The 72,089-nt window shown below is 32.4% G+C and overlaps 6 protein-coding genes across 7 annotated transcripts in view; 3 read left to right on the top strand and 3 right to left on the bottom strand.

Annotated features, from left to right (window-relative positions):
• The window catches only part of LOC7491136 (zinc finger CCCH domain-containing protein 24), an 8,602-nt gene extending 616 nt beyond the window's left edge, over positions 1-7,986 (bottom strand). The window contains exons 1-13 of the mRNA XM_024608809.2: positions 7,339-7,986; positions 7,107-7,199; positions 6,688-7,017; positions 6,518-6,590; positions 6,140-6,272; positions 5,909-6,062; positions 5,646-5,729; positions 5,308-5,430; positions 3,107-3,280; positions 2,902-3,036; positions 2,501-2,596; positions 2,026-2,358; positions 1-32 (exon numbers count right to left, since the gene is read on the bottom strand). The exon at positions 1-32 is cut by the window's left edge and continues 12 nt beyond it. Of these exons, the coding sequence (XP_024464577.2) occupies positions 1-32; positions 2,026-2,358; positions 2,501-2,596; positions 2,902-3,036; positions 3,107-3,280; positions 5,308-5,430; positions 5,646-5,729; positions 5,909-6,062; positions 6,140-6,272; positions 6,518-6,590; positions 6,688-7,017; positions 7,107-7,199; positions 7,339-7,935 (2,357 nt within the window). The 5' untranslated portion in view covers positions 7,936-7,986. The remainder of the gene's footprint in view (positions 33-2,025; positions 2,359-2,500; positions 2,597-2,901; positions 3,037-3,106; positions 3,281-5,307; positions 5,431-5,645; positions 5,730-5,908; positions 6,063-6,139; positions 6,273-6,517; positions 6,591-6,687; positions 7,018-7,106; positions 7,200-7,338) is intronic.
• Positions 7,987-18,438: 10,452 nt separating this feature from the next.
• On the bottom strand, positions 18,439-25,295 carry LOC7491137 (serine/threonine-protein kinase GRIK2). 2 transcript variants are annotated; one of them, XM_024608969.2, is made up of 12 exons: positions 25,093-25,295; positions 24,556-24,928; positions 24,355-24,429; positions 24,221-24,265; positions 23,861-23,935; positions 21,691-21,778; positions 21,423-21,547; positions 20,285-20,380; positions 19,471-19,537; positions 19,257-19,372; positions 19,075-19,153; positions 18,439-18,926 (listed from the first exon to the last, which is right to left on the bottom strand). In XM_024608969.2, coding segments are annotated over exons 1-12 (1,320 nt in total). In that variant the 5' UTR covers positions 25,095-25,295; the 3' UTR covers positions 18,439-18,747. The 2 variants fall into 2 exon arrangements, with proteins under 2 accessions (XP_024464737.1, XP_024464736.1); XM_024608968.2 differs by having other exon boundaries at positions 18,439-18,932; positions 25,093-25,293.
• A 9,128-nt stretch (positions 25,296-34,423) lies between these two features.
• Positions 34,424-38,085, top strand: LOC7491139 (probable pyridoxal 5'-phosphate synthase subunit PDX2). Its single transcript, XM_002313479.4, has 7 exons — positions 34,424-34,605; positions 34,693-34,820; positions 34,926-35,013; positions 35,132-35,205; positions 35,813-36,004; positions 37,551-37,648; positions 37,722-38,085. Exons 1-7 carry the CDS (start codon positions 34,551-34,553, stop codon positions 37,849-37,851), a joined length of 765 nt encoding a protein of 254 aa, XP_002313515.1. The 5' UTR covers positions 34,424-34,550; the 3' UTR covers positions 37,852-38,085.
• Positions 38,086-40,389: 2,304 nt separating this feature from the next.
• LOC7485301 (putative RNA-binding protein involved in heterochromatin assembly) lies at positions 40,390-42,069 on the top strand. The gene is made up of 2 exons (XM_024608536.2): positions 40,390-41,078; positions 41,180-42,069. Exons 1-2 carry the CDS (start codon positions 40,646-40,648, stop codon positions 41,905-41,907), a joined length of 1,161 nt encoding a protein of 386 aa, XP_024464304.2. The 5' UTR covers positions 40,390-40,645; the 3' UTR covers positions 41,908-42,069.
• A 2,877-nt stretch (positions 42,070-44,946) lies between these two features.
• Positions 44,947-46,306, top strand: LOC7463296 (uncharacterized). Its single transcript, XM_002313481.3, has 2 exons — positions 44,947-45,319; positions 45,437-46,306. The coding sequence occupies exons 1-2, from the start codon at positions 45,010-45,012 to the stop codon at positions 46,156-46,158; spliced, it is 1,032 nt and encodes a 343-aa protein (XP_002313517.1). The 5' UTR covers positions 44,947-45,009; the 3' UTR covers positions 46,159-46,306.
• On the bottom strand, positions 46,184-54,573 carry LOC7463297 (beta-galactosidase 8). Its single transcript, XM_024608671.2, has 19 exons — positions 53,870-54,573; positions 53,703-53,798; positions 53,463-53,575; positions 53,306-53,372; positions 53,112-53,204; positions 52,694-52,837; positions 52,421-52,509; positions 52,219-52,324; positions 52,010-52,097; positions 51,698-51,816; positions 50,944-51,105; positions 49,467-49,669; positions 49,217-49,326; positions 48,967-49,076; positions 48,548-48,661; positions 48,265-48,363; positions 47,066-47,274; positions 46,652-46,988; positions 46,184-46,563 (listed from the first exon to the last, which is right to left on the bottom strand). The coding sequence occupies exons 1-19, from the start codon at positions 54,050-54,052 to the stop codon at positions 46,456-46,458; spliced, it is 2,550 nt and encodes an 849-aa protein (XP_024464439.1). The 5' UTR covers positions 54,053-54,573; the 3' UTR covers positions 46,184-46,455.
• Between the last annotated feature and the right edge of the window lie 17,516 nt (positions 54,574-72,089).

Below are 72,089 nucleotides of genomic sequence, written 5' to 3'. Positions count from 1 at the left end.
ACACGTGAATGAGTTCTCAGAACTTTAATCACCTGCATTTCGACCAAACAGCCATCAGTAATGCTTTGAATGACATATTTATCAACTTGGTGACCAAACAGATATTCTGAATACTTGCAAGGGCACCATTCAACTCAAAGATAGATGTGAAGGAAATTATGAGAGAATAACTTCCAAATTAAATAGTCATAAATGCTGTGAACAAGCAAATACTCATTTGCAATTGATGCAGTTGCTAAGTTTTGAACGCTTCCATCATAAGCATATATTATCATCAAACCATTAGGAACAGCATTTGAAAAGGAAAAGGTGGATTCCGCGGAAAGTATGCAGCATGACCAATTTCAACATTGATTTGCCAATCTATTAATACACTTATATTTTAATTACTGAACTAGTTCAATTAATGTAATATGCATATTGTGAAAATGCAGCATGCCCTAAGCTTTCATAATCCTAAGTTTCGTTATCATATAAAAACCCAATAACAACCCTTCTCAAGCAGCAGAACAACAAGCGCTACTTTTCCAGTACCATAGCCAGAATAAAGCTTTTCGATGGCATCAACAGCTGGACCAATTGAAAGAGTGGAAAAAACAATAAAATGCAATTGATAGTTGTCTTTCTCAATTAAAACCATTTTCCTGATCCAGTTTGTGGGTACTATTGAGGTTCAAAGTAGAACCTTCAACTTCTTGACCTTATGGTTGGACTGTGACAACCATCATCATTATCAAGCTGTGTAATGAAATTTGAGATCTAACAAACACGGTAAGCTACCCTTTGGCAGGGTCAAAGCTGTTAGGGAAAGCATAAAAACAGTGCACATCCCACAAAAGTTAAAATTCCATGTGAAATAATCATGAAAAAAAAAAGGGGCCAATGACTGAAGGCACCTACTGTAGTTCAAACCATTAGTGAAGGTGCTCAAGAAAATAGAAGCCAAAAAAGCTTAAACAAGGGTATAGCTTAACATGAAACCTCAAGCCAGTAATGTAGGGAACATAACTGACTGAACTCTGCAATTCAGTTTCAAATGATTAACGAATAGAATAACCACCATGCCAATTTGGACAAGGCTAAACCAAAAGTTTCCCCTCTATGTTATCCCCAACCAATCAGTTTAGCCCATGTTAATAATCGAGTCAGGTGAGCCCCTTATAATAAAATTCTATTCAAATACGGCCAATTAGCAAAATTTTGAAGGTTGAGGACTGGTTTGTTAATGAACATATTGATAGGGAACTATCTATTTGATCGTTATCCATTTATTTATTTTTTAAACATATTCATTAATATGTTACATATGATATTGGCTAATCTCATATGCATGTTTATATAAATTCATTTTTTAACAAAATGAAACTTGTAAAAGATTAATTGATAGCTAAAGGCTTTTTCTAAGTTGCAATGCTAGCTTTGCAATTTATCCAAGATATATACAGTTAAAACAAAGATAGAAATCTTCATTTCAATTAAAATTATTTTTGATATCATTCTTTTAGTTATCAAGTAAAGGAAATGCTAGAAAAGAGAATTGTATGTCATTTTACTTTTTATTTATCTTTATAACAAAATTAGCTGATAATTTTATGTTATTCAAAGATAATATAGATTTACATATACATATATTTATGCAACTATCATATTTTATGATTACATATGCAAGAAATGTGTTTAAATATGAAGTAGCTCAAATTAATGAAGGCAAAGTAAAATGTTATTTATTTGTCAATCAACAAAATAAAATTTTCCATTTACATTTTTTTTAGTCGAAGATCAAGTAGTTAGCCCCAATTATATGCTCATTAGCATATAGATAGCTATCCTTCAAAATCTTGCTAATTAGCTCAACTGACCTTGTTGACTGCAACTCTATAATATGAGGTTAAATTGACTCAATAGTATGAGCTAAGTTGGCAGACTTAGAATGACAGAGAGAATAAATAGGTTTTGCCATTTGACAGATGGAAAATTTTTGGTACAAAGACAATCACATGCATAACAAAAGGAGACAACACTCACAGTGGGATGCAGCCCGCCACGGGGAGGATCAACAATGGCAACAACATTTTTAAAATGCAACATTGAAGAACTCCCTTCTTTTGATGTGCAACTCTTCTGAAGTTGACTTTGGATTTCTTGTCCATCATTTTCTGATTCCCCAGAAGCACCTTCACCATTTCCAAGATCATGGCTTGGGTTCTTGCTAGAGTCTAGGACATCATCCATGGGAGCATTGTTAACTTCAACCATTGCTATTTCTTTATCCCTGATTTCAGATGCATTCAGCTGTTCACCTTCTTTCTGAGGCACATCTAGATACTCCTTCAATAAAGACCCAATCACATCCTCTGCCTGTTACCTCACCATTAGTGGAAATGATAATTAAGTGATTGAAAGAAGACGTTAAGAAATTAGACTTTATTATCTTGATAAAGGCCATCTAATTGGTGTTGCATCTAGTAACCAAGTCAAAAGGGATAAAACCAAATGTCACCTTTGCACAAACAAATCTACAGTTTTTTATGCCATTAATTTCAGCATTCCGATGAGCATCTGAAACTGCAGAAGCATTCATTTCAATGCCAACAACCTGGAGAAATTTCAACATGAAAATAAGCTCAGTCGCATATTTATCACAGAGAGAAGGGTTAAGAAAATAAGAGAGGGGGAGAGAGAGAGAGAGACAAATCTACTAATTTCTAAGTATAATGGACATAATGTACCCACTTATAACAACTTCAAAAAGCCTCCGGAAGTCAAGTGTTTTTAAAAAAGATTATATTTAACAAAACTGCAGTTATATGTGCAACAGGCCAGTGAATGATAAAAAATCCCAATCACAGTGTGGCTACTTTAAAACAAGAAAGCATACAAAGAAAGGCGTACGATTATTACCATGCCAACACGATCTGCTAAAGTGAGGCCAATTGTTCCTGTCCCACAGCATATATCAAATAGCAAGCTATCTGGACCAAGACCAGCCCAATCCCCAGCAAGAGAGTATAGTTTCTCTGCAGCAAGGGTGTTAACCTGCAACGTGATTGCTAAGAAGAAATTCAATTTCACTATCCAAGAAACATAAGAAATACGAGTTCCTCACCTGGAAAAAAGCTGTTGGTGATATAGAGAACCGAAGATTACTTATATAATCATGAATTCTTGCTTCAGCAACATTACTGGTTGCTTGAACCTCGGAACCACCATTTGCATTTGGAAGGAGTAGCGTGCGCAATGGAGCATCAGCTGGTGCAACATTTGATAGTCCTTGGTGATCCTAAAATGAAACAGTCAACATTTAAGGATTTAGAGAGCGAATTATGGGATCATGAACCTAAGGGGAAATATAGTACATCCAGATTTTGCAGCAAGGTTTAAAGCATCAAGTATATCCAAAAAACATACACAACAATCATACAAATAAAGAGAGCATTATCATAGTAAAATTCTCCAGCTGCAGCTAGAATTTAAGGAATTGACCCATGTTTGTCAAATTGAGATTGACTTGTAAATCGTAAAGCTCATTTTTTGAATCATGAATCATGAGATTCAGTAACAAGTTTAAAATACCTTTCAAAGGATATATTTATCAAATACAAAAAGAAAATCATTATGATTCAGTTTGCAACTCCTTCATCTCTTTATTTTTTTCTCCCAAATACTGGAATTCCCTAATTTCCAAATGTTTTCTTTTTTCTTTTTTTTGTGGGGGGAGCACTAAAACAATCGTACAATACAATTCAACACGAATTGTGCGATTCATGATTCTTGTACATGTCAATTCATGCACCTAATAGAAACGATTGATGCTTGAATCGTATAATTCCAACAACCATGAACCAACCTACAGAGCAAGCCCATTTTGTTATCCAATCCTAACATATTCAACTCAGTAATGCAGCATTTAATATATGTTCATGATGAATCCAATCCCATGCGACTTTACTAGTCAAATTTTATGCTTTCTGATTTCCAAATAACCCACTGAATGGTCAGACCCAACTGGAACAGTTATGGGCTGCCTATTCAGACCATGCAAAGACCATATTGCCTAAAAACACATATAAAGTAAAGATGATGCGGGATAACAAAGGCCATTGGCAAGGCCACATACATTTGAGGGGGTCAGTTGAGCCGCATTCCAACTCCCGCTTTCCCATTCTTCCATAGATCCATGAATTCCTTGAAAAGGTGGACACGGCCTTTTTTTTCCCTCACTTTTTAAATTCCAAGAACTCTAAAATTTCTTCTTTTCTAAGTTTCTTTCTGAGTGAGGCAAAACTCTTTTTTCTTTGTTGTCAATTCTCTTTCCTCGATCCATTAAAAATAACAACTTATTTTATCTCCTTTAATTCTTATGTTATTTCAAGAATTCAAGCCTCTCTTCCTTTCTATCAAATTTTCAGTATTTTAATCTCCATTAACAATATAAGCCTATAAGGTCTAATAAGTTTGGTAATTTAATTTTTAAGTATTTTGTATTTTATTGATTGATTTATTTATTATTAATTAAATTTATTTAAATAGAAAAAAGCTCAAGTCTATCCTTATGTATAATTTTTTATAGGTATTCTCAGAATGTCTCATCCAAATTAACAAAATTTAACATGTGCATGTGCTTTATAAATAAATCATTAATATAATTTCTACTACTAAACTAAAAAAACAAGAACAATTAAATTCATCTGTTTGTTTCATTCTACTTTATCATTCAATAAAGTAGTATTAGTATGAAAATAATCAATATAATTTTTTAAAAGACAGTAATTATAAATTAAACTTGATGAAGAAAATCTTGGTTACGCCACTGACAAGGGACCTAAATCTACAACCTCTCCATTGTTCTCTGACCTCAATCTATCCCAATCAATCATGCTTCAACTATATATGCTTCCATATACAGTCCCTTGCCAAATTTTATATGAATTACACAAAGAAACGTAGAGTATTTTAATCAATACAAGGACATAGATGTACATAGTATATAAGAACTAGTCTGCACGAATTAAAGCAATTAGCAAAACAGAACTAAATAAATCAACTGTTCTTTTAACGCAAGTAATGCCATTGTCATCTCCAGATGATAGCAAGATCTATCAGAAACTATACAGTATTATTTGGTTGATCACACAGAATATTGTGAGAAGTTTCTGTTTTTATGGGTTATGTTTTGGTCAATTCAATTATGTGAGATAATGAGACAGAAACACAGAAGCTGCTGACAACCACACTGATTTTCAGTGCAGACAGCTGTTCATCAAGTTCAGCTCAGTAAAAATAATGAACACTGCAATGAACTGGTACCTGAATAACCAAAGCTGTTAAAGGCAAAGGTGGAGCACTTCCAGCAGCTCCAGTGGTAAATGCATGAGCCAACCCCCTTAGTTCATTGGTTATCATGTCATCATCAAAGCCCACAGAGGAGACCTAAGTAATCAAATAACCGGAAAAAAATTGTAAACAGTAACCCAACGTTCTATGCGAAGAAGCATTGCCAATTGACAAAGAAAACTTGAATTCGATCATTTGATTTGTGAAAAGTATACCAAAGTGAACGAAACTTTGTTATGCTGTCTGTCCTTCATCAAGACATATTATCAATTTAACAAAGAAACACTTACAAAAAATCTTTAAATACAAACCTGAACAATAAGCATGACCTCTGATATGTGGGCCTCGGGAATTGCAATATCAGCAGCTTTCCTTGGTAATCTTCCTTCTCGAACCTTATAAGACATATTAAGATATAGAATGCTAGATGAGACAAATGAACTTTAGTTTCAGACATATTTCAACACAAGATTACAAAGTTTATTGGAGTTGCAAGAGAGCAACAGGAAGGAAGCAGCAGCAATGCTATTAGTTGAACTTCTTCCATTGCCTCTACATGCTCTGCAACACATACCGTTAATTGACGCCAGAATCCAGTATTCTTAAATCTATTCCAAATTGGCAAGCCAGATTGTTGCAAAAATTCCTGAAAGATTGACGCATACTTGCAGGCAACACTAGAAACATTGGGGCAGCCAAGAGGTTCTTCTACAGCTGTCACACCTTCCCTGGAAAACAAATATTAGCATTTTCGAAACAATTCCCATGCCAACAAATACCTAAAAAACAAGTGAATATGAAATACCTAAAGTTTCCTAGCATAAAACCCACAGTAGGTTTTCCTTGAAGAGAATATCCAACAGAAAACTCGCATTTATTACGATATCCATTTCTAAGTGGTGATTCAAGTATACCCTCTAGTTCACATGGAAGACCACCTGCACGGATCAGGGGAAAAAAAAAAGCAGCCGTGAGAATCCATAAGAGTCTCGTGCAGCCTTGAAGTGGAATGAGAAGTAAATACAGACAGTTAGTAAAAATGTTATGACATATATGGGAGTCTTATTATTTCATGAGGAAACCCTTAGTTCCTTCCTCAAGCTTTCAGACCAACATTGTTGTAAGAAAGAAAGTAATTCTCCTGGAGTGATAATATATGCAAAGATTGAAAGGAAAACAATACCTATTTCTCTAGATTTGAGAATCCATTCTGGAAGAGAAACTCCATTAGGACAAGCTTTGCGTGCATTTCTTGTCTGTCCCAAAAAAAAATGTAGCAGTTCAGTTTGCTGAGGCGCCACATTGCAGCAGTATTTTACAAATATAAAGTGAAACAGAAAAAGTGTTCCTAACAAGTTTTTTGAGCATTTGCATGATAGAGTTCTTCTTGTGCTCCAACTGATCATCATAAGGCATATGAGCAAGGGGTGTTGCGACATCACGGGCACATTTGGCCTGAGAGCTTGAACCATCTTGTGTTGAATTGTCATTATTCCCATCACCATCCCCAATAGCATCTGAAGGTCTAGAGATCCCAGCATTTTCTCCATCCAATGCAGGTTCCATTGTCTGCGGAATGTTTTGAGGGGCAGCCATTGCTGATTTGATTTTCTGCTCAAATTGTCGGGGAATGACATCGGCAACCTTTATATTCTTGTTTCCAATAGATCTTCCTTCCAGCTCCTACCACGTTCAAGTTTTCAGATACCAACCACTACAGAGTGCTAGCTACTTATTTTGAGTTCATGGGGTATATATAATATTTGGAGTACCTCGATTGCTTTTTTCAATTGCTCAGCATCCTCGAAACTTAGGAAACCCACGGACATGCCTTTCTTTTTCTTAGCAGATTTGAAAAGAATCCCCTGAAAAAACAGAGAAGTTGTAATGAAAGCTTGAAATAATTCCTAGTTATATTTGATAATGACATACCACAGATAACAATCGATAATTAGGAAAACCACAAAACTTAATAAGAACAAAAAAAAAATGAAAAAAACGCACTTGATCACTTAGAAATTTCCTCAAATGATCAGAAAGCCACTTGCGGGGCAAATGTACCAAGCATTTACTAAGCCCAGTATCCAAACAACCCCCATCACCATCACCGTCAGCAGCAATATCAGTCATCATGATCTCCTCATCTTCATCTTCTTCCTTGCTATCATTATTATTGGTGGTGTCCAGCTTGATAGCTTTCTTGGCACGCTCCGAGGTAGGATCCCAGGTGTTATCCGGGCGGGGCCTCAACTCCTCTTCGCCGTGCGCGTACTTACACGCACTGCCGTGGCTACAGGAGGCCCCCATGTGCCGCCTGAAGTAGGAACAGAGCGAGGTTTTATGGAATGGATTGAGTGAAGGGTCTGTTTCTGTTTCTGTTTCTGCTTCTGTCGTTGTTGTTGTTGTCTTCTCTCGCTTTCGCTTCTCCCCAGTTGTGGTGGCGGTGTCATCTTGGTTGTTGGACGGCTGGATTTGTTGCTCAGGGGGAATGGGTGAATCTTGGGCGTTCATTGGGTTGGTCTGGGTAAGGGAAGTTTCGGACGGGAGGTTTAGGGTTTCAGAAGAAGAAGAGAGTTGGTTCTTCGGAGATGACGATGCCATGAGTCGAGTCTGTTTTAGTCCCGGCACCCTCGTCCTTTGGTTCCTTCCTTCTTTCTTTTTTTTAAGTAAATTATGTTATATATTTTTTAAAATATTTTTTATTTAAAAAATATTAAAATATTTTTTTATTTTTTAAAATTAATTTATAATACGGTTAAAAATACTAAAAATTAAAAAAAAACAATTAAATAGTAAGAGCATCTCCAACGGGAGAGCTAAATAAAAAGATAAATTTAAAAAATTATCCTTTTAGCTTTTGTTTCTGTTTTTATTCACTTCAACAGCTCAGTCAAATGAATAGTTAAAATAGTTATTCATCCTTTTAAGAGTCATTTCTACATTTCTATGTAGAAATGACAAAAGAAAATGACTATAGGCCAACAGTTATTTTTATAGCCGTTGGCCAACAGTTTATTTTTTTCTTTAAAAAAGTAAAAGGAAAGAAACTTGTAAATTTTAAAATCTTGTATTGTGTCTCACCCTTCTCTTAAATTTATAAAAATAAGAATAAATTATTCTCTGGTTAATTAATAACATCGGTTGTGTTAATTAGCTGAAATTAAAATGTATGCTTGTTTAAAAACTTTTTCTATTTTCTCTTTTATATCTCTTGATTTTTTAGACCTTTTATTGTTAATTTGATATTTGTGATGATTTTTATTTCTTTGTTATTTTATGTTTTTGATATGGGTTAAGAAAAACAATTTTTATTTTGGTTGTTATCTTTGACAAAATTGAGAGTGACATAATAATGGTAGCTAATATTGATAAAAATATAGAGTGACATATTTAAAATTTATTTTTAATTGTCTGTTTTAATTTGAGGTCAATTATATTTTGTCTTGTTGAAAATATAGTTAAACCAGTATATTAATCCTCTTTTAGTTCCAAAAAAATAGTCAAATTATAATGTTAAAACAAGTAGGAGACACTGCTTATCATTAATTCACATGTTTGGAAACTACAAAATTGCTAGACATTGAATGTGAGCTTCTTTTACACTCTTTTATAAGGTTTTAACTTGAGTTTTTTTTTAAAAATGTATATAGATTCAAATTTTCCAAGCTTTTTTACCAACTTTCTCATGAGTGAGTCAGAAAATATTCTCTTTCAACCAAGTGATTATAATCAATTAATTGATGACTTAACATACTCGAATTTAAATGTCCATACAATAAAAAAATCACAAAGAAGTGAAAACTTCTCACCAGAGAAAGATTGTTTACTTGTCTCTGCATAACTAAATACAAGTAAGGATCCAATTACAGGAGTTGAACAACAAACAAAACAGTTATGGGCTCGAGTACATGCTTACTTTGTAGAGAATGAAGGAAACTTGAATAATCGTTCCCAAATAAACATCTCAAGTAGATGACAAGAAATAAATAGAGAAGTCGGTAAATTTGTTGGATTTGTTACTCAAATTGAAAATCGTCAGCAAAGTGGAATGACCGAAGAATCAAGGGTAATTTTAATATTCATTTTCATGTTAAATTGTTTAACATATATTTTAACATTATTTAATTTCTCTATTTTTTTACCGGATTAATGATGCTCGACAAATATATGCTTCTTTCTTTGGCAAACGATTTCAACTATAATATTGTTGGGTTATCTTAAGAAAAGAACCCAAAAAAGCTTTTCTAAATATATTAAAATATAATTGACTTTTCTAAATAGTTTTTTACCATTTGAATGCACATAATCAAAAAAGCTATATTTACACTATTCAAAAAGCTATTTTATCAATTTAGCTCTTTAATATAGTATTTTCCATTGGAGATGCTCTAATATCAAACACATTCATCCTGCTTGAAAATTAAAAAAAAAAAAAACTCAAACTTAAAGGAATGTTTGTTTTCGTCTAATCTGTTTTTTAAATTAGTTTTTATTTAAAAAATATTAAAAAAATATTTTTTATTATTTAAACATATTAATATCAAAAATATATTATTTTAATAAATTTTTATAAAAATATAATTACAAAAGCCACACCACACTTTTGCAAAAATATACAAAACAACAGTGGCAATGGGTTGGTCAGGTTTTTATGCAACCACACTTGATAGGATAAGGTATATTCATAATCATTATCCGTATCTAGTCGGGTTGGATAAAAAGTATTTTTAACCTAACCATGTACCCACCCACCTGACCTTATTTTTTTACATATTTTTTTTAACTTCTCTTTAATATTTTTGTAACACCTCATAATATATATATATATATATATATATATATATATATATATATATATATAACTAAGTTGGTTTCAATATTATTTTTCCAGTAAAACATTTATACATTATAAGAATTTTAAAAAATATATAATAATTCGGGTTATAGTCTCGACAAATTAAATAAGTTGAATTTATTTAAATTATATGGGGAAAAAAAAGCGGAAATAGGCAAACATGAAAACATACATATATATAAAAAAAGGATCAAAATGGAAGGAAAAAAAATAATGCACTATCAACTTGAATTGAAAAGTAAAATTAAAAATAATAAAAATTTTATAAAAGAGTTAAGGAAAAAATTCATAAAAATAAGAATCAAATTGAAAACACCAGCATTTGATGAAAAACATTTGAACATGTAGAGTTTTTCAACGTGTTTTTTTACATAAAAAATCATAAATATAGATACAAAAAATTTATGCACACATCCAATTAAATAATTCATGAATCACCTTGTAAATAAATAAAAAAGTAATTAACGATTAAAAAATAATAATTGGAAAAATTAAGATATTAATTTAAATCAAGATATTTAATATCTCAATACGTATCATTAATCAGGTTGTGTTAAATAAATTTTTTTATGACAATTAATTTATAATAGAGATTGACACACATAAAATTTATTGAAAGAAATAAAAGGAAAAAAATAGTATTCAAGGTTACACATATTAAAATTATTGTAAAAAATAAATATTTAATCTATATAAAATAAAAAAATAAAGATAAATCGTACCAACCCCATAAAAAGTTAAACACATCTAATATAATTAAAAAATAATTATTATTCAATGAAGGATTAAAAACCCAAGAAATCATAAAGAAAGAGTATTAATTAAATCATAAACTAAACAATCATTTTAAAAAAACAAACTCACAAAAAGCCATTGATATAAAAAAATTAAAAAAAAAGAGAGAAATGAGACCAGCCGCACGTGGGCCTTTTATTTATTTTTAAATAGAAAAAGGATATTAATTAAAACATAAACTTAAAAATCATTTTTAAAAACACACACACAAAAAGCCGTTAATATATATATATATATATATATATATATATATATATATATATATATATATATAAAGAGAAACGAGGCAAGCCACGCGAGGGCTTTTTATTTTTAAAAAAAGTTTAATGCGGCGTGTTGTGGTTACAGCAAAAAACAGACATGTAATTTGTTAATCCTAGAATATGGTCACTGATTTGACAGGAAAATGGGGTTCTTTTTTTACTAAAAAAATCATTGTCAACCCATTTTTTTACAAAAAATACCTAGGAAACACCCTATGAATCTTGTTAAACCAATCAATGACCTCTAAAACACAAAAAAAGGGTCCAAACCCCGAAATCACCTGGAACTATAAATCTTCTCAAGCTCATATATGTTTTTTTATGTGTTTTGAAGGTTAAAAAAACATTTAATAGAAACCTCCTTATCATATGGAATCATTTGACAAAAAAATCAACTGTTTTGGTGGCCTAAATCTTCTCTAACAACAACTTTCTCTCTTTAAACCAGAATCCAGCGACCTCTCTCCCTTATCCATGAAAAAAAGGACTAGAAAATTAAAAAAAAAACAAAATTGTATATCCAAAATGTATTTTTTAAAAATTATAAGGACCGCTTATCTAATAGTTTAATAAAAAGGGGATGAAAATGAACTTTCTAAGTATGTTACACACGTGTTTCACTTTGATCTTCTATTTTTTAATTCAACTCTCCCAACAAATTTTAGCTCAAAAAAGCTTAATTGTGCAAAATAAAAAATTAAAAACCAAATTATAAATTATAAAAAATCATACTATTACAGTACATCGTAAAATATAAGAAAGTAAATAATAATAATGTATAAAGTAAGAAAAGTCACACGATTTATATTTTCTTAAAATAACGAGATGCATGCCCGCGCGCTGTCGCAGGCTTATAAAACAAATATATTTAATAGTATTATAATTGTGAATCAGCGCTAGATAAGTAATAGAAACTAAAGGTATGATGAAGTCAATATTTCATGACGGAAAAAAAAAAGTTGTGTTGGTGATCAAAACTTAGAGACTGAACAAAATGATTTGTAGCAATTCATCGTGTTTTGGGAGGAAAAATATAGTGTTTTCACCACATGATTTAGCTTTTCTGTTAATAAAAAGCAAAAAAAATTACAAAGCTAAATTCTCTACCAACTTAATATTAAAAAAAACCAACAAAGATAATTTTGGAAGGAAAAAAACCCATGAGGAAAAACATTGTAGCAATTGACAATGTTTTGTGAGGAAAACTATAGTGTTTTCCCCAATAAAATAAAATAAAAAACCATTTAGAGAAATATTGTAGCAATCCATAATGTTTTGTGAGAAAAACTACAACGTTTTTCCCATATGATTTAGCTTTATTGTAATTATAATTCTTAACTAACTTAATATTAAAAAAAAATGGACAAAGATAATTTTGAAAAAAAAAATATGGGAAAACACTGCAATAATTCACAGTGTTTTAAAGACAAAAAATTATAAAGTTAAATTCTTAATCAGCTCAATATTAAAAAAATCAAATCGACAGAGATAATTTTAGGAAAACAATATTAAAAAAACACAAAAAAGGAAAAAAAATCATGTTGGAAACACTGTAGCAATTCATAGTGTTTTGTGATGAAAGCTACAGTGCTTCCCCACATGATTTAACCTTATTTGTAATGACCTGTAATTGTAATTTTCAACAATGTTTTGTGAGGAAAGCTATAGTGCTTTCCCTATATGATTAAGTTTTATTACAAAGTTAAATTATAACCAACTCAATATTAAAAAAAAAATCGAAGAAGATAATTTTGAAAAAAAATATTACAAAAAAAAACATAAAAGAAACTGGAAAAAAACCATGTGAGGAAAAACTGTATCAATCCATAGTGTTTTGTGAGGAAAAACTTGAATTTACTTGTAATTGCAATTCTTAACTAGCTTAATATTTAATAAATAAAATTGACAAAGATAATTTTAGGGAAAAACACAACAAAACAAAAAAAAAAACTATGAGAAAAAACACTGTAGCAACCACAGTAATTTGTGAGGAAAGTTACAATGATTTCCTCACATATTGTAATTGTAATTTTTAACCAGCTCAATATTAAAAAATAAAATAAAAGGAGATAATTTCGGAGAAAATCATAAAAAAACAAAAACAAAAAAAACCACGCTGAGAAATATTGTAGTAATCAACAATGTTTTAAAGAAAAAAATTACAAAATTAAGTTCTCAATCAGCTCAATATAAAAAAATTGATAAATATAATTTTGAAAAAATTAAAAAATAAAATAGAAAAACTATATGGGAAAACACCGTAACAATCCACAATATTTTAAAGGAAAAAAATTACAAAGCAAAATTTTAACCAGCTCAATATTTAAAAAGTAAAATCAATAAAGATAATTTTTTTAAAAAAATTAAATGGAAAAAAAAATTTTGGAAAAAAAAAAGAGGGAAAGTTGGAAAAAAAAATGAAAAAAAAAGGGAAAAGGCACTGTGGATTACTATTGTAATCCACAGTGATTTAGGTGTGGGGAAACAGTGATTCCCCCACACCATTTAGATATTGTTAGTAGTTACATGACCCACGCGATGCCGTGGGTTAATTTTTTTAACATAAAAAATATTAAAAAAAATTAAGATTTAAAAGTGTTAGGTCTTTCTGCAAAGTCATACCCAAGAATCTTGGGGTTGGCTGCAACGTTTGACCCAAGAGTAATATTTATAATATCAATAATAATATTAAACTTACATGATTTAAGTTTAAGTGAGTCTGGCTGCAACACCGGACCCAAGAGCATTGGATGTGGGTCTGGCTATAAAATCGTGTCATAAAAGTGTGATAATTAAATAGATTAATTAAAAGGAAAAAAACCTAGGAAGAAAAAAACTAATAAAGAAAAAGAAAAAAATCTGAATTAACTGGGTTAACCCTTCAAACCAGGTTAACACGTCAAACATGAGATCCGCGTCATGAAAGTTTGATAACTAAATAGAAAAAAAAATGACGGGTTTACCCACAATTTACTGGGTTAACCCGTCAAACCAAGTTAACACATCAAGCCCGGGATACGTGTCATGAAAATCTGATAATTAAATAGAAAGAAATTTAACATTAACAAACTAAACTAAACGAAACAAAATTAATTAAAAAGAAAAACAATTCCGGGTTAACTCGTTAACCTATCAAACCCAGGATCCGTATCATGAAAGTTTGATAACTAAATAAAAAAAATTTAACATTAACAAACTAAATTAAAACAAAATTCATTAGAAGAAAAAAAAAAGACAGCTACAGTACTTTTTAGGATATGTTATAATAGAATAGAATAATATAATATAATATAATAGAATAATAATAATATAATTATAATAATGGGGAAAGTTAAAATGCGTGGGGAAAGCTACAGTGCTTTCCCCACGCCTTTTAGAATATTGACTAGTTACATGACCCACGCGATGCCGCGAGTCAATTTTTTTTGCATAAAAAAATATGAAAAGAAGTTAAAATTTAAAAGTGTTATGTCTTTCTGCAAAGCTATACCCAAGAGTCTTGGGTTTGGCTGCAACGTCTGACCTAAGAGTAATATTTATAATATTAATAATAACATTAAATTTGCATGACCCAAGTTTAAGTGGGTTTGACTGCAATACCAGACCCAATAGCCTTGGAAAATTATATGTAGAAAAACTGTTGCAATCCACAATGTTTTCAAGGAAAAAGCTACAAAGCTAAATTCTCAACCAGATTAATATTTAAAAAATTAAATGAACAAATAAAATTTTGAAAAAAATCATAAAAAAACCCAAAAGGAAAAAAAAAACATGCAGAGAAACACTGTAGCAATCTATAGTGTTTCATGAGGAAATCTACAGTTGTAATTCTCAACCAGCTCAATATTAAAAACAATAAAATCGATAAAGACAATTTTGAAAAAAATCATAACAAAAAAAAATCATGTAGGGGAACACTGTAGCAATCCACAATGTTTTTAAGAAAAAAACCACGAAGCTAAATTCTCAACCAGCTCAATATGAAAAAAATAGAATCGACAAAGACTTTTCTGGAAAAAAAAACAAAAAAAACCATTAAAAAAAAACCATAAAGGAAAACACTGTAGCAATCCACAGTGTTTTAAAGAAAAAACTATAAAGCTAAATTCTCAACCAGCTCGATATTAAAAAAAAACAAAAAAAAAAAAGAAGAAGACAATTTTGAAAAAAAAAACAATAAAAAAATGAAAAAAAAATAGGAAAAAAACATGTGGGGAAAATTAAAGCTGAATTCTCAACCAGCTCAATATTAAAAAAAAATTCGACAAAGATAATTTTTTAAAAAAAACATGCGGGGAAACACTGTAGTAAAACAAAAACAATGTGGAGAAATATTGTAACAATCCACAATGTTTTAAAGAAAAAAACTACGAAGCAAAATCAACAAAGACTATTTTGGAAAAAAAAAAAAGAAGAAAAAATTCATAAAAAAAGCCTTGTAGGGAAACATTGTAGTAATCCATAAGTTTTTCTTTAAAAAACTAATGAAGAAAAGGAACAAAAATCTGAATGAACTGGGTTAACCCTTCAAAATAGGTTAATTCATCAAACCTTAGATTCACGTCGTGAAAGTTTGATAACTAAATAGAAAAAAAAATTGATGGGTTACCCATAATTAATTAGGCTAACCCGTCAAACCCGGAATCTGTGTCATGAAAGTTTGATAACTAAATAAAAAAAATTGAACATTAACAAACTAAATTAAACGAAAAAAATTAATTAAAAAGAAAAAAAAACTAAAACAAACAAGAGACATCCGCTTTTTCACTGTGAACTGCACTGTGCAGTCCACAGTCAAAGACATAAAAACGACAAAAAATCAAAAAGAAAATTTTTTTTCTTTAATTAGCCAAACCTAAGATAACTAAATAAAAAAAAGGCATCAACCAATAACTAAATAGAAAAAAAAATTATATTAATGAACTAAATTAAATAATAAAAATATTAATTCAAAAGAAAAAATAACATAAAAAAAACTTATAAGAAGAAAAAAACTAATGAAAAAAAAGAAAAAAAATCTAAATTAACTGGGTAACCCGTTAAACTTAAGATCCATGTCATGAAAGTTTGATAACTAAATAGAAAAACATTTAATATCAACAAACTAAATAAAAAAATTAATTAAAAAGAAAAAAAAAGAAGGCATCAGCCTTTTCACCGTGGACTGCACTATGCAGTCCACAGTGAAAGGTATAAAAAAAACAAAAAAAAACTAAAGACATCAACCTTTTCACTGTTGACTGCATGTAATATTAAAAGAAAAAATTGGAAGAAAAAAACTAATAAGGAAAAAGAAAAAAAATCTAAATCAACTGGGTTAACCCGCCAAATCAGGTTAACCCATCAAACCTGGGATCTGTGTCATGAAAGTGTGATAACTAAATAGAAAAAAGATTTAATATTAATGAACTAAATTAAAAAAATAAAAAGGAAAAGGCAAAGAGAAAAAAAACCTATAGGAAAAAAAAACTAATGAAGAAAAAGAAAAACAATCTGAATCAAATGGGCTAAACTAATGAAGAAAAAATTTAATATTAAGAAACTATAGAAAAACAAATAAAGTGCAGTCCATAGTAAAAGACTTAAAAAGAAAAAGAAAAAGGAAAAAAAAACCCAAAGGCATACGTCACGGGTTATTTTTTTTCGTGTATAAAAAATATAAAAAAAGGTTAAGATCTAAGAGTGTTAGGTCTTTCTGCAAAGATATACTCAAAAGCCTTGGGTCTAGCTGCAACGCTTGACCCAAGAGTAATATTTATAATATTAATAATAATATTAAACTTACATGACTTAAATTAAGTGAGTCTGGCTGCAACACCGGACCCAAGAGCATTGGATGTGGGTCTGACTATAAGATCGTGTCATAAAAGTGTGATAACTAAATAGATTAATTAAAAAGAAAAAAACAAAGAAAAAAAACCAATAGGAAGAAAAAAATAATGAAGAAAAAGAAAAAAATCTGAATTAACTGGGTTAACCCTTCAAACCAGGTTAACCCGTCAAACCTGGGATCCGCACCATGAAAGTTTGATAACTAAATAGGAAAAAGAAATTGACGGGTTTACCCAGAATTAACTAGGTTAACCCGTCAAACCAAGTTAACCCGTCAAGCCCGGAATACGTGTCATGAAAGTCTGATAATTAAATAGAAAGAAATTTAACATTAACAAACCAAACTAAACGAAAAAAATTAATTTTAAAAAAAATTATGGGTTAACCCATCAAACCCGGAAACCGTGTCATGAAAATCTGATAACTAAATAAAAAAAAATTAACATTAACAAACTAAATTAAACAAAAAAAATTCATTAAAAAAAATTAAAAACAAAAAAAAGACAACTACAATATTTTTTAGGATATGTTATAATAGAATAGAATAATATAATATATTAAAAATGAGGAAATAATGAGGAAAGTTAAAAGGCGTGGGGAAAGCTACAGTGCTTTCCTCGATAATATAATATATTAAAAATAGAGAAATAATGGGGAAAGTTAAAAGGCGTGGGGAAAGATACAGTGTTTTCCCCACACCTTTTAGAGTATTACTTAATTAATAATAATATTAAAAAAATAATAATATTATGCATGTCTCTTGTGCCTATCATTTTTATTTGATTATTCTATTTATTGCTCTAGTATTAGGTTTAAACTTTTAAGGTCACGCAATTCCATAGCACACTCAACAAAATAAACCTAAAAAACTCTATTAATTTATTTATACTGGCTGGCTTGCATTTGTTGCCAACATTTACCTTAAACTATTAGCAATCTCTCTCTCTCTCTCTCTCTGATATAAATACATTGTTTTAAATCTTTACTATTCTTATAAAAAAATTATGATTTTTTTAAAAAAGTTTGAGTTTTTATAATAAATATAAATATGAACTTCGTATTTTATAACTATCAATATTTTGTAATTATCAATAAAAAATACCACATATAATTGAATAATTCAGTTGTGAAGGGCTAATTAACCTAGAAAGGAAAAGAACAAGATCAGAAGAAATCCAAAGGGCATAAAGTAGAGTTTTTTAAATCTGTAAAAACATCATTTAAGAACCCCTGCACAGCAATTCCGAGAGACGAAGGGAGTTTTAAATGGTGATTAGTGGTTGCAATCTGGGAAGAAAGAAAAGGGATTAGTTCAAACAACTGAGATAATTTGAGTTGAAGAACACAAATACATAAATATAATCTAAACTCACAAAAACTGCATGAAGGAAAAATCGAATGTCTTTCAGTTGAAAACACTAAACTCAAGAATCATATTCCCGCTATTGGGTCGGAGGTTAGGATATATTACTACATAATCCTGACAGCTTGTCCCAAAAGCCTACATCTTTCTTGTTTCTCTTATTTTTCTGTTTTTTTTCCCTTCAAAATCCCAACCACAGCTCACATCCTTTTCTCACAAGATATTATGGCACTCCGGCCAATCACATACGGGGAGTTCAAAAGATAAACCAAAATCAAAGGAGAAACTGGAATTCCTACTATACATTATACAATTTTGCCAAACTCGCTACCATTTGATTCGGTGTGGTTGCGAATACCATTGTCGTTCCCATCAGATGGTTCCCTGCTACTGCGCTTGCACCAACACAAAAACTGAGGAATCGGCCCATCATCCCCAATAACCCAGGTATGATTTGCGACAGCGTCCAGTGTCATCCTCTGAGCTGGGTCTTAACAGGACAATTTTCAAGTCAAAACAGGATATACGAGGGATAAATATAAAAGGAAACGTGTTTACCCAGTAGGGGAACTTGCAAAGCCTATGCCCTAGCTGGAAAGGCCAAATGTTGACAACAAATAGATTTTACTCACCTTTGCAAAGAAGTCCCTCGAGTAATTCCTTCAGCTGCGAGTTCAATTCATCAGGGAGCACCAAGGGGTTGTTGACAATCTGGGAAAGAGGAAAACACAAAATCACTTGTTTAGAAATTTGTAAAGCACGAGGCTTAAATAAGCCGAGAAGATAAAATGGAAATTTAAGTTCGTTTGCTTGCCTTGTCATATGTATCCTGGAGTGTTTCTCCGAGAAATGGGTATTGCCCGAGTATCATACAGTACAAAGTCACTCCCACTGCCCACGTGTCTGCAGCTTTGCCATGGTAAGTTAGACCTGTTCGATCAGAAGGCAAATCCAGGCACAGATGTAAGCTGATCTCATGTCCTGTTAGCTTAAGCATTACAGATTTCTCAGCTTAACAAAACACCTACCGAGACAGCACTCAGGCGCTGTGAAAACAGGAGTCCCAGGAGATCTACGAAGTTCATCGTTATCATCCTACCAAACCAAATAAGGCAGTTATAAAAAACAAAAGTACTTCTAATATGGAGAAAAAGAGTGTAAAGTGGTGTCATATCACAATATCCATTTCTTGCCAGCACATAGCAAGCAATAATTTTACTATTCTAAGGTGCTGGACCAGAAAATATGCACACATCATATAGTACTAACGCTTTCTGCATGACCACAAATGATTGTGAAGAGCCAAGGTCAACAATAGCGATGCATGTAATCTAATTCGTGTGCCAGTAGCTATTACAGGTTAAATATTAAAAAATCCCGATAAGTTGTAAATTTAACAACTCTTCCATTTTAGATACAAATAAAATCTCATACTTGATTTCTATAAAGTACTCAAATGATCTTAGCTTATACAGAGCTGCTGAAAGATAATCGACATCTTTACAAGTTGAACTTCAAGGAGTACCCCAGCAAGGTAGAAGAGGAAAAGGGAGGATTCGAACAAGCAGATGCAAGCGCAAAATTCTGACTGTTCAGGATAGAAATGATATTTGCAAGTACAACATTCATCAAGGCCAGCATTGTACAATTTAAACCTTTCCTTTATAAACTTTCAGTACCAAAAAACATATCCCCCATGGAATAACTCATATCTACCACCACAACAAAAAAAGAGACGGAACATCTTACAGTCTACTTTAAAATCATAGAATTTTGTCACTAGCTCTTCTTCCATAAAAGAAACTAACTGGAACTAAACCTGTGTTGAAGCAATTTCATTACCTCAACTACCTGGCTGACGCTGAAATCTCCTATCTTCACTGTACCAGAGCGAGTAACCAACAAATTGTCAGGTTTGATATCCCCATGCACTATATTCTGTTTAACACAAGAAGAAAAGTTCACTATAGAAGAGATATTTGTATATTGAAAGGAAATGCACACACAGCATCCATAAAACATCTTGATAAAATCAAAGAGAATACAAAGCTAATTCACATTAATTCCATAGAATCCCATTCATGTAACAAAAACTACAATGTTAATTCACATAACTTCCATAGAATCCCATTCATGTAACAAAGTTCAAGAAATCAATGCAAGGATAAATACTGTCTGCTTGGACTTTCCTCTTGTTTGTCAGTTATCTTTTCTTTTTTGGGGAAAGCTCATATTTAATTACATCAGAGTTCTGGTGGAGTGAAAACTACTAATATTGTGAATGCTAAAATCAAAAGGAGATCAAAACTAGATCTAGTATCCCAATTAGAATGCGATTAAAATAACAAGAACAAGCAAAACCAATGGTCAAAGATTTGCTTTGGCTAAAATTACCTATTGAAGTCACCATCTTCTAACTATTAGTACTGAGCAAGTCAGACTATATATACAGAGAAGATAACAAGCAGTAGTTTGAAGTTTCAAAAAGATATTCAAAACGATCTGGATTAATATCAACTATCAAATGTGAATGTAATAATTAGTCATAATCATCAAGACTAGCAGGCAGTAAATTTTCTTTTCTTCTTGTGATGAGTAAGACAATGGCAAACATTTTTAGAGACCAAATGTTTAAATAACAAGCTTGCAGTACCAGCAACCACATTGTCATTCTAACATTCAAACATGCAAGGAAAGGAAGTTACAGAAATACCAGTGAGCTTTAAACCATTATTTTCAAATCTACTAGGCCAATTACTGTTAGTCTAATAGTGCTACATGAAAAATAATGATAATATGTCTGAGTGCACACAAGTCAGTTTGGTAATGGATAACTTGATAAGAAATACTGAAAGTGGAAGATCAAAACACAAAAATGATTCTTATAGCAATAGACAAAGAAAATAAAATAGATGAGAGAATAATCAGTTGAACATACTAACAAAACAATATCCAAGAAATTGAGCTATCAAGAACATACATGAGCATGAAGATACATCAGCCCAGATACAATATCCCGCAAATACTTTCTAGCAGTATCTTCACCAATTCCACCAGGAGGACCGGATCCTTCCCACACCCATTTTCCATCCACATATTCCAGAACTGAGAAAAGAAAAGACATTTCCAGTCAATTAAGAAGCTGTCCATCCTACTTAATAAATATGTATTCAACACAAAATCACAATCACGAGATTGAGCACACTCAAATTGAAACAATAAGGAAAAAGAATGTGGTTACGAAATACCCATGTAGAAGTGATCTGTATTTGGGTCATCAATCACCTCAATGAGATTGACAATATTAGGATGGTCCAACATTTTCATGATTTGAACCTGCAAGGGAAAAAGAAATAACAACTTGTGTTACTTCATCCAACAGTACTTCATGGCAAATAGCTAAACAGATCAATTAATACTACAAACATGCAAAGGGCCAATCAAGTATAATGAGCACCAGGTTATTACAAAATACAAATGGAATGTTCACTCAAATGGCTACATCTGGTTCCATTAGTCTTTTGTAAGCTGTTGTGATGCTAGATCATTTTTCATCACTTCAACTCATCATCTTTTGTCCACCACCCTCCCCCCTCTTAATACTTCAATTTGATTACTCTTCCTCACCAGGGCATCATAGATCAACATAGGAATAGACAAACCATCTAGAATAACTCTCCTCAATCGGGTATCACCTGCACCTTCTCATAAATGTACTCATTTCTTACTCAATCCTTGTGCTTCCACGCATACATCATAACATCTCAAACTATACTCATTTTATGAACATTTTGATATTCACTTCCACCAATCACTTTCCTTCATCCAAGTTTTGAATTTTGTCAATTGCAACACTCTGATACAATTTCGATAAGAACCACCCTGATTACAAATAACATTTGATTCAATGAATGGCTCCCATAAGTAGTCACACTACAGCACCTTGACCAATAGCAATCCCCCTTGGTAGAACAATCATCATTTGATCTATATCAAAGAAAAAAAGAACAAGGAAAACATATAGAAAAGGGACAAATTACTAGAATCCACTGGACTAAACCCTTGAACTCGCATGAAACTTTGTGTTTTTGCGATCCACAAGAACAAACAATTATGCAAAATCATAATAATCAAATTCATTCATCAAATGGCTTCTTGAAAAAACATTGTGTAAATGTGATTATTTAGGCAAAAAAACCCTAAAAGTAGGAAATATATTAACACCCGTAATCAATAATAACTGCTTAATATGAAATAAGATAATTTTCTGAAGATAAAAATGCTGAATAACAATTTACAATATTGAAAGAAATTAAGAAAATGAGTTCATAACACATCTTCTTCTTACACTCATCACCAACTCTATATCCAAAATTGCTGAAATTACAATGTATGTACTCTGTTGATGTTTTGGTAGTCTATAACTAGAGAATTCTAGAGTGTTCTTCCATAACTCCAATTTTTTGTTGGTCCTAGTTCTAGTTTCATACTTCAAAAGTATATGATTTGCAAATAGCACACACCATTCAATATCATCTTGATACAACTTTTCAGTTCATTCACAAACAGGGCAAAAATACATTTGGACTCAAGGCTGCGCCTTGGTCCTAGTTGACTGTAATAGGAAATTCATTTGTCACCACCAGGAAATTCTCTTCATACCTACACTTTCTCACATTTAGTACCAAGTAGAATCACTCCCCTTTTCTTCAGCACCCATTGAAGGACTTTTCTTAGTACCCTGTCAAAAACCTTCTTAAAATCAATTAGGAGCATGTGGAGGTTTCTTTTCTTTCTGTTTCTCTCCATTAAACTCCAGAGAAGAAAGATAACCTCCATAGTCAGATCTCCCAGGCACAAAACCAAACTGATTTTCCAATTAGAAGATCTATGCTCCATCTCTCCTCATAGGTACATCAACTGATAAATAAGCTAACTGCCTCAATAGTACATGAAACTTAAGTATCACTCTTGAACTCGTATAGCAAAACAAAGGACCTTTTCTAATCATCCAGTACCTTCTTTGATATTCCGTCAACAGCTTTATCAAGCACATGACTTCCACAACTATTCATCGCAAAACTTCAATGGCGATTTTGTTAAGCCTGCAAGATTTTTGAATCTTAATTCCTTCAGAATCTCAATACGTCTGAAACCCAAATCCCATGTGTATACTTAAGGTATATACACTTTAAAGAACCTTATGCAAGCTATTGTAGACATTACAATAACCACACCACTGTAAATACAGTATGGGTCTGATAAGTAAGGTGATGCAACCCCGCTAACCAATGAGCTTAAAAATAATAATTTTGTTAGGATAAAGCTAGAGCATTTTCCCAAAGGTTCAGATGTTGGTATTGCAAATTGTGAAAGCACTCGAGACCACAAAGCAAGAGAGTAAGTAGAAGCAGATACCTCACGAAGAACATCAGTCATTGCAGTCTCTGAAGGAGCAACCCGCAGCTTCAACAAATGAGACTTATGAAAGGCCTGCAATTGATGAAAAAAATTGCACATGTTTACAAGAAATAAGAAGAGTTGTATGCTACTTTAACTGAGAGTTAATCTCACTTTCTTACTTATAAAAAATTTTCAAAAGGGAATAGAAAAGAGAATTCTCTACAAAAAAAAAATTAAAACTAATCCATCCAAGTAAGTTTCATAAAAAAAGATGTGACTACTCTCTCTAAGTTGTTGGTACTTCTTTTGATAAATAGTTGTTCCTACTTTATCCACCACAAAAAGAAGCATTCAGATTCAGAGAGAAAACACTACCTTAATTGCACAAAGGTTTCCATCTATACTGCTTTGATATAAAACCTGTTGCAGAAACAAGGTTGATAAAAAGCTAACAGACCAATTTCTTAACCAAGACGAGCAAAAAGAATGTCTCCCCACATTATGCTTACCACTTTGCCATAGCTACCAGCACCAATCTTATACTGGCGAACATATTCATTGATCATCTTATTACCATCTTCATCCTGGAAAGCATTCAACCAAGCAATGAAACAAGAACCCCTACTCGGAAATGTAAGTTGTATGCACAAAAATAATACCCAGGAGATACAAATGGATTATAAGCAAATTCAAATGAAAAAAACGATTACCTCAGAGCGAACGAGTAGATGGGTTTCCTTGACAGGAGATTTCCTGCAAACCAATCCATTCAGTTCCCTAAGTCTTAAATTCTCTTCAGAGCGTTTGGCACGATTCGGCAACTCGGCATAATCACAATAACTAGTGCCCGTAATGTCACCATTAAAAGAACCATCATCCTCCCCACCATCATCATCAATTTCACTATCTAATAATAATTCCTGGGAGAGATGATTATTATTATTGTGGTGATGATAATTTCTCCCGCCGCTAGAAATGGGCACGGGTCTTCGCTTGGGCTTCCTAAGGAAGCCAAAACAGCTACAACAACCCATTGCTCGAGCAAACGAATAGCTCTTATGTATCATTCTCAATAGAAAAACCCTAAAATTCAGAGCCAGGAAAATAAAGAATCAAAAGGCTGGAAAAAGAAGACAGAAAAGGGAAGAGGAGATGATCGGATTTGGGATTATTCCAAAGGATGCCATTCAGCCAAATGAAAACGAAGATAGCTTAAACTAAAAATAATATTGAATAACCAACCAAACATCGTCCTGATTGTGACTCCACTACAACACCAACATAAAACAATCAAATATCAAAATGGAGTTTTCGGAGAAACCCTACTTTTGGATACCATTTTAGGGGTTTATTTGGTGAGATTTGAAGATTGTCAGAGAGAGAGATATGACACTTTATACATGAGAGAAAAATGTTTTGGCTGAAATAATGTTTTGGCTGTTGGAGACAAAAATAGGTTTTTTTTTTCAAAAAAAAAAAAAAAAATACAAGAGGAAGCGTGTCCGGAGAAGCTGTATGTGGTACTCCTACACTACTATTATTAACGTTTGGAGAAGCTGGTTTTATTTATGCAATTATTATTAAAAATCTCCTATTTTAGTGAGGAAATACCATGTATATCAATTGCGGTAATTTACTGTGGGCCGGGTTAATATTTTTTCAAAATGATGTTCATGAATTAACTTAAAATATATAAGATTGAGATAATATTATAAAAAAATAAAAAATAAAGATAAGTTTTATAATAATTTATGATAAAATTAAAAAAATAATTTCAAACCAAAAAAAGTTAAAGAAAAAAATTTAAGTCGTCAAAATTAACTTCACTAACCACAAAATGAGATTGTGATTAAAAAAATTAAAATTTAAAAAAATATAGAAAAAAAATTAAAGTTAAATCAATAAAAAAATTAGAGTCCTTCCAAATTAACTTGACTAATAATTTAATATCAAATAATAAAAGTAGAAAAAAAAACATTTAAAATAAATGTTATAACAAAAAAAAACTAGAGTTAACATGGGTTAACTCAACTATTATTACTTAGGATATAAGATATAAATAACCCCACAAAAAAAAAGCAAAACAAATAATGAAACTTAAGACCTAATTACTCAATGTCGAGTGATGAAAATAAAATAAAAATTAATTTATAAAAAATAAATTGAAAAAAAATAAATTAAATTAGACAAATATTCAAAACCAGTGATCCAAGTCATGAAATCAAAATTAATCCCTAGAAGACAGACAAAAACAAACGAGGCAAAATTCATAATCACAAAAAATTAAAAAAAACCAAAAAACTAACAATCGAAATAATGAAAACTAAATTTGGTATAAAAACTAAATAAAATAATTACGGGCTAAATTGAAAAAAAAATAAAAAAAAATAATAATCAAAATAATGATGATCAAAATTAGAATAAAAAATATTAAGGGATAAAAAAGCAAGAAAATATTAAAAAAACGACAATTAAAAAAATAAAAACCATGTTAAAATAAAAACTAAATAAAATAAAAGACCATGAAGCCCCGCTAATCACACAATTGTTTTTTATTTTAAAAATAGATTAGTAATTCATTTTAGAAATACTAATTGAACCCGTGAAAATATCATTTTATCATTACTCGGCTTGCATTAAAAAGAATAAAAATATCAATTCATTATAGTAATTCATAATAAACTAAGTCTTTTTTGCAATATTTTACTAGTTTTTAATTTTTTTTATAACATAAATCTAGCAAACATAAATTATTTTTAATTATTTTATATTGACATAACGAGTCATTTTACTACCAACTCGAATAACATAAAAATCAAAATATTACATGTTTGTTATTTTTTTTTTTAGTTTAATATGGGTGTCCGGACCAGCTTTCGCGCACCTCGACTAATCCCATGGGCCCTGAAATTAACGACCATGAAAGCGTGTTTTTAAAATTTCTACATTTTCTTCCTCCTACCGTCATTTCTATTTCTTCTTTCTTCACTCACCATTTTTTTTATTTTTTTTTAATCTCAATATCAATTGACAATTATAAACACCCTTAAACATCGATATATCATTTTATTTATTCATTTTTTTTAACTTTCAAACCAAAACCATCCACTAATTTTTTTTAACATGCAGGTGCTGTCTGAATTTGTGTTTCTAGCACAGATTTTCATGATGGTGGGTTATTATTATTATTATTATTATTAACGTGTGTCCGTATCAGCTTGCGCGCATCTCGACTAATCATACGAGCTCTGAAGTTAACGACCATGTAAGTCTCCAGTGACCATCATATTAGCAAATGTTGGTGGGTTATTAATACATAGAGATATGTTTATATTTTCATTTTTATTTTAAATGAGCATTCATATAAAATATAATTTATGGAAAATTGGTATGTATATTTGGAATTAATTCACGAGGTTAAATTAATTTTTGCATCTAAAATCTTTTCAAGGGTGTGGAAATGAAATTTGATTCATAAAAAATGTGCAATAACAAATCAGACGAGAGACTTTCTGGTATAATAAAATAATTCCATATGGATTTGACATTAAAACATCATTTAAAAAAACCTTAGCAACAAAAACCCTATTTTTTTAACAAAACTCCCCACCATCTCTTTCCTTCTCGAATTCTAGCCCTCGTCGTCTCTTTCCCTCTCCTATTCTAAACCCACCATCAAAGGGCTTTGTTATTGATTATAAGAAGAACACAAATGGTGTAGGGGCGTATTTCTTCCAAGAATCCTTTGCATATCTTCTTTCGAGGCTGTTTGGAAATGCAGATAAAATTGTGTTTTTTTAAATTTTAAAAAAAATTACTAAAAATTATTTTTTCTTATAGTTTCAAATTGTTTTAATGTACTAATCTCAAAAATAATTTTAAAAAATAAAAAAAAAATTATTTTAATATATTTTTAAACGAAAAACACTTTGAACCACAACCGCTACCACAATTACAAATAGGCTATTCATCTTCATGTCCTTGCTCTAAGTCACGTGTAAAAATGACTATAAATATATGTTTTTAAAGTGTATTGGAATATTAGATCACTTACTAGTTTATTCTATACATGTTGTTTTAAGACCCCGTTTTATTTCAAAAATATTTTAAAAAAATTAATTTTTTTATTCTTCTCTTTACTTAAAATTAATTTTTTTGGTGTTTCGATGTGCTAATGTGAAAAATAAAATTTTAAAAATAAAAATATATATTATTTTGATGTATTTCTAATCGAAAAATATTTTAAAAAACAACCGCTACTACACTTCCAAACACTCAAAAAACACTAAAAGAAACATATTAACAATAACTAAAATGGATCAGTGTTTTACTGTAGACTGAATTACTGTGAACTGTGAGTGCTTTCACTGTAAATTGCATCGTTTAGTATTGTAGAGTTAATTATTGTAGACTATGAGTTATTTCATTGTGAATTACACTGTTTGGTGGGGCATGGTGAGGCTGCAGACTCGCTCCCTTGGGTCTGCAGACCCCGCAACAAAGAATAACAAATTTGTTTGGTAGGGCATAATAAGGCTGGGTCTGCAGACCCTCATAGGGGTTGAAGACCCGTGCAGTTGGGTTTGCAAAGAAGAAAAATGAAAAAAAGAATACAATAACAATAACAATTATTATTGTTGTTATTCATGTAATAATTAATAAATTTGTAGAAAATATTTTAAATATTAAAAAGAAAAAATAGATTTGATTTGTAGGGTAAAATTAAGAATTAATATTACTATTGTTATTGTTGTTGTTATCATCCAAGTTCAGGACTCCCGTGGACTTGGCTAGCAGCCAAGTCTACGTGTACCGTGGACAAGGTCGCTGCTAAGTCCAGGTGTACCATGGACTTGGCCACTGCCAAGTCCATGTTCCCCTAGATTTGGTCGTCTGTCAAGTCAACATGTCCATCGTCCAGACCCAAATGTAATGGGTCCATCTTCGAGACCCAAATGCAATGGGTCCTGCATCCATACCCACCTCTCTTGGATATGTGCAGGATCCAAGGCTGATGGATTCATCGACAGGGCCGGACCCAAGAGAGATGGGTACGGACGCCAGACCCAGGTATCTTTGATGCTGCGCCAAGATCTAATTTTATTGGGTCTGACATCATGACCCAAGGCTAAGGGGTCCTGGTGACTGGACCTAGAGCTAATAGATTTTGCAGCAGGATTCAATTCTCTTGGGTCTGAGGCAGAACCTATTAGCCTAAACCATGTGCATGTGTTTTACAGCCCCAGGAGCATGTGGTCTACATCCTCATACGCCTGGGTCTCTTCTGACTCATCAGACCCAATAACACTTCAAAAATGGTTGAGTCTGCCTGCCCTACCAGACCACCAATCTTGGGTCTGACTAGGCAGCTAAACCCAATATCATTGTATTGTAAATATTAAAAATATTATTATTTGTATAAGAAATATTGTTATTTTTATTCTAATTAATATCGTTAATATCAAAAATATTATTATTTATCTTATAAATATTATTATTATTATTATTATTATTATTATATTAATATTATTAATAAAAATATAATTTTGAAAAAAATTATTATCAATATGAAAAAAATAGAATTGATTTGAAAGGTAAAATAAAAAATTATTATTATTATTATTATTATTATTATTATTATTATTATTATTATTATTATTATCATCATTAATAAATTTGAAAAAAATATTATTGAGATTGAAAAAAATCCATACATTTGATTTCAAGAGATTAAAAATTATAAGAACTTGGTCAAGGAAGTTTAATACTATAATTAATATTATAAATATTATTGTTATTGTTATTATTATCATTAATAGATTTTTTTAAAAAAACTATTATTCATATCTAAGAAAAACCATAATTGTTTTTAAAGATTAAAAAATATAAAATTTTGAGTGCACAAGTTAAATATTATTATTAATATTATAGATATTATTGTTGAGTCAGGCGTTGCAGCCAGACTCCATCGAGTCCAGGTACCTTAGACCTGGCCGGCGTGGCCGCTGCCAAGTCCATGTTCCGCTGGACTTGGTCGCCTGCCACGTCCACATGTCCCGTGGACTTGGAAACCTGCCAAGTTTAGTTGTCCCATCACCCGTGGACTTAGATGCTGCCAAGTCGTGGTCCCGTGGAGGTGGCTGCCTGTCAAGTCCATGTGTTCTTTAGCTACCAGGTCCATGTATCCCTTGGACTTGCCCGGCTTCAAAGTGCAGGTGCCTTGGACTAGGCTACCTGCCAAGTCCAATTACCTTGGACTTGACCACTGCCATGTCCAAGAGTAGTGGTTCTGGCATGCGTGTTGAACCACCGCTACCTTGAACTTGGCCCACTCAAAAAAACATATATGTAATTTGAAGGTTAAAATCAATTATTATTATTATTATTTTTATAATTATTAAAATTATTAATATAATAATTAATAAATTTAAAAGAAATATTATTGATAATTTCATTTGAAAGGTAAAATTAAAAATTATTATTATTATTATTAGTAAATTAAAAAAACTATTATTACTATGAAATAAAAACCATAAAAATATTTTTTTAAAATATTAAAAAATATAAGAACTTGGACAGACAAATTAAATATTATTATTAATATGATCAATATTATTATTTGTATTATAATGTTATTATAGTTAATATTGTTACTATAATAATTAATAAATTTGAATGGGTCTTGCCGCAAGACCTACTAGCCCTGGATCGAGAAGCGGGACAAATTAGACATGGGTCTGGATTGCGGACCCAAAAGAACTGGATCTTGCCGCAGGACCCATTAGAGTTGGGTCTTGCAATGGACCCATTCGCCATGGGTATTAATGGGTCCAGCACACGACCTAATTTTCTTGGGTTCGGACACCGTACCCAATTTTTCTTTGTCATGACCCAAGACTAATGGATCTATCGTCAGGACCCATTCTCCTGAGTCTGACGTTAGGTCCCAAGGCTAATGCGTCTTGGCATTTAGATCTAATGTTGATGGGTCCTGTAATAGGACCCAATTTTCTTGGGTATGCGACATAACCTAATTTTCTTGGGTATTAAATTTTAATGTATTTTTTATATAAATAAAAGATGAACCCGCGACGTAGCACAGACCACCTAAGAACCATGGTATTGTGGTGATAACATCCTTTTTAATACTTAAAAAAAAAATCCTTCTTGATTTTGGGTTTAGATATACTTTCTGCGATCCTGTAAAGAAGTAAAAAATAGATGATTTTTTAAAAAACAATACTGAATATAAATTGGAAGCTTTCTTTTTGTAATAGCTAGGTCATGACATTTGTATATCATAGAAATCTAGGCCAGTAGAAACAATATTAACCTAAAAGTATTAAATTAATATGTTTGTTTGGATGAGAGGTAACTTGTATTTTTTTTTTTGGTAAAAAGTATTTTTTTAGCTTTTAGAGGTATAATTTGTGCTTAAAAAATGTTGTACCTTTGAAAAAAACCATTACATCTCCAAGCCAAACACACGTGTGTTATAGATAATACAATGTAAGGTGTTTTTACAATATTAGTAAAAATAATATTAGTGTGTTATATATATTTTTTCAATTATTATTTACATCTCCATGTCAAAGCTATAAAAAAAGAGTAAAAAAAAACATTAATTTAATACTTTTAGGTTCAAAATAATTTGAAAAAAAGTAGAGCATAAAGCTTAATTGAGCCTGGTCAACCTTCATGATCTACTTGATTACAATAGCATTTAGTAGTTTAGCCAATAACAGAAGATGAGTGTGTCACACGATAGCATTTGATTAAAATACAGGAGTTAAATTATTAACAAGAATGAGTCAAGAAAAAAATGGGTTGGTAATATATTATCCAAGTTATGATTAATATTTATATAATTGTGTCAAATTTATTTTATATCATGATATCTCTTGAATTATTAAAACTAAGAATTGTTGTATCTTTATGAATTATTAATATTGTCAAAAATATGTTGGTATTTGGTAATATGATTTTTCTTGGTTTGATATTTATCTTATTTAAGTTTGATTCGAGTAAAATATTAGAATTTTTATTAGAATATTCCTATAATATTCTTCCTCAACATTCCAATGAAAATATTAATTTGATCAATTTTTTTGTTAACAAATATATAATTTCATTTGTTTAATAAATAATTAATATGATGTAAGTCTATTTACATATTCTTTAAAATGTTTATATTCCATGTTATTTTAAATAAATAAAAGGGTTCTTGTAACAAAAATAAATGATTTCTGAATCAAGAGCAAGATAGTTAAAATTGCTAATTCATTTTATTTCTACATGTATTCTAAATAGTTAATTGGATTCAATTACGGGGTTTAATATTTTATTTAAGATATCAAAATTATAATAGGTTATTAATTAAATTTAATTTCATGTGTGATATAGTTCTAAATAGAAAAAACGAGTTTTTTTTTAGTAATTTTCCTTTATTTTTTTAATTTTATGTTGTTCATATTGTTTTTTATATTTTTGTATGGTGAGGTGATATCTATTGAATTATTAGGACTAAAAACTATTGTATCTTTATGAATTATTAACATTGTCAAAATTATGTTAGTTATTAACTAGTACGAGATGACATGTCCCCGCGCTGCCGCGGGCTTATAAAACAAATGCACTTGATAGTGTTATAATTGTGAACCAACGCTAGATAAGTAATAGAAATTAAAGGTATGATGAAGTAAATATTTCATGATAAAAAAAAAATTGTGTTGGTGATAAAAAACTTAGAGACTGAACAAAATAATTTGTAGCAATCTACAGTGTTTTGTTAGGAAAGATACAATGCTTTCGCCACATGATTTAACTTTTCAGTTAATAAAAAGAAAAAAAAATATCAAAGCTAAATTCTTTACCAACTTAATATTAAAAAAAAACCAACAAAGATAATTTTGGAAGGAAAAAAACCCATGAGAAAAAACGTTGTAGCAATTGACAATGTTTTGTGAGGAAAACTATAGCGCTTTTCCCAATAAAATAAAATAAAAAACCATTTAGAGAAATATTGTAGCAATCCACAGTGTTTTGTGAGAAAAACTACAACGCTTTCCTCATATGATTTAGCTTTATTGTAATTATAATTCTTAATCAACTCAATATTAAAAAAAAAATCGACAGAAATAATTTTGGAAAAAATCATAAAAAAATCACATGGGAAAACACTGCAACAATTCACAGTGTTTTAAATAAAAAAATTACAAAGCTAAATTCTTAATCAGCTCAATATTAAATAAAAAAATCGACAGAGACAATTTTAGAAAAAAAAATAACAAAACAAACACCAAAAAAAGAAAAAAAAATCATGTCGGAAACACTGTAGCAATTCACAGTGTTTTGTGATGAAAGCTACAGTGCTTCCCCACATAATTTAGCTTTATTTGTATGACTTGTAATTGTAATTCACAAATAACTCAATATTAAAAAAATAAAATTGAAAAAGATAATTTGAAAAAAATTATAACAAAAAAAAACCATGCGGAGAGACACTGTAGCAATCCACAATGTTTTATGAGCAAAGCGGCAATGCTTTCCCCACATGATTAAGCTTTATTACAAAGTTAAATTCTAACCAACTCAATATTAAAAAAAAAAAATCGACGAAGATAATTTTGGGAAAAAATATCACAAAAAAAGAAAACATAAAAGAAACTGGAAAAAAACCATGTGAGGAAAAACTGTATCAATCCATAGTGTTTTGTAAGGAAAAACTTGTATTTACTTGTAATTGCAATTCTTAAGCAGCTTAATATTTAAAAAATAAAATTGACAAAGATCATTTTAGGGAAAAACATAACAAAAACAGAAAAAAACCATGTGGGAAAAAACACTGTAGCAATCGACAGTAATGTTTTAGGAAAGTTACAGTGCTTTCCTCACATATTGTAACTGTAATTTTTAACCAGCTCAATATTAAAAAATAAAATAAAAAAAGATAATTTCAGAGAAAATCATAAAAAAACCATGCGGAGAAACACTGTAGCAACCAACAATGTTTTAAAGAAAAAAAAATTACAAAAAACAATTCTCAATCAGCTCAATATTAAAAAAAAACCGATAAATATAATTTTGAAAAATAAAGAAATAAAATAGAAAAATTATGTGGAAAAACATCGCAGCAATCCACAGTATTTTAAAGAAAAAAATTACAAAGCAAAAATTTTAACCAGATCAATATTTAAAAAGTAAAATCAACAAAAATAATTTTGAAAAAAAATAGAAAAGTTGAAAAAAAAAATTTGAAAAAAAAAACAAAAAAAAAGAAATAAAAAAAAAGTTAGCTAAAAAAAAGAAAGAAGGGGAAATCACTGTAGATTACTGTTGTAATTCACAGTGATTTAGGTGTGAGGAATAATGATTTCCCTGCAGCATTTAAAGTATTGTATAATATTTGCGTTGGTTTGGTATTTATTTTGACGAGCCTAAAAATGGCAAAACTGAAAGACACGGGCAGTTTGGGCCTACAACATTGTGTGGGCTCGTAAACTGCAAAATTGGGCCATGAAAGAAATAGTTACAACACTGAAAAAATAAAATAAAGAAATGAAAAAGCAAAAAACAAGAGGTGGCGGCGCTGGTCCAGTCCACTCTTTAGCGCCATAGAAAAGGAAAACAAGTGTTCCCAAATTTTACAAGTCTCTCTCTCTGTATCTCTAAGAAAATAAAAGGGAGCCGCCGTGTTTGCACAAGGATGGCCGCCGTCGGCGTTCTTGCTTTACAGGGTTCTTTCAACGAACACATTGCAGGCACTTTTTTCTTACATAAACCTAGTTTTGTATCTGTTTTTTGATGTTTGTTTAGTTACTCGAAAACAAGTTCGTGTGTTTTGACAGCGCTTGCCAGATTGGGAGTTAAGGGAATGGAGATAAGGAAGCCAGAACAACTTCAAAATGTCACCTCTCTTATTATTCCGGGTGGTGAAAGCACTACTATGGCTAAACTCGCTGAGTTTCACAACCTGGTCTCTACTCGCTTTTTTTTTTCCTTTTTTTTGTTGATTTATTTATTGATTATATAAATGGGATTTGTTTTTTGTCTGATGGTCCTTTTCATTTCTTAATTGCAGTTTCCTGCTTTACGTGAGTTTGTTCAAATGGGAAAGCCTGTATGGGGGACCTGTGCAGGTCTTATCTTCTTGGCAAACAAGGCAATTGGTGGGTTTTTCTTTCTCTCCTCCTTTCCCTATATCCAGTTTGGATTTCTCTTTTTAAGTTAATGCCTTTAGGGTTTTGTTGTCAATATAAAATGATAGACGTAATTATTTTTTTGCAGGTCAGAAAACTGGAGGACAAGAACTGGTTGGTGGCCTAGATTGCACTGTTCATAGAAATTATTTCGGCAGTCAGGTATGTGTGCTTTAGGGTTTCCTTCCGTTAATGGTATCCGCTGTGTAGGTGTGTATATATATATTTGTTCTTCTCAGTTCAAGAGTGGCAAAAGTTTTGAGTTGGCTTACTAAGGAAAACTTGGTGAAAAAGGCATGGAGATACAATGCATTTTAATTCAAGTTTCATCACATAATAATGGATTAAAGCCTTTCAAAGTATAAGGGTTTCTAGTTCTGAGGTGGTATGACAAGCTTCACAATCTAGAGAAATGTTGCTTTTCATCTTTGTAATATGTTTCCAGAGATTGCTCCTATTTCTGGTTCTATCCTCAATCCTCATTTTATATTATGTTATCTCCTATATGGGCACTTGCATTAATGCTACCCGATCAAATTTGTAGAGCAGAGTAGAATTAATACTCCTCTTTTCAACTGTTTTTATCGTTTTCATCAAAGCAAAATAAAACATAAATTACAAGGTCAGTTATAGGTGTAGGCGTCATATAACTTACTGCTTTCTGGCAAAAGAAATTATAACTAACTATAGGGACACATTATATAAACTTTTGAGATTAGCTTCTTCTTCTTTTTATTTTTTTTTAAATTTAACATAATAACATCCACAGATTCAAAGTTTTGAAGCGGAGCTTACAGTTCCAGAACTTGCGTGTAAGGAAGGTGGCCCTGAAACGTTCCGTGGAGTTTTCATCCGTGCTCCTGCCATCCTTGAAGTCGGGCCTGGAGTTGATGTGCTGGCTGAGTGTCCTGTTCCATCTACCAATGTATTGTATTCAAGTTCTGCTGTTCAAATCCAAGAGGTTTGTACATGTTTCATTCTTGAATGGAGATCTTGTGTGTAACACTGCCTGTCCCTTGGAGTGATATCGGCTGTTTTCTTCTCTGTTTGCTGAATATGCATGCATGCATTTTTTTTTGTTATTACAAGCCATGTGGTTCTGATTTCCATTAGAATGACAGACAACAGGAAAAAAAAACAAGATTGAGTAGAATATGGCTTTCTGCCAATATGTTTTACGTGTAAAGTGAAATTCCTCTGCCATTGTAATTAGTATTTGCAAGGGGTTTCTTTGGTTAAAATGCAATTAGTTTTTCTTGCCTTATTTTTAATGCCATCAGGAATTTCAAATTTCAGCTGGTTTTTTTTCTATCCGAACTTGACTTTGACTGTTGCCTTATTTAATTTTTATTCATGTAAAAATGCATAAAATTGTAAAAATCAAAATTTTACCACACACTCACCAGTATAAAGTATATTGCTATACATTTTCTACGTGCATTTGTAGGTGTCTGATGAATACATTCTTTTGTCTTCAATTTCCCATGTGCTTTTCTTAGGTCTGTCTGATAATTGTTAAAAGCATTCAACAGAGGGTCTGCTATTTCATGTTTGATAAGATGATATGATCTTTAAGATTTTCAACAAAGACTTTGGATAAATATGAGACTGCAATTAGTTGCTTCGTAAAATAATCCAATTATATGAATCTCATCAGGCTATTACTGATATTGTCCCCTTGAAGTATGTTTGGGCAGAAACGCAATGTAGTTGACCTGCTCTTCAGCATTTTTTATGTAGTGATCCTCTCAGGACTTCAATCTATGCCTCTATGTTTATTTGCACCATATTATGATGCTCTTGTTTTGGATGTGCATCTTTAACATTTTAGATTTGCCAAATTTAAATAATAAATTGCCTATTTATGAGCATTTTTAGCAGGCCTTGGCATAGATCACACATGATTGATGGAAATTTTGACTTTCTAAAAGGAATTAAAGTATATTTTCTATTTATGAGAATTTAATATTGAAAGTTACTCCATTCCTATTTCTACATAGCTCATTTTGACAATCAGTACTTGAGATGGTTCACTTAGGTTGACTTTGTATTGATACTTTGGAAGCAGTGCGAGTCAGGCTACTAGTTACTCCCATCCAAATTCCAGGGTATTTCTGCATGAATGCATCCCATCTTGGATTACATGTCAGGTTAGACTGTTGGAAGTTCAATTGTGTGGCTAGGTACCAAAGTCTGCATTGAAGAAATACCAAGTCATATAGATTCAACATTTGCTTGGCCAATAATTGACAGAACTTTTGGATTAGATGCCGTTTCTAATCTAGCATGTGGAATCCCTTTGTCCTATTTTAGCTGGGCCAATTCCTACAGTTGCAGGAATAATCTTTGAGTGTAGCAAGTCTTATGTTCTCCCTTCTAAATTATTGAAAATCACGCGTCTGGATTTGCTTTCACTGTCCAGTTTTCCTTGAGCACTACTACTCTTCGTCAGATTTTGCTGTATGTTTTATTTCAAAGCTTACACATAATACATGTTTGATATTCAGGAAAATTCCGTGCCAGAAGAGAAAGTTATTGTAGCTATAAAGCAGAGGAATTTGCTAGGGACTGCTTTTCATCCTGAACTGACAGCTGATACTAGATGGTATATTGGTTTTTCAGCCACGAGTTGTCATTGTAGTCTTATGTAAGATTCTCAGAGTGTGCTTCTTCTGCAGGCATAGCTACTTCTTGAAGATGGCAAGCGAGGCTGGAGAAGCAACCTCTGGAAGCATTGTCCCAGCTGGAGGAGTGGATCTAAGCAGCTATGATGGAAAACCACGGATTGATCTCCCTATATTTCAATAGTCTCAGTGAGATGATTATTGGAAGTTTCTTTGCATCTTTTCAGTTCTTTTGTTTTTCCTTCTGAGCCGCGCAAGAAAATAATTGCTCCTTTGCCCATTGTTATCTTATACCTGGATCATGTTAGACACGTCTAAGAGGTTAGTTTATCTCTTAGGCTTGGATTTGAACTTACAGTCAAGCATCCGCCCATGTACATATTATTATATTAAATGTTCAGCGGAAGTTTACGTTTTATTTTTGTAGAAATATGTGACATTTGAAATTCATCGTGTGTTTTATAGAAAGGCAATGTCACACCCCTGCGTACAAATCAAGATTGTTACTTTCTTAACCATCTAGATGGTGCCCAGTGGTAAGAGCCTGAGATCAAGAGGTTTGCTCCCTTTGTGGTTTCAGGTTTGAGTCCTGTGGTTGCTTATACGATGGCCACTGGAGGCTTACATGGTTGTTAATTTTAGGGCCCGTGGGATTAGTCGAGGTGCGTATAAACTGACCCGGACACTCATATTAAACTAAAAAAAATTTGTTACTTTCTTTGCCTGGCTCGAGCCACCGTCCTTTTCTCCTGGTACTTTTTCTCCTGGTATTCATATATGAAGTATAAACGCAACTTAACAGTCTGGCAGGACGTGCTTGACTTTATTTGTTTATTTAAAGGAGATCATGTTTCAACAATGCTGTTGATCGAAGCCATCGAAAAAGGGGGTCGAATTAGTTTACCTTGCCCCTACAAAGAACTTGAGATTACATGCCAGTAAATACACGAAGGTGTATAGGAAAAGACGGAGCTAGAAATTTTTTTTTTCTTATTAAATAAATATATAATTTTTTTTAAGATAAATTATTAATTTTTGTACAAGTATTAATTCAAATATACTATTCACAATATTAAAAAATAAATTTGAAAGTATATAAAATTAAAAAATAAATTTGAAAGTATATAAAATTAAAGTGAAAGTAAAAATAAATTGTGGAATATAATATAATTAATCTATAATCAAATATGAATCAATATTATAACAATCCCTTAACCAGGATAAAATAATAATCTCATGTCAACTAAAAAAAAAGTAATTAAAATTTTTTCCTCTCTCAATTCCTCTTTCCTTCACTTGATTCTTCCTTATATTAGTATTGTATAAGTTGAACTTTGTAAATTTACAAGGTTATTCTCTCACTTTTTTTTATATTTTTTTTCCTTGCATTTTTTTTTATATTTTACCCTTACTTTTCTCTCTTTCTCTCTCGCCTTTTCTTTTCTTTCTTTTCCTATTTTGCTTTTGTCCAATCGGCAACATATAAAATGAAGGAAGAACTGATTTGTTTTATTTTTTAATGGCAAATAACCATTTTACCCTTAATGAGTCGTTTTGCTTTTATTTGACGGTTTTTTTTTTGTTAGCACTACCAAACTCTGTTCATCCTAAAATTTTAACCAGATTTTATTCAATATATTTTAAGATCCCTCATAAAATTTCAGCTCAATTTGATGGTCGGATTGAAAATTACACCCAATAACGTAAAACTGGTCAAATTGTGATTTTTTATCAAATTTCTGAATTTCTCCAAAAACTCTGAAATTTTAACCCAAGCTAAAACATTATATTAGAAGGCTCTATGCAAATTTTCAGAATTTTTTGATACCTCAATTAAGAATTATAAATTTATTTTATATAAAACTAGTCAAAAAATATTGATAAAATCTTGACCTGAACTAGAACCCACCCGAGCCCTTACATGCCTCCGCCCTTGTGTATAGGTGAAAACTAATGTTTTCTTAGGGCAGTATTATAATCTTGCTGGGCACATATTGAAGAAATACTCCTGGGATATGGACTTTGGAGGTATCTGCAAAGATAAAAGTTGCGTATATGTATATGTTAATTGTATCGAAAGTCACAAAATAAAGCTATAAATTGTTATATGGGTTTCCCCAAGCTAGTAAGGTATGTGAGGGCTCAAATAAGACGGGTTAGAATATATTCCAATCCAATTTAACGACAAGTAACCAAAAAGTTAGCTGTTGATAGTTGTATAAAAATGGTCTGTGGCTCTGTGCTGGTTTTAGGGCCGGGATCCATGATTGCAGGGTAAGCAAGCTCGACCATCTAAAATGAAGGCGCCTGGATTGTTGCTTCCATAATTTTTAATCCAAGTGAGGCTTTTGCGTGATCATGCATGTAGCTAAATGCCTCGTTGACTTTCTTGAAATGATACCTTACTTGCATAGGAATTGCTGATTTCATCACTATTGATAAATGCAACCATTTCTGACACTTGAAATATTGATAATTGCTGAGAGGCATTCATGACTGTTGACGAAGTTGTTTATGATTCGAAATCCAAATATATATATATATATATATATATAGAAATAATGTAAATATGATTCGAAATCCAAGTAATGTAAAGATAAATATATAGAAAGAACCATCTTTCAATTCTTGAAGCAAGCAAGCCATGGATCATACATGTCCACGACACTAATTAACCCCCAGAGGCCAGAACATTACCTGTTTACAAGTAGTTTGAGCTCCTTCACGATAAACTGAAGCAAACACAACTTTAAGGTTTCAAAAGATTGAATTTGAAGAAATAAACTGCTTTACTTGGCCAGCTACGTATGTTTATTTCACAGAAGGAAGCAAAGATTCATGGAGTATTATGCCAACCTAAGGCGGTGTTTACTTCTTATAAATATATGCCTTTGCAACTCTATTTTTTCATCTCATATAATCCAATATTAGTTTTGCAGCACTTAGGGATCAACAAAAGATAGTACAAACTAAGATTTATGGCTAAAATGAAGTCATATATTTTGTTAGCGGTTTTCGTTGTGTTAATTGCTACACAAGGCATGGTTGTTCAAGGCAGTAGCAATGGCAATGGGAACGAAAACAATGGCAATAACAATGGAAATGGAAATAATGGAAATACCAATGGCAATGGGAACCACGGCAACAGCAATGGTAATAACAACGACGGCAATGATAATGGAAATGGAAACAACGGCAACGGCAACGGTAATGACAACGGCAATGAAGACCACGATGACTTGACACCTCTTGGGAGTGGACAGGAACGAGCTCAATGCAAGGCGAAGGGGCATTGTAAAAACAAGATCGTAGTCTGTCCAGCTCAGTGCCCAGAGAAGAAGCCCAAGAAGAACAAGAAGCACAAGGCATGCTTTGTTGACTGCAGCAGCAAGTGTGAGGTGACTTGCAAGTGTAAGTACATATTACATATTTATTAGTTATAATTAAGCAACTATTTAATAATTTGACAGTAGTATCTCTAAATTCATTAATTAATGTGAATCCACTTGCAGATAGGAAACCTAATTGTAATGGATATGGCTCTCTCTGTTATGATCCTCGGTTTGTTGGTGGTGATGGTGTGATGTTCTATTTCCATGGAGCAAAGGGTGGTAACTTTGCCATTGTCTCTGATGATAACCTCCAAATTAATGCCCACTTCATTGGAAGTAGACCTCAAGGAAGGACTCGGGACTTCACCTGGGTACAAGCACTCTCAGTCATGTTTGATTCACACAATCTTATCATTGCTGCAAACAAGGTATCACACTGGGATGACAATGTCGATTCACTCAATGTGCGATGGGACGGGGAAGCAATTAACATTCCTACTGATGGAGAAGCTGAATGGAGGAGTGACAGCGAAGAAAGACAAGTTGTAGTGGAGAGAACTGATGACACCAACGCCATGAAAGTGACTGTCGCTGGTCTACTGGAGATGGATATAAAGGTAAGGCCTATCGGGAAACATGAAAACAAAGTTCACAACTACCAGTTGCCGGACAACGATGCATTTGCTCACTTGGAGACACAGTTTAGGTTTAAAAACTTAACCGATCTCGTGGAAGGTGTTTTGGGAAAGACATACAGACCAGACTATGTTAGTCCTGTCAAGACAGGGGTGCCCATGCCAATGATGGGGGGAGAGGACAAGTACCAAACTCCATCTCTCTTGTCACCCTTCTGCAGGCTTTGCAGGTTTCAGGGCGCATCAGCTGGGAATAGGATGGCCACGATCTAATTGATTAAGTTGCCTTCTCAGCTCAACATTAATGAACTTGATTAAGAAAATAAAATCACATCTTTCAATTCTTTGTAAACCCAATACCAGCGAAGGAAACGCTTGTATCATCAAGGTTCTTTTTTCCTGAATATTTATATAAAAATAATAATGTTATGAAAAGCGCCCATTGATTACAAATAGTTAATGTCTTGAAGAAGCAGACCAGCTAGTATTTGAAAATTAGCCAGCATCCATGCACACAGAGCAGCGATATTAAAAATAGAAATCTAGAGGTGGGCTGCTAGCTTCAAAGGCTCAAGAATCAATGCTGCAATTCCACTGCCAGCTTGAGCTAGCTGGGACCACATTAGTTTCTTAACTTCTTCCATTGATGATAGCCATGCACAGGGTTAATTTACTGGATAATTACTACGTATACTTACCATTGTCGTCAGTCTAAGATCTTGGAAATTAAGTCTGAGTAGTTCACGCCATGTGAGCAGCATTTTGTCTGGGATAGTCCATTAATTTGAACTCAACAGATCTCTGATCAAGTCTCGACAAGATTGATCTACAATGGCATGGTATAATGTTGCTCACACAATATATAAATGAGGTTTAAAGTTGAATTCCTTGGCTATTCTCACTGATGAGTGTAAGCGTAAACATGTCAATTGGTATAGGAATCTTGCTTTCACAACACCTTCAGTACTAAGACGCAGGAACTCCATCGTATTGTGCTAGCTGAAACTGATTAAAACTTGAGATATTTTCATAACCAAGGATATATAAAAGGAATATATGTATATATTATTTTCTAACTTCCTTGATTTCACAAACAAAATTGAGACCTAGTCTAAGGTAATTAATATTTCATATATCATACCAAATACTAGATTTACTTCTTTCTATGCACTTTTGAAGAGGTTTTATCCTTACTTTCCTCGTTAATAAAATAACTACATTTATTATTATATTATTGTTGGAATAATTTTACCTCTTAGTAAGCTGACTCGACTCGACCGGATTGGTTATGGTTCAGTAAGCTTCTAAATAATGGTATTTAGACAAAAAAATAATATAAAAACTAAACAATAGTCATTCCCTAAGAGCCAATCAAATATAGTATCCCTAAAATTAGAACACATGTATTGTTGTACCATGACACAAATTCTAATCCTAATTGTATAAGAAATTGAAAACCTTATAGGCTTAGAACTTGTTTTGGCTAGCATGGGACATTTTGTGAGATTAGGACCGTGACTAATTCTGTACCCCTTAGGACTAAGACAGATTTCCTTATAAATACATGCTTAGACATGTTTTTCTAACATGTCAAATTATGTCTTGCCTGTGCTGCAATGATGCTGCTCCTTTTATTAGAAGTATATATATTTGATGAATAATTTAAGAACATGTTATCATAATTAAAAGCATATAATGTTATTATAAAATTAAATAAAAATAATTTATAAAAACGACAAAATTATTTAACTTATTAAAGTCCATAATCCAGGTTGTAGGGTGACTAAGATCAATCCAACCTGGTATCATCTCAATATAAAAACAATTGTTATTTTAAATTTTTTTTAAAAACTATGTTATATTTTTACCAGTTATCTTTGAACCCATTAAATTAAATAATTTATTTTGGATCAGTTTCCATACGGTTTAATTTGAAATTCGAGTTAGACAAAAATCCAGGTTGACAAGTTTCAAGATCGATCTGCTTAATTGAATTTATTATCAAAAAATCTTCACTCTAAATATTTTTTTAAATTAAAAAAAAAAACCAACCCGTAATAAATCCGTGCAAACATGGTAGTGATTTCTATTCGAGATCTTACAAGCTTTATTAACTTAGTGATGAGTTGGTGAGAGAGCATCACTAATGAATCTCATAAAGCTAACTGTTACTATTTTCCAGTGAATAAATTGTGCAATAATATAATGCAAGATTAACACCGATCATTAGCGAAATGGCCAGTTTATGTATTAAAAATTACATTAATCTTGGCACTTCACTTTAACAACATAGGAACTTGTTTTGAAATGCCCTAGCTAGCTAGCATGCATGCATGTGACTTCCCAGGAAAAAAAGCAGTAAGCAGAAGACTGCATATTAGCATAATGTTCTCCGATCAATGCTGCATCAAATCTGTAAACATCAATGAAGGAAGAAGGCCCTTTGGGATCCCAAAAACACTTTCTGAAAAGTATAATTCGAAAAGGTTGGCAAATCGGCGGGCAACAAATCTAGTATTAACTATGAGAGGAATTTTGTTGTGAAGAATATTGATACTATAAATAATCAATCTGACATATTGACAAAGTCATTTTTATTGTCCAAGTTCAAGCAAAATAACTTGACAATGGAATTTATAGGTTTAGGATTGGTTTTGTCTAGCATTGAAAACTTTAGAGTTGTTTGGAAATACGGTAAAAAAAAATTAATTATTTTTTTAAAATTAATATTTTGGGTGTTTTTAGATTGTTTTGATGTTAGAAAATTTTTTTAATTTTTTTTAAATATTATTTTAATATATTTTTAAATAAAAAACAATATTTAACTCATATTTGACTAATTCTCTGCCCATTGGAAATATGACATCTTTTCTATGAATACATGCTTAAACCTATTTTTTAGCGTGTGAAATCACGTGTTCCTGCGAGCTATTGTGTACTTTTGAGATTGAGTAGATTTGGGGTTTGGTTTGAAAGTTCTCCGAGGTGTGTGTATATTTCTTGTAGCGTGTGAATTCTCTAAACATTTATCGGGAGTCTTTACAATTGCAAGTTGGAGAAAACTTGGCCATGAAACTCAAGCAAACGAAAGTAAATGTAGCAAAAACTTAAATTAACAGCCAGCAATGCATCCATTAGACCCACCAACCAGAGGGTAGACCCATAGAATTTTAGCAGAAACAACGCTTCTCAACTCTTTGCTCAAGGGAAGAAGCAAATTTACTAGAATTAAGCCGAACACCAAGGCCTAGCTAGCTAGCTAGCTGCACCTCATATCAACCTACAACTCCTCTCTATATATTTACCCTTTAAAACCCTATCGTTCCCATCTCTTCTCTCTCTCTCTCTCTCTCTCGACATTGCTCGGTTGCAGACATGGATATTAAAAGAAAGTCATGCATTCTAGCAGCGTTCTTTCTTGTATATGTTTCAAGGAAAGCCTACTCTGTTCAAGGTGCTAACAGCAAAGCCAAGAAGTCACCCTTTGACGCAGCAATAACACATTACTCCATGTTGTCGCCATCACCTTCAGGAAATGAAAGAGCTTTCTGCCAAGCAAGGGGGGCCTGCCGAAGCAAGACGCTTGTGTGTCCAGATCAATGCAAGGTGAGGAAGCCCGTGAAAAACAAGAAGCAGAAGGGATGCTTCATTAACTGCAGTAGCAAATGTGAAGTTACTTGCAAGTGTAAGTTATATTGTGTTCCTGCTGCTGTTAATTTGTTATAAATTATTTGGCTACAGCTTCTAAAACTAATAACTAGTCCGTCGTATATCTATTTTTTACTATGTCTATGGCATGCAGTTAGAAGACCAAACTGCAATGGATATGGCTCCCTCTGCTATGATCCTCGCTTCGTTGGTGGTGACGGAGTGATGTTCTACTTCCATGGTGCAAAGGGAGGAAACTTCGCTATTGTCTCTGATGATAACCTCCAAATCAATGCACACTTCATTGGAACTCGACCGAAAGGCAGGACTCGCGATTTCACTTGGGTGCAAGCCCTCTCCATCATGTTCGACACTCATACACTAGTCATCGCAGCAAAGCGAGTCTCAAAATGGGACGATAACTTCGATGCTCTCACGGTGAAGTGGAATGGCCAGACAGTCGACAATATTCCCACTGATGGAGACGCCGAGTGGAGAGCTAACGGCGAAGAAAGAGAGGTGGTGGTGGAACGAACTGATGATACTAACACTGTAAGAGTACAAGTTGCCAACCTGGTCGAATTAAATATAAAGGTGAGGCCTATCGGGAAGGAAGAAAACAGGGCACACAACTACCAGCTACCAGAAAACGATGCTTTTGCTCATTTGGAAACACAGTTCAAATTCTTTAACCTAACAGATCTCGTCGAAGGTGTCTTGGGAAAGACTTACAGGGCAGGTTATGTTAGCCCTGTCAAGATAGGGGTTCCTATGCCGATGATGGGAGGAGAGGACAAGTACCAGACTCCCTCCCTCTACTCCCCTCTTTGCAATGTTTGCAGGTTTCAACCACAGTCTGGCACCGCAACCATTTAGGAACATCCCAATACTGATACCAAACTGAAAAAATAAAAATTGTATTCGTACCCTTTTGACTAAAAATTGTATGCTGTTTGGTAAGTTTTGTCTTTGGATTGAAATGATAAATAATAGCAGGAAAGTTGCTCGTCTTGAATTTACTAAATGCTTTTCTTTTCCTTTCTTCTTTTTCATTTTCCCTGTCTGTTTATTAAATCACATTTTTGTTGCACAAGATGGATAGTAAAAACCAACATCCATGAGTTGCATTTTCTGACCCACTTGAATAATAGCTTTGTCCCAAGAAGCAAAATCTTATGCGCAGGAAGCTTCAACTGCTAAACTCTTTGCTACTCCCCTGCATGGGTCACCAAATGTACTGGCTGATGCTCCAATGCTGCAACTCTTTGATCCGATGCAAGCCTGTAAAAAATAGCATTTGTCGGTACAAACCAGCACAAGTTTTAGATATATACATAGAACCCTATTAAAAGAATTAGCAGAGTCGCACCTTCTGTACAATAGAAAGGGCCCTAGTGCTTTTGCACTGGCCGTGACTGAAACTCCCACAAGTTCCTCGGGGGGTTCCAAAGCTTGCAAATTTGATTGAAGAAATGACCTGATTAGGAAAGGGGCACTCCAATGATAGTACTGGCCCTGCTTTTCTTTCTGCTTCTGAATTTGAGCTCCACATATCTACGGGTAATGGGTGAGACTCTGACACGTGTGAGCACAAACTTGCGCTCTGTTTTGTAGCGAAAGCTATCTGAGTTGGATCCCCTCCAATTTCCTCAAACAACACAAGAGTGTTGCCACTTGATTCCACCCATGAACGGGGCACATGGTATCTGCAACATTACTAAATATCACAACCAAAAACTTTGAAACGTTCCAAACACTTCCCATTAGATTCTCGAGCACTTACAATGTCTGAGAAGGCTTTGCACAGTTCTTGAGACATTTGCTTGAACTGTAAGATCCTCTGTAATTGCAGTTGGAGCAACCACTAGTTGGAGACACCTTGGTGGGCCAATAACGTCCAATGCTTTGTCCATTCACCCATGCCTCACCCTTCCCCATCCCCGAGAAATCAATTGCAATTGGGTCATTTCCAGCAGGGGCATTGAAACTGGTCTGGAACATGATTGCCAGAAGTTAGTTTTAAAAAATCAATTCCGCAGCATTCAGAACAGCCAAATGGTGACACCGACCAAATGCAATTCTGGTGACTTGCAAAGCTATCCAATTAAAACATGCGAATAAGGAAACCAATTTGAGTGTTCAAAACATCCGAACACATGTAAATGTACAAACAAAATGAAATTAGTGTGAAATTTTCCACTTTTAACCACATGGAAAGACCAGAAGCATACATCACTCCAGATTATGACAAACGGTCACATGAAGAAGCCCTGAGTTAATCTCTCCGGTTGTTATAAGAAATCACAAAATATCACGTAGGTCAAAAATCTCACAGAAATTTACTCCGGTTTACTGGATCAACTGCTTCTAATACCTATTACGGTTGTGTTATATATATGAATCCTCATGTCCATCTATTATCTATGCAGGCAACATGAATGGGAAATAATAAGATCCTCTTTTCCTACAAAATCAGCATATTTTATTTTTATTTTTATTTGGATGGGTGAGAGTGAGAATGTTTCCATCCTAATCTAATCAGACATGGTACATCAGAGTTTTGAGCTGGTTAGTTTCATCCCCCCTTTTTTTTTTTTTTTCAATAAGCTCAAAAACCCATGGCCCGTAGATCGTCGTGAGCTGAGCTCAGGTTCAGTAGCAGGCCTGAATGATCAGGCCGCTCTGGGCCCAGGCCAAGCAAAATTAGCAGGGGGATGAGCTGGCCCGGCCCATGAAAAGGTCTGCTCTTGACCTAGCATAGTCTGAGGAACAGCTGGTTCCAAAAGTTTATTTCAGTATAAATCTCCTTTATAATCTAATATCAGAAAAATTCATGTGCTTAGAAAATTGTCTCAGCCTGCAACGAATTGTTGACCAAACTCCAATATCACAGTAAAACTGGAAGGATCATAGCATATGGCTTGATTATATTATGGATTCCATATTTAATTAAACCTAGATCATCAAAAGCCAACTAATTACCTTGTACCAGATCAAAGGCTGCTTCGTGGGCAAGGCAGGTTGTGTAACCCATTGAGAATTTCCACTAGACAGGCCTGATTCTTCACCTTTAAGTCCAATCTGCATTCTCGATTTAAAAGATGAAGGAAGGAAATTTAAGAATGCTGCATTCATTCTTTTGGCTACACGCTCTACTTATTAAGGAAAGTAAACAGGAAAATGTTCTAAGAAAATATCCAAAGTATTCATCATTTTCTAGTATCAACTGCATTATCTGTCAGATTGTCGGAAAACAAAGACTGACCTGATATGTCCACTGCAATGAAGAAAGGTCAACAGTAGTGCCATTTTTCAGGCCTTCCAGTTTTACTGGACCAGTAATCCCTGCACCCTCTAACTCAAAAAAAGCTCCATAGTTCTGATAGAAAACACAGATTTCCATCAATTTGCATCACATCTAATTATAAAACCAGGGTGGTTCCAACAAAATTGTAATACCAGCGGCCAATCACTTCTGTATCATTGGGCTTAATTTATGTACCTAAGATCTCCCACCTTGACAACTTATGTGAAACTTGGGGCATGACACTAATTGTATTTGAATGGTGGTATTTAGTCATCCAGAAGATATCATATTCTTACAAAATTGAAAATTAATGCATCCAAATAAGGTATTTTCCACAAAATAAAAAATTGCATAAATCTTAGCGAGGAAAGTCGAACCTGAAGTCCTGCAGTCAAACTAAGGAGATCGATAGTGTTCTTCCCAGGTAAGAGTGTGACAGGAATCTCCACTGCAACCTTAGCATTGCCAGCATTTCCTGTTCCACTACCTGTAAATGCTCCAATAGTTATATTAACATAACAAACGAAGATGAGCACTTTTGCCAAAACTGAAACTACACAGCAGCCTTCTTCCATCTATGACAACAAGAAGATGCAAATCCTCGGTTCATTGTTTATTTTCCATTACCTGCAAGCTTTCCATTAACAAAAGCATGAAGGGCGTGGCCAAGAGACTCCACATGAAGAACAGTTTGAGATCCATCTTCAAGAAAAGGCTCATTATCTTTGATAACAGTACTGTGACAAGATAACCAGAGAGGTTTTACATACACAACAATTAATCATAAATTTAGACATCGAACACATCAAAGTAGCAGATTGAAGAAGCAAACAGACCATGCCTACTTAAAGATATTGGAAGTAATACACTGACGTACCTCAGTGAGTACCATAAGTAGTCACTTTTATCAGCTGTAGTATTTATCTGCTCCAATAGTCCAGGTTTCACGAATGCATCATTCTTTGAGATACCTACTGGTTCATATATCCAACTCCAGCTAGAGCCGAGTGTATCAGCAGAATCCGCATCTCCAATTAGAGATTGATGTACAAAGTTTGGAATCACTGTCATAGAGTTAATCTGTCATGAGGAAGTTAAGAAATTTTGGTTACTCGGCTGGCAGAATGTGAAGGGCTAAACCACAAGAAAGAAAGAAAAACCTTCTATCTGCTAAATAGCTTTAAAAGCAAAACCTTTTATTTTTGGGAAATCCACGACAATGCAAATGAAATTATTGTCAACAAAAATGCAAACTGGTATTACTTACCAGACAGGAATGGTTAGGAAAAATCACACTGAAAGTTTCAATACATTGCATTTACATATTTTAAACAGCACAACTATTAGCTAGTGCCTCCATAGCTCTCATGTATCAGTGTGCAATAAAACGATTCACATGCAGGAAGTTTAAATGAAGCTACATACAAAAGTTGGAAATAATCTTACCCTTTATAGCATCCCAAGACATTCAGCATTTTCTAATTACTGAATTAATGTGCAATTCTTTAAGTCTTTAGACGCATAAGAGTAATTCTGATGTAATTCACAAAGAAATGGAAAAACAAACCCTTTAATGACCAGCTCCATCTGTGCATCTAAATTTGCCAATGCAAGGAGAGACGCATAGCATGAATGGAAAGAACTGCCAAATAATATTTGACCTTGGATTGCAGTCAAATATGGTCAGTTATGTATCCTAAAAAATTCCTCAAACTTCAGAAAAGACACCCTCAATGGACCCAAACTAGAACAATTGAAAATATTAAGGCAGCATTTAGCAATACCATAATACATTTCATACAAACCATCCCAAGTGGAATCTTCTTACAGAGTTTGAAAGGATATAGGTTTAGAAAAAAGCAAAAATGAAGACAAATACTGAAATTTGACGAGTGTCTTCAGCAAAAACATATTGCCACCCAGCTGGGGAAAAGAGCAGAGGTAATAAGGCAAGTACGAGTAATAGCTGAAGGTCTCTGTTATTGCTGAAATATGTAGTTAATTTTTCCATATGGAGGTAGCAGAACATTGACCACGACTTTTACCCAAAAGAAGTGATTGTGGAAACTTGTCTCAAAGATATGCCAAGTCTTTAAGATATCAATAAGACTATGCAAACACAGATTACGCAACCAAGGATCCACATATTTAGCCAAATTATTGAACAATCTAGCAAGTGCTAAATAAATAAATAAATTTAAGACATACTAATGAGGCTAACCTTTGCGGTATTAAGAGCTACATTCTTGCAGTCTGGTAAGACATACTAACCAAGGATCCACATATTTACCAAATTATTGAACAATCTAGCAAGTGCTAAATAAGTAAATATAAGACATACTAATGAGGCTAACCTTTGCTGTATTAAGAGCTACATTCTTGCAGTCTGGTAAGATGCTCACAGACCAACCAGGCAAGTTATACGAATTGCCATTGAAATTTACAGTTTTGTCAGATGTGCCAAAATTGGCTAGAAAAGCAGAGCATAGCCCAGTTCCGGTTTTATAAACAGTAGCCTGAAAGGAAAATACATCAAAAGAAATTATAGATTAACTTTCTGCAAGCATGGAAAGCACATCAAAAGTTGAAGGACTCTAGCAATGCATGAACTTATTTTGGAAGCCAGTATCTTCTAAAAATATCTACATTAATTTCCAGAAAACAAAAAGGACCAAACCACACATTTTTTACCTGTAATCAGTGAGCAAAATATAAAAAATTCTTAGAAAGGGCACAAATGTTACTACAGTATCATGACATTTTAATGTAAAAGGTTGTGTAATCAAGCGGATAAAGTTCCCATTCATATTGAAAATCAAAATAAACATGGTCAACAAGCTATAGGAATTTCATGGCAAACCTTTTGTTTCTCTGAATTTGAGGTGTGAGTGCTTAACAGAGTTGGTGAACAGATGGACTAAACAACATGAATCCTCCCCAGAGGTAGGTCAACTTAAATAATTTTAACTAAGCAATATTAGTTCTTACAGAATCGTAGTACTTTGAGTCCTCAAAGAAGTGTATCTAAGAATTCTATTCGTTCACACATACAGAAATTGGTGTTTCCAATATGAAGCGAAATAACTAATTTCATTAAATGGGATGTACCTCCAAGTTTTGACCTAGAGATGAAGTTACTGGATCAGTCGCCACCAATGCTTCTTCACAAAGCTTTATGGACTTATGCAAATCCTTCAGATGACCCCACTTAGGTTGTCTTGTAAGTCCTGCAATACATGTCAAATATGCCAAATCCTCTTGTAGATGGATGTTGAAAAATTCTCAGAGCAAATATGGGTTAATTCCCATAATAAACCATTAGCTAATTGCAAGTGGTACCGTATCATTACAACATCATGTCGACAATAAACATTAAGTTTCACACAATTGTTAAAGCTAACAGGTAGATAAAAGACATACCGTATTCATCAAGAGGAGCATCGTAATCATAACTTGTAGAAATAAAAGGTCCACCAGTACTCCGGCCAAAGTTAGTCCCACCATGGTACTGGAGTTGAGAAATAAAAATCAGATTTGATACATTTTTTGGTTTGTAAGATTGTTTTATGCCAGATGGGATAACATGGGAATGCTCAAATGTCATGGACTCCTCAGTATCATTGCAGTACCATATAATAGTTTTGAAAAGTCCCCCCTAGCTGGTAAAACCGTGCCACAGCAAATGCAAGGTCTTCAACAGGTCTATAGGGAACAGCACCGCCAAAGGAAAGGAACCTATCATTTTTAAAATATTCAGAATGATGTGAGTGATTAGGCATCTTATATCATCCAAACTATCACGATTGTTAAAGGTTAAAACCAAATCCCTACCATCCACTCCAATTCTCAGTCCACATCTTGGGTTTGTTTTTAGAATTGGGGGTGAACTGGTCACAGTAGAATCCATTGCAGGTGTTTATCTGGAAGAATTTCAAAAAGATTAAAAAAACCAAACAGAGAATGTCATATAAGCATGTGTGTGATATTCTAATTGGCAGAAGGCACAAAACAGACTGGAGTCTGTAACTTAAGTTTGATTGTTTTCCACAAACATGCACGTGCAGTGATTCTGAGTTGATAAGCCACAAAGTAAAATAAACTCACAATGGGATCAGGAGCATCTGCTTGCTGGCACATAACCCAGGGAACTCCAGTATCCAGAGACACAGCCATGCTTGCTGCCCAATTGATATAGCTTTTAGCAGCAGGTCCATAGGATGAATCAATGTTTCCGTACTCATTTTCAATCTGAAATTTAGGGGGAAAACGTTCATAAAACCCCCCACCTTTTCTTTGGAAGAAAAAAAGGAAAAAAAAGAAGAAGCTTTCTTTATGCTTCTAGAAAACAATAATCCTCAATGAGCGAACGAGTCAATCAGTGATCGATCACGTTAATAGACTGGTGATGCAAGAGAACCTAGAAAAAGAATATGCACAGTTGACTGATGATGCAAAAGAACCTAGAAAAAGAATATGCATAATTGGTCATCAAGAATACTTGAAAACAAATAAAGAAAGAGACCTGCGATAAAATGATGGGCCCTCCTTGAGATGCATAAAGCTTCTCCTGCTTCATCATGTCCACAATCTTGGCCGTAAACCGCTGCATCTCAGCCTGAAAGAGAAAGAGAGGGATCCATTAACCAAAACTTCCCAGAAACAAAACAACAAAAACACCAACAAAACAATAATTAATTATAAGAAATAAAGAAAAACCTTGAATGGCTCGTTATCAGTTCGAAACTTGATTCCCGGTACAAAATGCAACCAAAGAGGAAACCCACTGCTCCCAAATAAACAAATTAATTAATTAAAAAGAAGAAGAAAGGCTAAGCATCACTTGATAATTCAGCAGCGGCAAAGAATCCCCCACCCATAATTCCACTCTGCGCAGACATACGGACCAATCCGAAGATGAGCATAAAGTCCAGCTTCTCCCACTAACTTGATAAATTTCACCAGATCATATCTTCCTTCAAAATTATACTGTTGTTGAAACATATTTTATTAACATTAATCACTCTCTAATAATAAATACGATGAATCTTCCTCAGCAACGAACCAACCAAACAGAGAGTATCAAGAGAATATGTGAAAGAAAGGAGCAACCTACCTGGTTTTGAACAGGCTCGTGTGCATTCCAGAAAACATAAGTCTCAATAACGTCCAACCCTCCATCTTTAGATTTTTGTATAAGGTCAGCCCACATCTGCAAAATTATCACTACTGCTAAGATTAAATACAAATACAAAAACAAAACATCATACACACACGGCATACCTCGACTGTACTGCGAGGATAATGAATGGAACCGGAGACCAAGACTCTGCGTTTTCCATCAATCAACAAGGCCCTATGATCGTAAGTCACATTGACTCCATAGGACGTCGTTGCTAATGTTAGAAGCACAGACAAAAACACATACAGGAGCAGCAGCTGAAGAATCTGATCCCTTCCTCTCATTTCCACCTATGCTATATGATATGATTTGATATTCTCGACTTTGTTTATTTTTCAGCTTAATTTTCTTCAAAGGAAGGAATACTAACACACACTAGTGCTAGTACTGGTAGTCCTTCCTAGTGGTTTATATCTGTTGCTTTGCTTGCTATTTATTTTTTGGTTTTACTTTAACTTAAAACTTGTTTGATTCTGTGTTTTAAGATAGAAGACAAATGCGCCGGAGGAGCCGACACGCCATCTGCCCTTCATCCACAGCACAGTCCGACGTCATCAATGAATCATCATTTGTTTGCTTCTTCTTCCTCCTTATCTTTTTCCTTTAGTGACTGTGTTTTCCTTTCGTTGGTTTCCCCACCCTCCTCCTCCTCCTCTTCTATGTGGAAGCAAAGTCAATCTGGGTTTCCAATCCACCCCCACTAAGTTTATTCTTGTAGAGAAATGATCAGCTGGTGGTGTTGAATCATGTGAAGGTAGTGGTGGAGGATTGTGGGGACAGAGGATCATGCATTCATTTTTTATGCTTCATCTGCCACCAAGTTTTTGTGCATTTCACTTTCTTGCGCGTGTTGAAGTTTTTTTTTTACTTAAAATCTTTAAGTTTTAACTTATGAATTCTAATTTCTATATTTTTTGTATAGAAAAATTGATTTGTATTTTATATTCTATGTCATTTTTGCTAAACATACTACTAAATTAAAATAATTTTATATTTTTTGTTTACAATTTATAAAAAATAAATTATAAATTATAACTGACATTCAAAAATTATTTTTTATAAATCATATCTAATGTATTTTAAGAGACGGTTCATGTTATTTGTTTTTAAATTAAATTTTAATATTAAATTTTATTTCATTTTATAATGGAATATGCATTAAACAAAAAATATTTTGTGAGGATTTTATTTACAAATAAATTATAATAGATTTGAATCTTTGATCCGTAGGAATCATAGAACTCATATGCATCAAACAAAAAAAATAATAATTAGGTTAGTTGTGAGAATCTTTTTTACAAATAAATTATAATAAATCTTAATATTTGATGCGAACATGAAGGGTAAGAATCATTTTTAATATTTTTAGAATATATATTTTTAGAGTTTATTTTTAAAAAATATCATTATACCTTTTCTATCTAAAAAGATACTTATTTAAGCATTTGAGAGTCCCTAAATCTACAATAAAGTATATTTTACAGGTACTAGCCATCCTGACTTACCATGCACCACCAACTACCAGCTACCAATCACTTGAGTTTTTCATATCAAGCCATCAAACACCTTGGCTAGGGAGAATAAATCAGATTGCTTGAAATAAAAGATGAACTAATTATCCAACATATAAGCATTATTCTTAAGCTATTTGGATATTTTAAGATCTTATTATTTGACAGTCTGTTGGAACTCATATAAAAAATCCATCAATTGTTCATATAAAACTTGTTTTTGGCATTTCCATGTCATTCCAGACAGACAACCAAGACACACTTGAGCCAGAATGTCAGACAAATCTACTCGTTACCGCAAACACTTCTACCCAACTAGACCTTTAAGAACTCTCCATTCAGACGCGACTCTTTACTCAGGCCGTGTTGGCAATCTAGATGTAAAATCAGACCTTGCCACCCTAACAAGTCTTGACACCTTCAACAACTCACAACCCCTTAGCGCCACAGCTACCGGGTGTGCTAGGTGCCCATAGACGATTACATTATCAAAAGGAGACTAGGTAAAATGACATTCATGAGAGTCCCTCAAGGGATTGCTCGTGCCATTGCGATACCCATGTACATAGCCGGTATTCTGAATGCACTCCTCTTAGCTACCGTGAGATGAAAACTAGTTATTGTAACCGTTGTTCCATGCTAAACTCCTTGGGATTCCAAGAGCCTAACATACAAAGGACTAAGAGACGGTCTATATATGAGCATACCTAGGAGAATGACTATAACCCATATTAGTGGAGGGGTTCTCCATTATCCTAATGAGTATTGAACACTTGATTATCTAAGGACTATATTTCCATAAAAATAAGCCTGGACAACTATGATGACCTAGTCAACCTAAGAGAGCATGTAAAAAACATGCACGGTAGCTTAGAGTTGGTCATCCAAGACAATGACTTAATGTGTAAAATCCTTCCCATAACCTTCTAGGGGTCTGTGTGTACATGATACAATAATTTAGAGCCAAGCTCTATTGAAGGGTTTAGTGACCTCTGCACCAAGCTAGTGACATGCTTCAACACCAGCATACACGCCAAGAAAAGCTCCACGTAGCTATTTGGTGTTATCTAACAAGAGGGCGAGTTTATACTGGTATATTTGAAGAGGTTCAATAAGAAAATACTTAAGGTATAATAATTACTTGAGCCATTAGCCTTAGATGCCTTAATAAGAGGGGTAAAAAAGCATGCTCTCTAGAGAAAAAAATTATACCTTACAAGATAGAAGTTTACTCAAGGTGAAGTAAGTTATGAAAAATCATATACGGGTGGAAGGGGTTAGTTTACCATGACACAAGCCTCTTTGTTTCTACAAGGACAATCAACATAATGAACCTTCCAAGTGAAATCATTCTCCTAGTATAAATGAAAGATCAAGGAAGAACCATGAGGGACTAACCCATGAGCATTTGAAGTATCCTAAGGATTTATATCTCTTTTGAATGAAAATAAGATCACCAATTCAAAGTTATTATGGAAGTCAAATCAAACACCTTGGCTCCACCTGTAAAACATGTTCCTCCTAAAAACCTTCTTATACCTATCACTTAAATCACATAAATCACCTCATGATGTATAATCCTCAATAAGAATGCAAGTTTATTTTTGAAATAAAAACAATGTATCTCTAACATACATTCTCTATCTATAGATCTCCACTAGGGGCTTCTAGATACTTTCCAATGAAGGTTGACTTGGTCTTCCTAGGGAAATAACCCCATAATCTTCAAGGGATAAGTATGAGGTCTCTCTATTGCAATAACATTATTCTTTAGTTGATGCCTAATAGCCTCTCTCTAATTCACTAAGGGTTGATTTTGGATCCTTTATTCTCCAGTGCAGTCTCGAATTGACATATTTTCCAAGTGATGCCAAAGAGCCTCTTATTGATTTACCAAGGGCTAATCTCGGATCCCCTATTTTCCAATGCAATCTCAGTCTGAAATATTCTTTAGGTGATGCTTAAGGGCCTTTCACTAATATGTTAAGGGTTGATCTTAGATCCTCTATTCTCTAGTGTAGTCTCGGACTAAAACATTCCGTGGGTGATGCCAAAACGCCTCTCGCCAATTCATTAATGATTAATCTTGGATCTCCTACCATCTTCAATGCAGTATCGGACCGACATGACTTTCCAATAGAGCTCCTAGGCTTTATATTATCTTCATGGATGATTTTGGATCTCTGACTCTTAGGTACAACTTCTTTCAAGTAGGGGCTCACATACCCTATTATATCGTCAAAAAGACCATAGACCACCCACTCTTAGAAAATAATTACTCTATAGTGGAGGGACTCCCATACCTTATGACAATGCTAGGGAAATCACATAACTCCCACACTCTTCAGTGGGAGGCTTCCAAACCCCCACGCTATCATTATGGAGGCTACATATCTCCCACTCTTCAATGAGATGATTCTATAATTAAGAGCTCTCATACCTAATGTCATCCTAGGAAGGTCACATACCTTCCACACTCCAATATGACCACTCTCCAAGTGATGAACTTAGTCTTCTTGGTTCAATAACACACCCTTCATAGATCTGACCCCTTCGCCTCTTAGAAATGTTTTTAAGTATAGGAGTTAACACTGGTATGTTCCCCTAGCCAGTTAGAAACTTTTTTAGGTATGAGCGTCAACACGAGTCTGTCCCCTAGCCACTTAGAAGAAACTTTCTAAGTACAAGCTTCACCCTCTATAAGTTCCTTTAAGCCTTTTAAAAAGGCCCAAAAAACATCTATATGGGTGTTGTTATCCATTTTTAGATCCCATATAAATATACAAAAAAATACAAAATATATAAAAAAAGTTGGAAAAATAAAAAACAATATACATCAATGGGAGGAATATGAAGAATGTCTAGAAAATTGCCAAGTATTGGTTGAGAAGGATCAAAATACCTAAAGTTAAAAAATTGACAGTTTAATTTTTGACTAATGAAAACCCTATTAACAAGAAAAATCCAATTTGAGAAGAAAAATTTAAAATTGGATGTTTTAATAACTCAATTGGGATTTTCATGGTTTAATTGAATTTATTAATGGTTTAATTGCAAGTAAAATTGGTTTTTGAATTCTATTTGGGCTTTAATTGAAAGGAATTGAAGTCTAGGGTTGATTGCAATTTTGAATAGCTAATTTGGTCAAATCAGGGACTTAATTGCATAAATATTGAAATTTGATAAGTAATTAGGAACTTGATTGAAGAAATTCAAAACCAAGAACCAAACCGTAAAATACATAAGACTTTAGGGACTTAAATCGACAAAATCAGAGGCTAAATTGAAGACAATTAAAAATTTGATGGTTAATTGAGGGTTAATTTCTATAAATCAGGAACTAAGGACAAAATTGAGAAAGGCACTGAACTTTAGAGAACTTTAGGGTTGGCAATTGAGTTTGACAGGGAGAAATTGCATAAAATTAAAAGTTGGAAGGCAATTACGGGTGCAATAAAAAAAATTAGAAGAATATGGACTAAAGTGAAATTTATAAAATCCCATATTAAAAACCCTAATTTTTAGAATTTAACCTAGACGACGCGTCGTTTGACTACTATTTATCTTCTTCTTTGACGATTTTGCCTAATCGAGTAGGCATCTTCAGCGAATGAATGTGGCGTCTCCAACTACCTTAGGGGTTGTAACTTCCACCATTTGACTGAGAAACACCCCTTTCAAAAAGAACAACTACTCCCATCAAACATTTACATTTCATTTTCTTTAATAAACTTAACAACATCTTGTCCCTGATCAGCCATCATTACATTGACAGAATCTAGTCAATCGAGTTGGCACATTCAAACAGATGAATGTGAAGATACAGACCCTCCAAATCTATCAAGGTTGGATTCAAATGAAAAGTGTGCACCCCCTCTACCAACTTCAAGTGGTCTTCAATGATGATGATGTCAGAGTTGCTCCAACGAAGCCTTATATTTGGATCAGAGGGTCAAGCATTGATTGATTATGATTAAACCTTGATCAAAATCCTAGCTTGAAACCCTATAAATATCCCTTGGAAAATCAAGGCAAAAAAGAAGAGGAATAGAGGGGGAGAAAGCTTATTCTTGAAGTTCATTAGCAATCAAGTTTATTGTTTGACATTTAAGAGTTAAAGGGATAAGTTAAAGATTGAGCAAAAAATTGATTTTTTGAAGGAAAAAAGGGCAGTAACTATTATGATTTTTAGGAAAGTATAATCCTTTACTAACCTAGTAGGTGAAGTCCATGAGACACACCTCTAGCTTGTTTTATTTGTTTAATGATATTTTTGAACTTGTTTTAGTGTTATAATATTTTTTTTAATTTTGATTTTGATTAATAAGTAAAAATAATGTTTTTATTAAGACAATTCCATCTATCTTAGTTAAGAAAACTTAAGGAAAATGCCTTTATATTTTGTAAGCTTCACCTCCAAAACTATAGATAGTTTTTCAATTAATTTCTTAAAAAACGTTTTCACATTATTAATTTTAAGATACACATTAAAATTTGATTTGAAAGCAAATTCATTTAAACAAGAGCACCAAAAATATAATGAATATGGAATTTAATAAAAGAAAAAAGAAAATAGGAAGCCAAATTCACTAAAATACTATAATAATATTTTAATCAAAATCATGAAAATATGAAAAATAAAAATCTAAATTTTCGTTAAATTGAATCAATAAAAAAAGAATTATATATAACTCATCTAATTTTAATCTAAACAAAAAAAAAAAACACAATTGAACATGTTTTAGATTTTTGGATATCTCGAGTAAATCAATTACATGATTAATTTATCCAAGTATTATTTTATTTATTGTAAAAGATAAATGAATAGATAAAAGTAATTACTTTGATGTTGTTCATCATAAATGCTTTGACACCTACTTGTTTGAAACTTACACGACAGTCAGCTCAGGCGATGTAGAACGGAGCAAGACAAACTCTTCACGTGATGTTTTTGGTCTAAAGTTTAAAAATCGTACGGTGCACAAATGATATGAAGGCCGCGAAAGTCACATCTCTGCTTATCCCTTTGAAAATTTCACGCGTAGGCAAGGGATTAGGTTTTCTATGGTAAAGAAAGAAAAGAAAAGGACTGTAGGTAGATACATAGATAATGGTTTTTTATTATTAGTTCAGAGTGCCTAACAGCATACGTCAAAGTCCTGTCGGCGGAGACGCAAAGATTCTCTCTGGGAGTGCGGATAAAATAAAATTTTGTGATAATTTATTTTTTTATTTAAAATTATTTTTTATATTTTTAAATTGCATTGATGCATCAATATTAAAAATAAAAAATATTGTTATGATATATTTTTTAATAAAAAAAATATTTTAAAAATAATCATAACTATATTCTTAAACACGTAAAAAAATATCATTTGATGTAGCATATGCGGATCTAATCTCGAGCCATTCTCAAACATGTATTTATTTTTTTTCCATGTAATTCTTTTTTTTGTAAATTTTTTTTTAGTTTAACGTGGGTGTCCGGGCCAGCTTGTGCGTACCTCGACTAATCCCACGGGCCCTGAAGTTAACGACCATGTAAGCCTCCAGTGGCCATCATATGAGCAACCACAGGGCTCGAATCTGAGACCACAGAGAGAGCAAACCTCTTTGTCCCAAACTCTTACCACTGGGCCACCACCTAGATGGTTTTTTTTTTTAAATTTTAGTCGGAAAAAAAATTGTATATCAAACTAAGAAAATTAAATTCAATTTTTTCATCTATAGTAATAATGAAGTGGACCAATGGCATTGTAAAGGTTCAATCTTGGAAGGAATTAGCAAGTTTTGGACACATGGATGGTGTTCATAGGCCACATGTCTCAACCAAAAGGAGGGCCAACACCAACATTCCTGGCAACAAGTTGTCTTCAATTTTAAAGCATTATCAATTATAATGGGATATTCCTGAATGCAAGCTCGAAGCTACCTTTGATGGGAAATCTTACTCAATTGTTGTAGCTTTAGGGTTTTTTATTGCGTGATCCTACAAGCTAATTGATGAATTCGACAGATAAGCAGGAAAATCCGTCTGGGTAACAAAAAGGAGCACGACCATCTTCATGTTCACGAATACGTGCATACCTAGAGTTTTGGGAGGCGGTGCCGATAAGGAAAGTGTTGGAGTGAAAAATATAGTTCATTGCTTTCTTAGGGATGCAAAATATGTATTTTCTATAAGAAAAACCTTTAATTTGAATGATATAATTCATTTTTATTTTGCAAATTTTGAATTAAGATGTAAGGTTTTTTTATTTTTTTTTAAATTAGCACAATAATTTAAAAAATCTTTTCAGAATAACATTATTTGAAATTTATTTTTGGCAAAATAGCATATTTTCACATTATCGTACTTTTAAAGCATGACATTTATTAAATATTGCTATTTTTAAACGTGACAAAATAGTTGTCACGCTTCATAAGCACAACATGTTGTGAAATTTAAACTCATGTTCTCTGCCATCATTTATCTAAAAACCACATCAATCACTTGTTTTTTTTGCTTTTAAAACACTCAAAAATCAAATTCATCTTGGTCTTCAAGTATCCTATAATGTTTTTCTCTTCAAATTTGCCACCACCTTTACTCCCGCCACCTCAACGCTCTTTCTAGTTCTACAAGCAAAGTAAACATACTACATTGCTATGAACTTGTGTTTGGTTTAGTTGAAATGAAATCATTGTTTAGGGTTTAAGTTGAATTTAAGGTTTGTTTTATTAATGATAAATTAGCTATGAATACCATCAATTAGGGTTGACTTGATATAGTTGAACATGAAAATAAGTTAAATTAATTACAAATTAATTATTTCAATTAATTATGTGTTGCCTTGAATTTTGGATAAGTTGTCGAATTAGAGATTTTATGTAGATTGTTGGAATCAACTAATAATGTTATCAACTATGCTTGATGATTTCATGCAATAGAGCATGGATGAAGTACAATTATGATGAATTACACGTTGTATTGAATTATGGATTAGTTGTTGAATTTAATATATTTTTTTGAATTGTTTTAATTTGAATGAATTTGGATTTGATTTAATGCATTTAAATATCAATTAGATTTAATATAATGAATTATGTTTAATTTTGGTCAAGTATGCTTTTGTATTAAATTTTAGGAATTTGATTGAATTTGCTATGAATTTTGCAAATTAGGATTGTGATGCAATTTAGTTAAAATTACATCCAATTAACTAGGATTTGATTTGTTTAATTTTTTTTTTATAGAATATCTTACAACATATTTATGTTATGTCATTATGGTGACACTATTGTTCTTAATGTGAACAGTAATATCACATACAATGGAGGGAGTAATTTGTTGTTAAATGATAATTTAGGCATGTCATACATGGAAACAAAAAACTATTTATCATGGACTTGGATAGAATTATAATGATATTGATGTTGAAATAACTTGAAGGTGTCAAAATAGTGAACATCAATATTATCCTGTACCGATTGTATGTGATGATAGTTTTAAGACAATAATTGATTCTTTCATTTAAAGTTGATTGAACATGGTAGTATTGCATGCGAGTAGTTAACTAAAATCTTTATGTGTCCTAACTATTGTCGGTCCTTTAAAGTTAGTAAAGGGAAAAACAATTTATTGTTAGATGATTTGTTACAAGGATTGATGATATTATATTTGACAATTCATTTATTCATAAATTTGACTATTTTGAACCTAGAGACAATGAAGAAGATGAGATGTTAGACTCGAATGTGACAATAAATATTGATAATAATGTTGATAATGAGGTTGATGATGAAATAACACCTCTTGTTTATGAATTTAGAGATATTCCTAGGTCTACATTTGTTGTCTCTCATGTTTGGCCACTTAGTCATTGATGCTTTCTAGGAGGCTTTGATTTGGAGGTTGGAGAAATATTCAGCAGTAAATAAATTGGTTAATGTAGTTAAATGATGACACATTGCACATTCAATGAATATCGAATCCAATGGTCAAACTTGACATTTGTTCAATTACAATGTATATAACACCTAAATATAAATGGTATTTGCATGAAGAATATCATAAGAGATCAAATTAATTTGAGATAACAAAGTTAAAAAGATGACACACATGTACCTCGACCTTTATCTAAAAAGACCATTATCAACTCGATGCAAATTTTGTTGCTAATATTATGTCAACTCTTGTGATGTATAATCTTTCAATGATGGTTCCAAGTATACAAGATAAAATGAAATTGTTTATAAGTATAAAATATCATATGACAAAAGCATGAGTTGCAAAACAGAAGGTGTTTCAACATCTTTTTGGTTCACATGGATACTCTTTTGAAAAATTACCAAGGTTATTATTGCCAATAAAAGAATCAAATCCTAGAAAAGTTTTTGATTGCATGCATAAAGAAAATCTTGATGATAATACATTAGTTTTGTTAGTTTAATATGCCCTGTAGTCAAGCGGTTGGTTACACGTGGCATTGTTATATTCATGTAACTATATATTTATTATTAATAAATGCTTAATTTATCTTTAATATTCATATAATATTAGATTAATGAATATAATATTTGATTCATCAATCTAGAGTAAAGATAAAGTCCATGAGAAAAAAATGATTTGCAAAGAAAATTATAAAGTTGTTATAATTATATAATTCCTATTGCATCAAAGCATTGTTCCTAAAATGTTCCTAGTCGATGCTCTTTTAAATATTGAATATTTATTAGAATTGTAGAGATTGATATATTATGTTTTTTTTTCTTTATGAAAGGAAGCAGTTGTTCTCATAAGCTAAGGTATAAGGGACACCTAGAACTAATTTGTAGGTACTTGTCATAACACATGTACATTGAATTGACCCGCACGAGAATTTTATATGGAGCTATCACTTGTGTCTATGAAAAGGCTCACGTGATAGTTGTATAAGTGATCTTTAGACTTGAGATCACTAAGTTATCTTTTATAAGAAGTGTTATGTTTTGATCCTGTTACACGTTATCTTGGTAAAGGTAACAAATAGGCAGATATTGGATATAACATAAACTATATGAATGTATTTGAGTAATCAAGAGATGATTCATCATCTTAGATGAATTAGAAAAAATGTTCCATATGTTCTCAAATAGTATTGATTGTTAAATCCTTGCGCAAGGTGAAATGAGATTTAAAAAGAGTTTCAAATCTTATTCAAATTATCAATGACTATAATGTTACAAACAAATATGATTTGACATGACAGACATATTCTATGCTAAAATGTCTAAATCAGAATATTATTGATGAAGGGATAATAATTACATTGAGAAACTAGTCACTGAAAGGTTAAGTCAAACCACATATGACTTTCCTAATATTTATGGGAACATCACACATTTCTAGATAGTGCACTTGATATTCAAATATAAATTAATCAATTATTGATTTGATAATAAATTAAATTGTTTGATTTATTTAATTATATTTATTTAGAATTATAATTTATGTTTGAGACAACATATTAGGAACCTAATGGATCACACACATTAAGAATCTTTAGTCGAAAATTAAACTAGTATAATGAATTAAGTGTGACTTGATTGAAAATAATTTTAGAAATTATGCACTAAAATGTATTTAATTCAGGGATTATAATTCTAGTCCTAGAATAATGAAGTAGGGACTTGATTGATGAAATTTTTAAAATTATCCTAAAATAATATATGTGTATTATTTAAGAGGCAAATTGATATTTTTTTTCATTTATAAGATTTTTAAAATTTCCTATAAATATAAAGTTATGCCTTTTAGTTTCTAAGAGGTTGCCTATTAGACAGAAAAATTACACAAGTCACAGAACAGAGAGCTAACACTTTAGGCATAACAATTTCTCTCTTCTAAATAGAGATTTCTCATCGATGATTCACGTGGATTACCATTGGAAGCTAGATAATTGGACAGCTTGTGGTTTGCAACAACTTAGCCTCTAAAGAATTATTCAAAGCTGGAGAAGATCAGATCTTCGGGTAATAAATCCCTAAACAACTTTAGATTTGTCTAATGGGATCCTAAAGACTCCTGAATATTATTTTAAATTTATTATTTTCCCTGCGTGTATAAATTTTGGGAACCCAACAGGTTTTTAAGATAGTTTATTTTTTGTCATTTGGAGTTTATATTGAAAGTTTCAAGAATTGCAAACCATTTATCAATATTATGCACACATTTGTATGGGGAATATGATTGGAAGTTATTAATTGCAATTGCTTTTGATGCAAATAAAGGATATTCTCGTTGACTTTTGCAATTGTTGATGAAAAAAATAATTTTAATTATAGATGATTTTTGTTTTACTTACATAAATGTGTTACCGAAGATAGAACATGCATATGTATAATATTAGATAGACATGTAGGGATAAAAATGTAGTAGTAGAAATTTAGCGTGAACCCATAGGATACCATCGATATTCTACATGACATTTTGTTAGCAACTTCAATAATAAATTCAAAGACTCATCTATAAAAAAATATTTGAACCTTTAAGGTACAAATTTGATTTGTGGTATGAAAGGATATATAAGTTAAATCTAATTTATCAAGAATGACTTAAACGAGAACCAAAAGAAAAATAGGCATTATGTTGTGATGGTGGTAATCCGTATAATAATATGACAACTAATCTTTTAAAATCATTTAATCATATTCTGAAAGGTGCTCATGCAATGCCTGTTTTAGCTCTGGTGCAATTGATATTTTACAGGTGTAGTTATTGGGTCAAACGAAGATGTGAAACAAATAATATTATTTAACATGGAATAATTTTCCCTCGTCAATTCATGTTGAATTGTAAATGAGCAGGGATAAATCATGAGATCATACTAAAATGTTGTTCAACTTTAAGCAATAGGTTTTCAAGGTCAACACCTCTATTAAACTGGGTGTTGTAAAAAAAGTTAAATGGGCAGTTAGATTAAATAATAGAATATGCACATATGGTAAATAGCAGACAATCGAACATCCATGTTCACATGTTCTTACATGTTGTACTAAGAATCACTTATAACCTATTTGTTTTTGCTTTTCAAAAGAGTTTTTGAAAAAAATTAAAAAAATCATTTTTTGCTTCAAATTAATTTTTTTTTGGTGTTTTCAGATCGTTTTGACGGACTGATATCAAAATTACAATTTTAAAAAATAAAAAAAATATTTTTTCGATGCATTTTCAAGCGAAAAGTACTTTGAAAAGCAATCACTACCGCAATACCAAAAAGTCTATTAGACTTTACATAATTTGTTGATAATCAATACACAGTTCAAAGCTATAGATCAATATATGGCATGTCATTCCATCCATTACCATACGAGTTAATCAATTAAAATTCAAACGTGGTCGATAAATGTCCACTCATTTTCACAATAAAATGGATGCAAGAGAGAGTCATGCACATTATAGGTGTAACCTATACTATGACACGGGCCATAATAGGAAAACATGTCATAATCAACAATGTATGCATGATGACACAATTATATGACAAAACAAATATTTATTAAAATATATTATGATATTTTTGTAAAACATATTAAACTTATCTAATTTCACATCAAACACATATACTCTTACATGGGATGTCATGTACACGAGGTGGAAGATCTTTTTCTCATGTTAAGCGACCACATTATAATAATGATATTCTTGGAGAACATGGCGATGAGATTCTCAAAGAGCATGACTACTTTTATGGAGAGTTTGGATCACAGTACATGCCTATTAGGCTCATTAACACTTTAATCCTGCAGTTGCATCATAGACATCAATCAGAGTATATTTTTGCCGGGATTGTAAGAATATTTAATTTAAATAAATTTTTTCATTATTGAATATTACAGGTATTATATATTTATGAAATTATATTTTAAACTTTTTGTGGGATGAGACCATGATTTATTGTCGAACACATAAGCGGACAAAACTATAAAAGCGAGTTCAGCCATATGTGTTTTAGGTTGGTTTTTTATACTTCAGTTGTTTAAAGCATGTCAAGCTTGACCACGGCTCAATCCATGCACTAATTGAGCAATGAGAATGTAAGACACGTATTTTATCTTAGGTATAAGGAGATGACACCGACACTACATGACATGACCGTTTTGCTTGGACCTTTTATTGATGGACAAATAATCACATCTATTAGCGTGCGTAATCAAATTATGTTATACAAGCACACATTTGGATTGATACCCCTTTCTTCTAAATTTTAGAAGGTAACATACATTTTAAATGGATTAAAAAGACATTTACCATATCACCAAATGATGCTAACAACAAGGTCTTACGAATGTATCCATTAAATTATTATTTGAATGTGTTGATTATTTGTAAAGTATATGTGAATTAATATGATAATTTTAATGTTTTATGTAGATATGTCAAAGTATATATATTGTATTTGTTACGTAGTGTATTATTCACATACCTCACGAGGAGATATATGCCTTTAATTTATATGACGCTCCTAGATGATTTTGATATCATTCCCATGTATAGTTAGAGATATGCTTTCTTGGCATGCTTGTACAAACATCTATGTCTTGTATGCATAAAAGGGGCCAAACATGTTGGCAAATGTTTGCTACTTCTATAGGAATGAATAAAAGAATTTAACATAATTATTTACATTTTAAATGTTTGCTGTTAACACAAAATAAATAACTCGTTTTTCAATTAATAACAATTATGGTCTTAAGAGTATGTTCATGTGAGCCAACCTCAAATGCCCTGGTTACACTTCAGCTCTCACTAGGATGCATGTATTGCAATGTTATTTTATAATTATATGCATTTATATTATCTAATTGTAACTTTAAAAATGAATTAAATCGATATATTTGTAATGCTAGGTGGTATGCTAGTATAGTATTTGATAATAATCTTACACATGTATTGTTATTTTATCGGAAAGAGCTAGATAGGCAACATGTTATCCAGATTTTTTTTGAACCTTTTTGTTAACAAAAAGCTTAACTTCAATGAATTATTGCTATTTAATATTTATGAAACTTACCTTTTAGATGTCATGTGGACGCCTTATTTGGATGAAACATTATCAATTGCTCCAGCTATTTACACTAGTGGGATGGACATATGGACATTAGTGTTCCCATTGCTATTTCTTGTGATGGTTAAGCTACATTATCCAAATCGGTTAATGCGACAGTTCCACTATACATTCCAGTCAATATTGATACAAATGATACATTGCACGCCATAAATTATTGGGGTAAAAATGATTATTACTATTGGTTAAGTTACTATGGACTTATCAATCACAGTGGGATGCATGGAGGAATGAGATATTTACAAAGATACATCATGTGATTATAGAGGAAAAATATTTGATTTGGTACATGAGTATCATATGTCAGGTCATTACATCAGATCCTGAGCAAGTTCCTTCACCTATATATATATCTTTTAATTTAACATTAATGTTTGTTTAATATTAAGTTGAATTGTTTCTACGGTAGGGTTGAGAGGTCGCTTATATGCTTTGTAATATTGATAAAGAAAACGAATAATACACATATGCATCTCAGTGGTTCAATGTTTGCCACAATGGACTTGATATATTTGGAGAGGGGTTAACTCTTAAAGATATCGTGGCAGAGGACGAGGTCACTCAGGTAGGAACAAGATGCAGTCGCGCTATTGACAAACCTGGATCATATATTGATGAGTTATGTTGATATATTTTGGGGTTTCAATTACTAGAAAGTTGTATATTTAACTATTTGAGATTCATTTTGCATGTATATATGTTTATTTATTTACATTCTTAATGCTACTTGTGGTTATGAAATGTGAGAATTTGTTGTGTTTGGTTATTGTAGTTCTTTGGAGGTTTTTTTTAGCGGGATAAAATTTTGGGTATAGTTCCTAAATAGAAAAACTCTACCCAAATTTTGTTAAAATTGAAAAATCTCTTACTCTCTAAAATCATTAATTAAATTAAATGTAAAATTATAAAATTAAATAATAAATCTCATAACAAATTTTTTTTGTTAGATTTAGATGGAGGGGAAATTTTTTGTTGGAGTTGTCATGGAATGGCTGGTATGACTACTAGAATAAATTTGATATCGCGGTTCTGGACCGCGACATTTAAAAGTGTGTTATTTCATTAAAAATCTTTGTTGATGTATTTTTAAATGAAAAATATTTTAAAAAACAATTTTTTTATACTCTCAAATAATTTTTTTGTCCACGAAACAATTTATATTCTTTTGTTTAGCTTAGCTTAGCTTGTACGACAAAGAAATGTATGAGATAAAAAAAAAATTATATTTAGTTTTGTTGAGTTAGGAATATCTATTTTTATCAGTTTTTAAAACAAGTGAAGATTTTATACTCTTTTTTAGAACAGGAGGATAAAGATAAAGATAAAAGACAAAATTCATTACATAATTTTATTCCAAAACTGTACTTATAAATTTATTTATTTATTTATTTCAAAATTTAAAACCATATCCTTCGCTTTCCAATATTTCTGAAGGGAATCCTTGGCAAATACAATGGTGAGAAAAGATAAAAAGCCATCGAATAAATTAAATTGTATGCAGAGGAGTTTGTCAAGTAATCATTGGATTGATTATAGGCGAAAACAATTCCGCGACAGAGGCCATCCTCAACCTCAACTAGTGTCGTGTACGAAGAGCATAGGCATCCTTTTCTCTCAAACCGGTGGTCCACACATGTGGCCTGTTGTTTGACCAGTGCCATTCTTTCTCAGGAACTGCCGCTGCTGCTGGCAACCAAATGTAAAGGTAAAGGTAGACGAAAGAAAAAGGAGTGAAACTGCAGAGACTAAGACTGCCTAGATGACAGATCCCGACAAGAAAGATTAAGGTTTTGTTTGAACCTGTGGTCTAACCATGAATTTAAAAAATTTTAATTTTTTTTTAGTTTTGATATATATATATATATATATATATATATATATATATATATATATTTTTGGATTGTTTTGATGTATTAATATTAAAAATAATTTTTAATAAATAAAAAGTATTATTTTTATGCATTTCTAAATGAAAAACAACACCAACTACATTCCCAAACAAATTTTAAATGAGCGAAGTACCCGAACTCAACATGTCTGGCATCGAATTGGCTTTCAAGATTAACGTTTTATTAAAAAAAAAACTTATTATAAGAGATATTTTCTAATCAACTTATTACAAGAGAATTATTTCTTTCAGCTCCTTGATTTGTCCCGTCCATAAAAAGAGAAATCTAATAAGTTGTTTTCCATAACTCTTTCAATGATACATGAATAGATTTTTCAACTCAAAAGTCACTTGATTTAAATAAATAAAAAATCATGTTTAATATTGATTTTAAGGTGTGTGATGAAAGTTGTTAGTAGAAGAATTCCTTCAACTTCTTATCTAAAGCTTAGCCTTAGTTCTTATAGATGGATAATTGAGTTCTATTTTCTTGATTCGTTGGATATTATTTAAGAGTGCATTTAAATAAAATAGTGTTTTTGGAGGTACTGAGAGACTTATTAAAGAAAGTCGTTTTACACCAACTGAAGAGTAATAAAACCTCAATGACAAATGATTAATTATTTACAATAATAAATCTTGATCAATTTTAAATTACTTAAACAATTAAATACATTCTTCGATTTTGGTTTAATTTATACAAAGATATATTGCGTGATTAATATATATACCAAGACTTTGTTTTGATATCAATTACAAGTTTGGTATATGTTTAGCATGTATTATGTATTTGCAGGCTTATAATCTAAACTTGAATGTTCTTCGGACATATAATTTAGTTATAAGGTTTTCGTTTTGTGAAAATAAATATTTTTTCTCAACTATTTTAAGTAATCCTAATATCTTTTGGTTTATAAAGTATGCTCACTTGGAGAAGTAAAAGCCAGGTTTAGCTCTTACTAGCTCATGACAAATCAAGATTCATATGTTTTGCAGTGGTAAAAGCTTGGTATTAAGAGGTTTGCTCCCCCTGTGGTTTTAGGTTCGAACCATGTGGTTGCTTATATGATGACCACTGGAGGCTTACATGGTCGTTAACTTCAGGGCCCGTGGAATTAGTCGAGGTACATGCAAGCTAGCCCGAACACCCACGTTAAAAAAAAAAATTATTCATATGTTTTGTCAATATATATATATATATATATATATATATATATATATATATATATGTTTTGTGTTAAATTTAATTTATTTAGGCTCACATTATGTTTATTGCAAAAGCTCAAATCCTTAAATTATATATCTTGTCAAACTCACGTGAATTGATCCTTATCCCTAAGGACAAGCAGGTCCTGTTTTCATCAAGCCAGGCACGGATTCCTGTTTTTTTCTTACCTTTCCTTGCATTGAAACTAAAGACAGGACCCTGCTCAGTTCAAATCCCAAAACTATCCATCCAACACCCATATTGTTCCAAAGCAAACTAGCATGTGATGAGACTAAAAAGACTTGTCCCGACATAAACTTGTTGGAGGGCCTGACATGTTGTACAAGTGATGTTTAATGAAAAGTAGATCAGAATCTCCTAGCAATGGGAGAATATGTATTCCTAGCAGACTGAGCATAGCCTGGCGACAAGCAGCAATTTGAAGTAATTTCATCACTTACTTGCAGGGGGGGAAGAGGACAGTGCATCAATCTCGATCGTCATGCAAATCAATCACGGTCTCTGTCGTGGAAAAAATGTTAAAAATATTGACCTAGTGATCACAGAACAAGAACACAATGACCAGTAAATCAAATATGTTACTCAATGAGCTTAAGTATACCTGCA

Source organism: Populus trichocarpa, chromosome 9 (assembly GCF_000002775.5).
Source record: "Populus trichocarpa isolate Nisqually-1 chromosome 9, P.trichocarpa_v4.1, whole genome shotgun sequence".
NCBI classification, from domain to species: Eukaryota; Viridiplantae; Streptophyta; class Magnoliopsida; order Malpighiales; family Salicaceae; genus Populus; species Populus trichocarpa.
This window is presented reverse-complemented; position numbering and strand designations above follow the sequence as displayed.

Bases quoted from the DNA above. Each gene is read 5' to 3' on its own strand.
- LOC7491137 (XM_024608968.2), bottom strand. The intron at 24,266-24,354 runs GTAAGCATAATG...TTTCTGCAACAG, and splicing joins CTGGTAGCTATGGCAAAGTG to GTTTTATATCAAAGCAGTAT. The intron at 19,373-19,470 runs GTAGGTGTTTTG...CTGATCGAACAG, and splicing joins AGCGCCTGAGTGCTGTCTCG to GTCTAACTTACCATGGCAAA.
- LOC7491139 (XM_002313479.4), top strand. From the start codon at position 34,551: ATGGCCGCCGTCGGCGTTCTTGCTTTACAGGGTTCTTTCAACGAACAC. The intron at 34,821-34,925 runs GTCTCTACTCGC...TCTTAATTGCAG, and splicing joins TCGCTGAGTTTCACAACCTG to TTTCCTGCTTTACGTGAGTT. The intron at 35,206-35,812 runs GTATGTGTGCTT...TAACATCCACAG, and splicing joins GAAATTATTTCGGCAGTCAG to ATTCAAAGTTTTGAAGCGGA.
- LOC7485301 (XM_024608536.2), top strand. From the start codon at position 40,646: ATGGCTAAAATGAAGTCATATATTTTGTTAGCGGTTTTCGTTGTGTTA. The intron at 41,079-41,179 runs GTAAGTACATAT...ATCCACTTGCAG, and splicing joins GTGTGAGGTGACTTGCAAGT to ATAGGAAACCTAATTGTAAT.
- LOC7463296 (XM_002313481.3), top strand. From the start codon at position 45,010: ATGGATATTAAAAGAAAGTCATGCATTCTAGCAGCGTTCTTTCTTGTA. The intron at 45,320-45,436 runs GTAAGTTATATT...TATGGCATGCAG, and splicing joins ATGTGAAGTTACTTGCAAGT to TTAGAAGACCAAACTGCAAT.
- LOC7463297 (XM_024608671.2), bottom strand. From the start codon at position 54,052: ATGAGAGGAAGGGATCAGATTCTTCAGCTGCTGCTCCTGTATGTGTTT. The intron at 52,838-53,111 runs GTCTCTTTCTTT...CCTAAATTTCAG, and splicing joins GGCCCATCATTTTATCGCAG to ATTGAAAATGAGTACGGAAA. The intron at 51,817-52,009 runs GTATGTCTTTTA...CATGTATTGCAG, and splicing joins TGCTCCTCTTGATGAATACG to GACTTACAAGACAACCTAAG.